This window comes from Crocodylus siamensis, chromosome 8 (genome assembly GCF_052110815.1).
Source record: "Crocodylus siamensis isolate JL-2025a chromosome 8, ASM5211081v1, whole genome shotgun sequence".
NCBI lineage: Eukaryota > Metazoa > Chordata > Crocodylia > Crocodylidae > Crocodylus > Crocodylus siamensis.
This window is the reverse complement of record NC_143402.1, coordinates 25,477,262-25,549,350: the sequence shown is the minus strand read 5'-3', so window position 1 is coordinate 25,549,350 and position 72,089 is coordinate 25,477,262. Positions and strand designations below refer to the sequence as shown.

At 43.6% G+C, this 72,089-nt stretch overlaps 1 long non-coding RNA gene across 1 annotated transcript; it reads right to left on the bottom strand.

The window, feature by feature from the left end:
- Positions 1–24,697: 24,697 nt before the first annotated feature.
- Positions 24,698–65,576, bottom strand: LOC149858235 (uncharacterized). The gene is made up of 4 exons (XR_016443720.1): positions 65,524–65,576; positions 52,812–52,864; positions 52,252–52,299; positions 24,698–24,782 (listed from the first exon to the last, which is right to left on the bottom strand). It is a non-coding gene; the product is annotated as an uncharacterized LOC149858235 (long non-coding RNA).
- Positions 65,577–72,089: the final 6,513 nt, after the last annotated feature.

Below are 72,089 nucleotides of genomic sequence, written 5' to 3'. Positions count from 1 at the left end.
TCTCCAAGACTACCCAGGTTCTCCTTGGCTTGCCTGTGCCAACTACAGGACTGGGGTAGATGTCCCTGCTCCTTACCCACAGACTGCAATGTCCCCATGTCGCAGATCCCCGACTCTCCTCTGGTACCAGCTCTCCACTTCTCTCTCTTTGTCTCTCCAAAGGTCTCTTCCTCTTCCTCCAGTGCCTGAGGGTGGAGTATGGTCCCATGTAGCTGGTTTATGAAGGTGGCAACAGGCATAATTACCCTGATTTTCCTAAGGTATGTGAACTCCCTTCACATGCATCAACTGCTTCCCATGGTTAATCAAGTAATGAGGCTTCTACATAAGCCCCTGTTACAATATTCATTCATTTATTCTTTTCAATTTCATAATTATATTGGATATTATACTACAGAATTTATATAGGAAGGCACATATACATTTATATATTTTTATAAAGAAAATATACTATGAAATACACCATAAAGTATGCTGGAAAGGCAGTTGGCAAGCCTTCAGGGATGGGGTAGAGGGAGAGGTGTAAGTTCCCCACCCCCACCCAAACTGAGATTCAGCCTATTTGCTACAACAAGCAGGCATAAGGCTTCCATTAATATAGGCAGCAAGGAGAGGGGAGCAGTGCCAGTGCCACTGCCTGTGGCTGAGTCTGCATCCATTCCACGAGCACCAGCCATAACCACCACCATGATGACAACAACAAGCAGCAGCACCAGCACTAGCACCAGCATGACAGTCTCCTCCACCCCCATTTCACTTCCCTTGCTGAGCCTTCCAGTGCCAGGGGAAGAGCTGGAGGTGGATCTGAGTGCCCTAGCAAGGGAAATTCTGGGGAAGCAGGAGGAATCATCTGAGTTTGTGCTCCACACCTCTCAAGTTTCCCCTAGAGCCAGGTCTCCTTCCCCAGAAGGCACTTCAGAGGTAGCTGAAGTAGAGATTTCAGAGGCAAGCAGTTCAGCTGAGTCCACTGACCAGTGTTCCAAGTGAGAGGGTGTTCAGCATTGCTGGTGATATAGTGACACCCCACTGCACATGCTTGGATCCTGGTTAGGTGGAACAACTGGTATTCCTCAAAGTGAACCTCCTGCTGCTGGGATTCCCCAAGCTCCAGGTGCAGATGGAGTGAAAATCACCCCCTGTACCTTCACAGTTACAAGTGACACAAATTTTGCTTTCAAGACTGAGGTGCAGTTTCCCAGAAACCCCTGCACCTATCTCCTTGAAACTTGGCAGACTTCATGCCCTCAAAAGGGACTACCAAATCCACCAAAAATGACAAAGCTATATGCAGCTTCCACATTATAGTCAATGGGTGAAATGTTGAAACAGCATTGAAACAGCTAAACAGTTTCGATGAAATAAAATGGAGCAGTACTTTAAAAATGAAATGAAACTCAAAATGAAACACTGTCCTGTTGAAATGGTGAAATGGAAGTTGTTGCAAGGGAATAAAAATGGAGGCGCTAGAATGACCTCCCATGGTGGGACCCAAGGAAGGGGCAACATGCCCAAGGAAAGAGGCAAGAAGCCCTGAAAGGAAGAAACACTTACCCCCCACAGGAAAGAGTGAGCCGTGCTGAGGAGAGCCACTGGTGCAGTTCATCAGCTGCTTTTATTGCCAGCTGGTCGCGGCACCAGCAGGTGACATCATGAAAAACCACCACCCGGCAGATTTAAAAGCTGGCAGTGGGGAAATGGCAGCAGAGGCAGCTGGGTTGCTTAGGGGCAGAGGTGCTCCCCAACCTGCATCCCAGGGAAGCTGACTGCCCTGGCAGGGGCAAGACAGAGATCCCTTAAAAGGGGGTCACCCAACACTGGTAGAGCCCACCACATCAACCAGCAGGACAGCCAAGAAAGAGGGGGAGGATGTCAGGGGACCAGAGACAGTCTAAGATGGCAGACCCATGAGTGGGGTACACTACACCCAGACCCTTTTCATTATTTTTGTTCTCTTCTTCATTTTTTTCTTGACTTATCCTATCTTGGAGGGTGCACAGATGTTGACCCGGGAAAGACCCTCCATGGGTTCAGGGGTCACGGAGACCCTCCATGGGTCCAGGGCCTCAGAGAAAGATCAGGGCCAATTTGGGCAAGAGCCTCAGAGGACGGGAGAGAGTGAAGATGGAGATAATTATATGCCCCGCGATCGTCAGGAGTAGCCGAAGTGAGGAGTGGGCCAGAGACCCATCGTCCAATGGCCCAAAAGGTTGGCACTTAGTTGGGGTGTAGGGAAGGTGAAGCTCCAAGAACACCTCTGGTGAGGGATACCAGGAGTATCAAGAAACCCCGGGAGGGACCCCACACCGGGAACATAGAGAATCATCCCATGGCAGGCGACTGTCGGGGCTCCCCTCAGGGTGGAGCGTAACCCGACACATAAGTTCCGGGGACACAATCCTCAGATGGGGCCAGGAAAACGCTCAAAAGCAGCCTGCAACCATTTATACGAAGTCTGATGGGGGCAGAAGTCGAAACGAAATGGTGCTGTTTTGCACAGCCCTATTAGTTAGTATTATGAAAGGTGGTTAAAGTTAGCATGGTTTAGGAGATAACCCTCCTCTGAAAGGTACGACTTTATAATGCCATGAGAGCTCTTAACGCATGCTAAACTGCTTGAACGTGCATCTGTTTGCGTTTCAGCTGCACTTAGTGGGCACATCTACATTAATCTATGTATTCTAACATCTACACGACATGCTAGAAGCCCAGTCGACTAATTTTATTGTGCATTATCATGTCACAGAGAAAGCCATACTAATGCACTAATGCTCAGTAGAATTAGTCTACTGCACGTTAGTATCACATAAAAGACATGTGCCAGTGTTACTGTGGAGTATCACCAATTACAGCACATTAAGTAAGTACCTGTTTTTACAGGTAATTATGATGCATTAATGCACATGTAGAAGTATTAAGTTGAATGTAAGAACCAGATTGATTTGGTGAAAGAACCTACGACAAAAAAAGAAACAGAATCATCAAAATTAACTGCAAATATGAGAGGCTGGGAGAACAGTAGTGGTGTCAGCAGAGGTGAAAAAGTGGGGAGAAAGATGAAAAGGAGGGAAAGCTGTGAAACGTAGTTTGATATATTTCATTCAAAGAGTAGGTATCAGCAAGATTTCTAGAGATGTGAGCATGAGGGAGAACAGGAGAATTTGTCAGTGCAGAGGCAGCATCAGACTAAGAGAATGGATCAGGCAAGAGTAGTAGGAGAAAAGGACAGCTTGGAGAATACCAGCAAAAAAGGGTGAGAAATGAAGAGGAAACAGTGAAGTCAGAGCAAATAACATAAATCCAATGTTTGGAAGCAGGCAACAGGCGATTAGGGCTTTTCTGTGGCTTCCTCCCAACATCTCTATTCATGGAAGATACAGTAGCAAGATAGCTTGAAAATATCAAGTCAAAAAAGTGCCTGTCCTTAATAAGCACTGTTAGTTTAATTGTCCCCATTATAGACTTTATCAGCAGCAGGAAGAAGAAAGGAATCATCTGTCAAGCAGAGTGGGAATGTCAGGACAGTAAGAAATGCTGACTGCTATGCTCTGCTGAATGCCTAATGAAATTGCCTTCAAGTACTACTAGGAAATTCTGTGTTTACTCTAGAAGGGCCACTTTCTTGCAGTCTCCAAGTATATACTTACATAGATCTAAAAAGTAGGTTAAAGAAACCCTGAACATTGACTGTGCAGCTCCCAAAAATACCACTGATCCACTTGTGTGAGCTTGTTGGGAGTAAAATATTGATAAATGATTACAGTTAATAACTCAATGTCATTTTAAAGACAAAACGTTGTGCTGAAAATTATGATCCAGAAGGAATTTTTTTAATTCCACACAACTTGCAAATGTACATTATAATGATGCACAACTACACATTTAGGAGTGATGTGAAATATTGTTAAAATATTGAGAAAAATTGCCTGTATACAAATTACATATATTTTTTAAAACCTAAATATAGATTCATGTCCCATATACAATATACAGGTAAATTACATGTTTACAGTAGTGGGGTTATTGGTTATTACTATAACAGCCACAATTTATTGAAGTTTGGGCATTTTCCTTAGAAAAGGTATTAAATGCTTATATTTAAGATGCAAGTATAATAAAAGGAGTGACTTCTTCCAATAAAGTCTACTAGGGTTTTCTCTGTCAGTTCTTATTCAAGTAAAACTTGCTACTGACTCAATTATCTGTAGATTATGTTGACCTCAATAGAAGGTTTTACAGGATTGGACCCTAGCATGAAAGGGCTGTTTAAGTGACTGCATGAAAATGGCATCTTCTTACTCATCAGTTCTGCTCCCTGTGGACATTCTGAGTCACCTCATCTTACTTTAATGAAAAAAATAAGATTTTGCTTTTCTTTACTCCTGCAAGACCTCCAGAGCCAGCATAACTCTGCAAGAAAGACTTGGTGCATCATCAGCAGAATTTTAACTAAGTTCCATTTGCAGAACTTTTATTATTGGCGGAGATGCCTGAGCCAGGGAGAACACAGAGTCACTTTCATTCAAGTTGCAGGTTGAATCTGCAAGGTTACACTCAGAAAAAAAAATCTTTTCATTTATAAGCTGACGAAATGTGATATAGAGACCAGAGGCGCCGACTTTTATTTTTGTTGGAGGGGGCCTAAGATGATGGACATGTGGCAAATGTTATACATTTCAGGTGACAAGCCTCTTCCCAAAGGGGGCTGTGGCCCTTGAGCCCCCATGTACTGGCACCTCTAATAGAGACAGTGAGAGAGAAAAGGCAAGGAAATCCACCGAGTTTTTACATCTGGACATGTTTACAGAACCACTTTCCAGAGAATAATCTAACTTAAAGGGAAGAACATTTGGGTAGACTTTATTTCACCAAGACAGTTTAAAATTGTTAACATTATAGAGTTTCATAGTTTCATAGTTTCTAGGGTCAGAAGGGACCTGAGCAGATCATCTAGTCTGACCCCCTGCCATGGCAGGAAAAAATACTGGGGTCAAATGACCCCAGTAAGATGTTCATCTAACCTCCTCTTAAACACCCCCAGGATAGGAGCCAGCACCACTTCTCTTGGAAGTTGGTTCCAGACCCTAGCCGCCCTGACCGTGAAGTAGCGCCTCCTGATATCTAATCTAAACCTACCCTCTGCCAGCTTGTGACCGTTATTCCTGGTCACTCCTGGCGGTGCTCGGGGGAACAGTGACTACCCCAATGCCCGCTGATCCCTCCTGACTAGTTTATAACAGGCCACAAGATCCCCCCTCAGCCTTCTCTTTTGGAGGCTGAACAGGTTCAGGTCCCATAGCCTCTCCTCATAGGGCCTGCCCTGCTGTCCCCTGATCATACAAGTGGCCTCCTCTGGACCCTCTCCATGCTGTCAACAACCTTCTTGAAATGTGGCGCCCAGAACTGGACGCAATACTCCAGCTGCGGCCTGACCAGTGCCGCATAGAGGGGGAGGATCACCTCCTTGGACCTGCTTGAGATGAATCTGTGGATGCATGCCAAGGTGCGGTTGGCCTTCCTACTGCCTCTCCACACTGCCGGCCCATGTTCATCTTGAAGTCAATGATGACCCCCAGATCCCTTTCTGCCTCTGTGCTGACAAGAGCGGAGTTCCCCAGCCTGTAGGTATGTAGGTTTTCCCATTCTTTTTAGGTTCTTGTTCTAAACCCATTGTCTTTGGATCTAACTCTTGAGATTGTGGCATTTTTGAACAGAGGAGTCATGCTATCCTCTTGGACTTTGTCAACGGTAAATACAAATTCCTGAGGATTACACATTAGGGCTGTGCAAAATTTCAACAGGTGTTTCATTTTGAAGCTGTTTCGACATGTTTCAAGCTCAAAACAGCAAAATTGACAAAACAAAAGGCTTCGAAACAGCTTTGAAACAAAATGAGGCACTCAAAACTTTTCAAAAGTTTTGAAACCTTTTGAGTTTCAAAGCCAGGCTTGCTTGCAGGTAAACAGAAACTAAGGAGAGGGAGGGGGAAGAGCTGCTCTGATATTGACATCTAGCTCCCCAGTCCGTGCAGGGGCGTTCAGCAGGCTGCCGCTGCAGGCTGGGGCCCGTAGCAGTTGCTTGGCAGAGCCTGCACCAAGTGCCGGGAAGACTGTGGTGCTGCTGCTGGCCCTGAAACCCTGCATGCAGATCCAGGGGCTTGTGCCCTGTGGGAAGAGCTGGGGCAATGATCAGAGAGCTGGGGGAAGCAATCAGAGAGCTGGGGAATCAAACTTGGAGCTGGGGGAATGTTTAGGTCCCTGAACATCACCTCAGTTCCTGGTTGGATTCCCCAGCTCCTCTGTCTTTCCCTCAGCTCTCTGATCACTTTCCCCAGCTCCTCCTGGGAGGCACAGGCCCCCAGATGATGTAGGATGACAGCAGGCTGCCGCTGCCGGCAAGTGATATGAGTTTTGCTTTGAACAGTTTGAGGTGCAGTTTCCCAGAAACCCCTGCACCTGTCTCCTTGAAACTTAGCAGGCTCCATGCCCTCAGAAGGTACTACCATCCCTGCAATCCAAATCAGAAAGAAATAACGAAGTTATACGCATTTTCATGATTCCCCGTTATAGCCTATGGGTGAAACGGTGAAATGTGTTGAAAAAGCATTGAAATGTCAAAACAGTTTTGACAAAATTAAACAGCAAAGCAAAACACTACCCCTCTGAAACAGCAAAATGGAAGTTGAAACAAAACGGTGTTGTTTTGCACAGCCCAACACATTGCCCACCGCAGGCTTTTTTTCAGAATATTGACCAAGATAACAGTTGTAGAGTTCGCTGGCTGTTCCCCTCTGGGGAGCAGTTAGGGGAGTAATAGAGGGGAACAATGGACCTTAGCCTCTGTGTCCAGATGGATTTGAAGGAATTTGATTGGGATTTTTGTGGAACATAGGCATTCTCCTCTACACAAGTGCCAAGCCTTCTTCTCCTCACAGTTGTACTACTTACATCCTGTGCCCTACTTCCTTAGGTAAGATCCCAGGGGATTCTGGGATATTATTAATTCCCATTTGAATTTCTAAAAGGATCTGGCCTTGGAGTTCTCCCTCAAACAATGAAGCCCCCTACATTGGGGGACTGTGGTGTCGACTGGGGGACTGTGGTGTTGACACCCACACAGTCAATTGGGTCACCAACTGGCTGGAGGGCTGCACCCAGAGAGTGGTGGTGGACGGGTCATTTTCAACCTGGAGGGATGTGGGCAGCAGGGTCCCCCAGGGCTCGGTCCTCAGGCCCACACTGTTCAACATCTTCATCAGCGACTTGGACGAGTTTGTTTTTGTTTTTACGGTAGCTTACAGCATGTCATAGCACCTCCACTCTCCACATCCACAAATATATGAACCTCCAAGTCCTTGTTCCTATATTCGTTTCCCAACATAGTTTTTGTTAACCTGGGGGTGCTGAGAGACCGTGTCATTCCAGTTACTTGTTTCCAATCATTATATTATGTCACTGATTTGTTAATGCTGTACCGCTACTCCAAAGAGGTGGCTCTGATATACTGCACCACAGAAGAGCCAGTCTGTTGCGATGTTTTCAGGCTGATGCAGATAGGAGGCATTTGATACCTGCCTCCAGTTTAGGTAGGCCTGTATGACTCTGCAAAAAATTTCTTGGGTGTTTTTAATTTTTTCAAAAAGTCTCAGGATTCTCACAACCAACCATAAAGATGCCTGTTGAAAAGGCCACTGTCATTCTTCAGACAGAAACTATTATTGTGTCCATCCCTATTTGAGCCTTTGCCTTTTTCTGCCCATGTTAAATTGTGTCCTTGCTGAGTCTTAGCAGCAATTGCAGTGCAGCACATCATTTTGACAGACAAGACTGAGTCTCCCCTCATGCCTATCATGCTCTTTTGCATCTAATGTAAGAGGTTTCTAAAGAGCGAAGCAACTTGACGCTCCCCCCACCCCTGGTTTCCTCTACCACCAGCTGAAAGCATTACCTTCTTGCTGCTCCTAGCCTGAAGTAACCAAAGAATAAGACCCAAGGCTGTCCCCCAAATCTAGTTCTCTGAATAGCAATGAATCATACAATCTTTTCCCCTAGTGGGCTAGTCCAACAGGGAGCTTTTAATGCTCTCTGTTTGACATACCTCTGATTTATTGGATTTGTAAAGGTGACCTTAAATATTTTAATGGTAATAATTCTTTCAAGGGTTTGAATCTGTAAATGTGCTATGTTATATTTTGGTATTATATACTCTAGGCAATTTAATCCATCTAAGTAGTTTCTGTGATATTAATACTGTAGGCAAACTGGTACTAAAGTTTAAATGTCAAAGAGAGTTTTCATATTAGATCTAGTGCAAACAAAGCATTTTTTCTTAGAGTACTGAGGCATAAAATACCAGTAGCTAGTAAAGACAGAAAGTGCCTATGAATCTGAAATAAACAGGAGGTAAAATTTATAGTATTTTCAATCATGTACCCTACCCAAGGATACGAAAGCTGCAGAAATCTATAAACTTAGAGATAAGAGAAGAACCTTGTAATACTACACAATAAATGCACCCCCACTGTTTTATCTATCTCGATTTCTGTAACTTCCTTGAAATTTACTATTGTACCTTGGATTTATTACACTACCGTGCATATTGTAAGTGGCATTGTATATTTCCTTTGTCACCCTACTCATTATGTAATGGTAGGTCAAAGTTACAATCACTGCCACAGAAATGCTCCACCATACATACAATAAACCTCCCCTCAGAAAAGAAGATGCTGAAGGATGCTTAGATGAGCATATCAGTACTTAGACAAACTCTGTGTAATAATCACAGTAATCTATGCTATAGCATATTGAGTAGGTTGCCAAGGGCTGATTAGCATCAGAAAACCTAAAATCCTTTATATAGGAGTCTTACGCTCCTTCTGCACATGCAGGCAAAGGCTCAATGGGATCTAATGCATGATTCACACAACTGCACCTCCTGCCACGCCATACATGGATCCCAGGAGGTCCAGCTGTGGAATTGTGCATTAGATCCCACCAGGCCTTATTGCTGGTGCAGGAGGAGCCTGATCGTGGGCTTCTCCTGCACTAGCAAGAAGCAACCTCCCATAGCTGGGAGCCCCCTCAGCTAAGGGAGCTCCCTGCTGTGGAGGCATGCTACACACTCCATGGCTGGGAAATACTGCTTCTGTGATCTCCCAGCCCCAGGCATGCATGAAATCCCTGGGGCTGGGAGACTGCTGCTGCCATGATCTCCCAGCTTTGGGGGTGTATGAAACCCCCAGGGCTGGGAGATCACAGCAGCTGCAATCTTCCAGCCCTGGGAGTTTCACACATGCCCAAGGCTGGGAAATTGCAACTGTTCCCTTGCAACTTCCAGGACCCACCTGGGTCCCACCAGGAAGTACACTATGGGAAGCCAGCATCCGCAGCTGCAGGACTATGGGTCCCATCAGCTGCAGGGTGTTGCCAAGACCCAGATTTGGCAGCTGCTGGGGCTGAATGTCCCCTCAGTTACGGGACTTCCAGCCCTGGCTGGGCACGGTGCACCCCTGTGGCTGGAAGCTCCATCAGCTGATGGGGCTTCCAGCCACAGGGAAAACCCTGCTACACATGCAAATTAAAGCTCGATAGCAACCAGCTAGAAAGTTAGCGCACTTTTTCAAGGTCTAACTTTATAGCTGGTTGGAGCTTTTATGGCATGATAGCTACTTTACACATTAACCAGTTAATTGCAGACTACCTCTAATGTGTAGAGGGGGCCTTAGTGAATAAAGCATGCCTTATATGAACCAACAGGAAGGAAGTGAGGAGGGAAGAGGGCTACAACTAGGAAGTAGCTAAAGCGTCTCACTATAGCTTCAGAGGTGCACGTTCCAATGCTGTATCAAAGGCTGCCCTCTCTAATAGGCACTTAGTCATTCTGGCTGTGGAGTTTAAGGTGGCAAATGTCACTCTAACCACATTACTTCCATGTGTGCAGTGTTGTCTATGGTAACTGGCATGACTTAGTCATGGATGCTAGAATTGGATGAACCTTTTCTTTTTTTACATGAACCAAGGCTGTAGATGTTGGAAATCTGAGCACTGGTTGAGTTACACACAGAAAGGCATAAATTCATGCCTCAGTCTCAAAACTGGCCAGTGTATGATACCAACCATCTGAATGTCTGATGGCTAATCAGAATGTACAACTCTTGTGTTTGGCTGCATGTCTTCCTAAAAAACCACAGATATTCATAACCAAAGAGACTGGTGGAAACCATGTTTCTTCCATCTAAAAATAGCTAAGATACTTCAGTGATCTCTTGGAGATTAATTTGAATTGGGTAGTACTGGCACAGCCTGACGATACTGTAGGAAATAGGTCCCTGCACCATCTTCATGTAGATTACCATGGGATTACTTTTGCACACCCTGTCCCCCATTCAATTAATGCAAATCCAACCCAATATTCAGGTAATGCCTACTGCCTGCCTGATAATTCAAGTAACTCAAACTGTCTGTATCTGCAGGTTCTGCTACTCTGCCACCCCCTGGCCCTTGAGGGTGCTTTCCACTGCACCTTCTCCCCTGGAAATGTTGCTTCCCACTTCTTTTCAAAGAAACAAAGGTCTGTAAGAGAAGGACATGGGACAGCTGGTAGAAGTATGTACTACTGTTCAGATACAGGGAGAATAAAGCATTAACAGGCTAGGGAAACTATTTTGCAAGAGAGGAAGAGGAAGAAAAAGAGTGTCTCTTTCCTCTTTCCATCCTGTAAAAAACGCTATTTGTCCAGGATGCTTTTCTCCTTCTCCCATCCCTGAAATATCCTGATAATTTCTGGCAACTCCTTTTTCCCCCTCAGGCTCCTCTTCTGCAGAAGGTCAGAGAGATACTAGGAACCCTAACTGCCCCAAATGGCCTTGTCCTCCTTTGCCCATTCCTACCAGTGGCTCCTTGCTGAGAAATAACCTCAACATGCTGCCACAGAATAAGGCAGTAGTTTGAAAGCTGAGAGCTGGTGGTCCAATTCAAGCCTTCCTAGTCAGGAACCAGGTACTCCTGGTCTCTAATCACCCACCCTCTGCAGCTTTGGAGAGGTCACTTAGTCTTTCTGCATCAGTTTTATCACCTGCAAAATGTGGATGACAAGATTTACTTTCATGTATGACAGGAGTGTAGGGAGGATTAATTAGTCATCTGTAAGGCACTCGGAAGAGGAAAGTGCCAGGTATTATTCAATTATGAGAGCTGAGGGTGTAGCACATCTGTAATCCTCATCTCCCGAAGCAGCAGAAACTGGAGAGTAGTAAGGAAAGCATTGTACATTTATCATGGGCTATAAATAAAACATCCAGTGTCCTGTAGAAACAGTTACCTTGACTTCGACTTCCATTTTTCATATGGGAAAATAATGGAGGTTGAAGCCAAGGCAACAAGTTCTACAGGGTTTTGAACATTTTCCTAATGTCTTCTTTAAAGAATGGAAATGTCCCATTCTCAGTTCCTTTCAGTGATGATAGGGAAAGATTGTTGCTTTCATGGTTGAGTTGCTGTTTCCTCAGGTGACTGGAGATGCTACCATGGAGGATTTCTGTCAAATTCCATCAAAATTCCTTCTGCGACTGTTTGGGACAAAAGCTGCAATGACTGCTCTAATACACCATGTCAATTCAGCTCTGTAAGCCAAGATAGCCACCCCTGTGGGAGAAGAATGGGTTGTCAATGACCAGCAGTTCCTCCTCCTCACATACGTACCACCCACACAATGTGAGCCATATGAACAAATCCTGTCCCCTGTACAAGCTTGAGAGAAGACAGTAGGAGGCAGAGAAGAAATGCTTGTTCCTGAGGGGTAGACCACAGAGCTAAATCATTCAGCAGCAACAGGGCACAATATTCTTTACAGTGGCTGTCCTCTCCATGGCATTTGCAAGATGGATAACAAGTCAGAAAAACACTGGCCATGCCACAGAACCGTGCCCTTCCTTCCTGTGCTCTATCAGAGCATGCCATGGATCATAAATCCTCACCAACACCAGTTTGGCTTTGTTCCAGGAATTCTACAGTTTTTTTACCTAGGACAGAAGATTTGTCCTTGTGTGGGGTACTGTACATGTAAACCCAAGGTAAAAAGTGATGATCTGGTGAAGAGAACCATTCCTACATTATTGAGAAAGCCACTATTGCAAAGGGAGGTGGGCTCCCCAGGACCTTACATACAGTGCCGAGTTCAAGCACCTAACTGGTGCTGGAGCAACTTGTATTTCTTTGGGCACATCTATGCATTCATTAATGTGACATGGTTCGTGCACATTTATTTAGTACTTAATTATACAAGCACTACATTAAATATGCAGTAACCAGAGTTACTGACCAGTGGTGCCAGCAAACACCTTCTTAGTGATGCTACTGCACAGTAGCCTAATAATACTGCACAGTAGCATAATAGCACTGTCTGTGCTGTGACACAGTACTATGCAATGTTAGTAGGCTACTGCACAGTTAGCATCTCATATAGATACGCCCTTTGTGAACCGTAACCATAATCCAATACAATCAATCATAGTTTGCCAAACTGTAGAAATACAAGTCCTTGAACTCTTGTTTGTTAGTGAAGCACAGTAGTGGCTGGTTAATGTCGTTTGGGTGCCTGGTATAAATGCTCCTTTGTAATCAGCCTGTATTGTGTACTGCATATTTTGCTCTTTTGTTCCACAGTTTGCCAATCACCATTATACCACTCAGCACAATTGTTAATCAGATTAAATAAGAAACATTCTGAAGCGTGCAAGCGGTTTCACTCTTAAAAACGTAAGGGTAATGGCGCAGAGTAAATGTCAGGTTTGTGGGAGAGCTGCTTGAGCACTGAGTATTGACAAAGCTCTTAAGTGTCACAAGGGAAGGATGTGCACCAAACCGCCAAGTACTTCACACACAGGAAATCCCAGCAACAAGCAAAAGGAAAGGACACAATGGAAACTTAAATGTGTACAAGTGTTTCCTTCTCTAAGGATCTTGTCCTCCTTAGCCTGCAAACATTTCCCCTCTGAGTCTCAAATACAGGTTCCTTTTACATCCACTGTTATTACTAGTAGTACCATTAATACTCATTCTTATACCATAAGGTGATATAAAATTAATGGACTGATTGCACCTCTTGGGGTTCATTCCAGAGGTTTGCGGGGGGTTCAAGCAGGTTCCTGAGAAGTAGCTTTCCCCCCACTGAGTTCAGTGAACACAGGCAGACATGAGTAAGAAAAACTGAAAAAGCAAGTTGTATTTGTGGAGAAGTAAGCAAACCTCAACAGCCTTTTATCTCTCTCACTGACTGACTCACCAACAGGCTGCTCACTGAGGGACCATCTCCCAGTTCCCAGCTTGTTGAGTCTCCTGTTAAGGAACATCTATAAATTACACCTTTTCTCACTATGTCTTTTCTCTTAACAATAATTACAAAAATGAATAAATACAAAAATCACTTAACATTCATCTGCAGAGCAGAGGTTACTAGTACGTCATTTTAAAGCAAGTCTTTACTGCTCACTTTCCTATTCCCCCTTATCTGCAGCTCTTTTAACAAGTCTCCGAGTCTTTCAGGAGGTTTCACTTTCCTCCTTGACCAAGTCTCCAGCTGTTTGAGGCACCAACGGGCCTGCTTGTTGTTGATCTGGTTTTGTTTCTATTTCCAGTGCTAAGGTAGGAACCATTGGTTGAGAATAGCCCGTATCCACCTTTTCTCTTAGGTCCTGGTAGTTCTGTAGGAGTGCTTGTAAATCCCAATGACTGCACCTCAATGAGTCCCTGTGGTCTGTTTGGACCAGGTACAACTGTGGATTCATTAGATACTTAATAGTATCCCACTGATCTCAGGTATTTCAGGAGTAATTCCTCAGACTCACTCTGGGAGTGTATAGACAAAACAGAGGCCCTAAATTAAAGCGGTGGGTTTTAAAAAACACCGTTTCAATTTAGGGCTGATTAAACCCCCGTGTTGTGCAAACACCCTGCTGACTTACTTGCCTTTTGGGCTGGGAGGGGAAGGTGAGCTGCCGGCGAGCGGAGGAGTCCCTGGGCTGCGGCAGAGGGGCTGGTGTTTCCTTTTACAGCAGCTGCAGCCCACCCCCCCCAGGCAGCACCCACCCACAGACACCCAGCTTGGATGGTCCCAGGGGGGTACCACAGCTGTGGAGGAAAGCACTGGGCCCCCATGCAGCTCAGGAGGCTCGCAGGCAGGCTCTAGGGGCTGCTCTCAGAGCAGAGAGGTGGCTCTCCTGCTGCCTCCCACCACCGGGCTGAGCTCCGTGGAGCTTGCAGAGCTGCACGGAGCGCAGCCCTGGCTCTTCCCTGCCTCCCACCACCAGGCTGCATCGAAACTCAAAATGTTTCGAAACTTTCAAAACATTTCAAGTGGCCTCATTTTGTTTCAAAGCTGTTTTGAAGCCTTTTGTTTCATTTCAATTTTGTTGTTTGGGAGTTTGCAGCCCCATATAATGGCAAAGGCTAGGCCACCTGACTAGAGGGATCCAGGTCAGGGTCTGACATGACAGACTAGAATGTAATAGGGCCCGGTGTGGAGCTGGAGCCACGCAGTGATGACATCTGGGGAGCATGGGATACAGTGTAGGGGTGGTACAGAGCCATATATTATGCCCTTGGCACTGGGCATTAAATGGGCAGCCTCCCACCCATAAACTATTTCCAAAGTTACATCAAAGTCATGGCAGAAGAGGCAGGTAGGCGGACTGCTCTACCTAGACATGTGGGCGAGCCAATAATTAGACCAGCCATGAGATGGCTCCCTGACACACAGATATAGAAATCTGCACCTTACAAAGGAGGCGTGAAATGTAAAATTTTATGTAATATATAATTTAAAGCTTTCCTCAGTGAATTTCAGCTGCCAAAATCCGGAGGCGACATCCATTTTACTGAAAGGTCATGCATCTGTAAATTGGGCCATAGTTTCTTCTCTAGTTGGCAATTTAAAATGTTCTCTTTTGATAGCCTTGTTGAGGTGCTTCAAATCCAGGCACATACATAACTAGTCACTATTTTTCTCCACAATAACTTAGAATCGTACCTATGCTGTAGGTTCCTGGATTTTCTGTATCCCTTGTCATTTTTCCATTCTTACTAACTCTGCCTTGAGTTAGTAAGAACGGAAAAATTACAAGAGCAAAAGGCATTTTTCTGAATAGGTGAATAACAGAAGACACTTACTTACTTATCTGTATTGTATATTTACCAGGCAAGAAACCTAGCCCTTTAAATAAATCCTTTGACATCAATATCTCATCTTCTGAGGCTGTGTCTTCTTGTCCTGCAAGCACACTTAACTAGATTCAGTTCCTCACAAGTTTCCAGACCTAGAATTGATGTCATCTCCCAAGGTACCACAATGAATGGGAGTTTGCATACTCTGCTGGATGCTAATAATGCATCTCCCTTCCCTCCAGTACATCAGAGCAGACTCGATTAATCCAATCTGCTGGAGTGTGGTAAATCCTATACTCCAGCAGCCTCCTGCACCTTGTTTGTCAGTGCCCCCAAGTTTAAAAATGGCAGCAGGCATGTTTGAACTAAAGCTCATTGAACGAGCTTTAGTTTAAGTGCCCCTGCCACCATTTTTAAGCACAGAAGCACCGATACCCAAGATGCAGCAGTGCTTTAATTAGAGTGGCTCTCGGAGCCACCCCAACACCACCACAGTAGATATAAAAGTGCCCCCAGTGTCCAATTTAAATGAAACCATTGTTTCTTGCACTTTCACTGACAAAATCCAGTCCCTCTCACTGATTTTTCTTGATTCAACCATATGTATATATAGAAAACTCCTTCTCCACTTTGAACTTGAAGTTTTTGTGTTCAGGGTCTTCAGCACCTGGCAAAATAATTTCTCAAGTCACAGCTAAAACAGAGCTTTACAAATCTGGCACAACTTTTGAGGCCATGTCACCTTCCACATTTGCTCCATAACTGGGTGTTTGCTCTTTCTCGCTTAGGATTTTCCTTGTCAATGGAAAATTCCAGCCTGTGAGGTGGCTTTTTCTGGCTACATTTTTTCTACTGAAAAGATGACCCCACTTTGGGTATATTAATCTCTGCAGCCTGGGCCTTCACAGTTTCTGCTGCCCTGCACATTTGGATAGTCTTTTGTAGGGACAAGTCTCTATCACACGATAGCCTTTTTTTGTAATGCAGTGATTGCAATGCCACAAATAATCCTATTTCTAATCAGAGATTCGGATTCTGTCAAGTTCCCAAAAGCACAGTTCTTCCTCTATCTCTTTAGTTCTGTAGCATACTGATGTATACGTTGTTCCATTGTTTGTTCGCACACAGAAGAATATCACTCTCTGGGTCCAACCACAGCATCAGTTCCCCAGCCATCAGACTGTAACGTTGTTGAGGCCTCAGTTCCCCAGCTTTCTCCAAGGGTCTCATTCTTTTTTCGTATACTCAAATTTGGGCAGCGTTATACATAACTGCATAGTTTGGCCCTCTTTGAAGGTAAAAGTGTTATGACTTCTTGTCATGTCTCTCTTCAGCCCTCGTGGCTACTAGGTACCTCTTAAACCTTTGTCTAACCCTCCCCCACGAAGATCGGTTACAGAAGTCTTTATCCTTCCATGTAGCTAAGCTGCTTCACTTGCTCCCAGTTTCCAACTTCTTTTTCATTTTTTTCACGTTTTTTCTTCGCCAAATCTGACACCAAACAGTGATCATCATGTTCAATAAATGATGACCCCCAAGTCTTTTTCTTCTATAGTGCTAACCAACGTAGCACTGCCGAGCCTATAAGGAAGCTGCAGGTTTTTCCTCCCAAGGTGGAGAACCTTGCATTTTTCGGTGTTAAACACCATCAGGTTCTCGTCCGCCCATTTGCTGAGCTTGTCCAAGTCAGCCTGGATCACCCGCCTATCTTCTGGCGTGGATGCTTTGCCCCAAAGTTTGGTGTCATCGGCAAACTTGGCCAGTCCACTCCTGACTCCAATGTCCACATCATTAATGAAGATGTTGAACAGGATGGGTCCCAGGACAGAGCCTTGAGATACCCCACTGGTCACAGGGCACCACGATGAGTGACTGCCATCAATTACAACCCTCTGGCTCTGACCACGGAGCCAGTTTCCCAGCCAGCGGATCGTGGTGGACCCAAGGCCACAACTGGGCAGTTTGGTCAAGAGGTGATCATGGGATACCAGATCAAAGGCTTTTTTGAAGTCAAGATATATGACATCAATCTCTTCTCCCTTGTCCAGGTGATAGGTCACCTGGTCATAGAAGGAAATGAGATTGGTCAAACAAGACCTACCCGCAACAAACCCATGCTGGCTATCCCTTAGAATGTTAGCCTGGGCCAGTCCATCAAGGATGGCCTCCTTAATAAACTTTTCTTAGATCTTCCCCAGGATAGAAGTCAGGCTAATGGGCCTGTAGTTAGCTGGATCCACTCTCCTCCCTTTCTTGAAGATCGGCACCACATTGGCCTTCTTCCAGTCTTCCGGCACTATACCAGAGCGCCAGGAGTTTTCAAAGATCCGTGCCAGGGGCTGGACTATGACGCTCGCCAGCTCCTTGAGTACCCTGGGGTGCAGGTTGTCAGGGCCGGCTGACTTGAAGGTATCCAGCTTCTCAAGGTGTTCCTTCACGAGGTCAGCATTTATGAAGGGTAGGGGATCCCCATCACCCGGATCTCCCTGTCCCATAGCAGCCATGAGCATCCCATGGGACTGATGAAAGACTGACGCAAAGTACCTATTTAATAGGTTGGCTTTTTCCTGGGCGTCAGTTGTCAGTTGCCCCATCTGGTTTAGCAGGGGTCCAACATTGTCCTTGCTATTCCTCCGGCTCCCCACATATCTGAAAAAGGACTTTTTGTTGTCCTTGATGCCTGAAGCTAGTTGGAGTTCAGTTGCAGCCTTGGCTTTCCTGGTTTGCTCCCTGCAGGACCGGACCAGTGCAGAATAATTCTCCCTGGAGGTGAATCCCGTCCTCCATCCTTTGTAGGCTTTCCTTTTTAGCTGCAGGAGGTCCGCTAGGTCCCTGGAGAGCCAGGAGGGCTGCTGTGCCTTCTTGCTGCCTTTCCTCCGTGTTGGAATAGATTTAGCTTGTGCATTGAGGATCGCTTCCTTGAGAAGCAACCACTCTTCTTGAACTCCCATCTCCCTGGGGTCATGGTCCTTGAGGGCCTGACCGACAAGCCTCTTGAACTTGTCAAAGTCGGCTTTTCTGAAGTCAAGGACTTCTGTGTTGCTGACTGACTTGCCAGCTTTACGGCGGATGGTGAAGGTGATCAGCTCATGGTCGCTGTCACCCAACTTCCCATCGATCACTAGGTCGCCGATTGGGTCGTCCCCCATAGCCAGTACCAGGTCGAGCAGCGCTTTGCCTCTCGTTGGCCCATAGACTTCTTGAGTCAGGTAGAGGTCATCCACACACGAGAGAAAGCTTTGCGACTGCTCGGATTTTGCTGAGTGATCTTCCCAGGAGATGTCCGGGTAATTGAAGTCACCCATGACAACCACGGTCCTGGAGCAAGCGGCCTCAGTCAGTTCCCGGGTGAACTCCTGGTCAAGCTCAGGACTTTGAGTGGGAGGTCTGTAGTAGACTCCCACCGTTGTGTTCCCTGTGCCGTTTTTCCCATGAATTTTTACCCAGAGGCTCTCTAGCTGTCCATGCCAGTCGCCAACATCAGCTTGCAGGGACATGTAGCTTTCCTTCACATAGAGAACTACACCCCCGCCCCTTTTGTCAGCACGATCCCTCCTGTATAGGGTATAGCCCTCTATACCCGTGCTCCAGTCATGGGTGGAGTCCCACCAGGTCTCTGTTATCCCAATGACGTCATAATTCTTTGCACTGAGCAGGAGGACAAGCTCCTCCTGCTTGTTACCCAGGCTCCTGGCATTAGTGTACAGGCAAGCAAGTGTGCCCTTAGGGGCTCTTGCCTTGCCCACAGATTGTGCCAGGGCTGGGGCAGGGGTGGGCTCCCTTAAGTGCCTTGGTCTACTGGCTTTGCAAGGGTCGCTCAGCGGGCCAGCAGTGGCAGTAGTCCCCCCATCCCCCAGCGGGCTTAGTTTAAAGCCCGGTGGAGCAGGTCAGCCAGCCTGGCTGAGAAAAGCCTCCTCCCCAGGGAAGAGAGGTGGAGGCCATCTCTTCCCAGCAGCTCGCTGCCTCTCTCGCCAAAGAGCGGGCTGTGGTCATGGAAGCCAAAGCCTTCCCGATGACACCAGCTCCGCAGTCTTTGGTTCACTGCGTGGATCCTCCTCTCCCTCCTCAGCTCATAGCCCGAGACTGGGAGGATTGATGAAAACACCACCTGAGCTCCCAGACCCCTAAGCCCCGCTCCCAACTCCCTGTAGCACCTCATGACCTGGCTGGGGGTGCTCCGAGCCGTGTCAATTAAAAAAACAAATTTTATTTGTGAAGCAGTAAGCAAGCCTCCACAGTCCTTTGTCTGTCTGTCTCTTTCTCACTCAGTGACTCACCAATTGGCTGCTTGCTGAGGGACCATCTCCCAGTTCCCAACTCTCTCAGTCTCCTGTTAGGGAGCATCTATAAATTATAACTTTTATCAATATAACCTCTGCCCCAAATCTTTTTTTGCGCTATTGTTGGCTAGCCAGTTATTCCCCATTTTGTAGTTATACATTTAACTTCTTTTTGCCAAGTGTGATACTATGTACATTTATATATGGAATTTTGTCTTGTTGATTTCAGACCAGCTGTCTAATATGGCAAGGCTATCCTGATTTCTGACCCAGGTCTCCAAAGTGCTTGCAATACCCATGACTTTGAGTCCCCTCTAGCTATGTTAAATGCACTCACCGTTCCATGATTCAAGAAAAAAATATTAAATAGAACTGGGCCTAGAACAGTCCCTTTGAAATACCCTCCCACTTTGACAGATAATTACCACATGAGCTATTTTTCAACTAGGTATATATCCTCCTTATGGTGATTATATGATAGTCCATTGGCTTGCTTATGAAAATGTCATGGGAGACAGCATTAAAAGTCTGTGAAGTTAAGGCATTTTATTAGCTGCTGACCGTTTATCTGTTAGGCCAGCTAACCTGTCAAAGAAGAATATTAATAGATTTCATAGACATTAGGGCTAGAAGGGACCTTCAAAATCATCTGATCCAGCCTCCTGCCCAAAGGGCAGGAAGTCAGCTGGGGTCAGATGACCCCAGCAAGATAATCATCCAAACATATCTTGAATGTGTCCAGAGTAGGTGCTTGCACCACTTCTGGGGGGAGTCTATTCCATACTCTGGAGACTTGGATGGTAAAGGAGTTCTTCCTTATGTCCAATCTAAAATGGTCTTCTAGCAGTTTGTGACCATTGGATCTTGTTCTACCAGATCCTGGTATACACCCCTGATACAGGCTGCCACCAAGTCCCCCCTAAGCCTACACTTTTCCAAGCTGAAGAGTCCCATCCATCTCAGTCTCTCCTCATAAGGCCTGCTCTCTTGACCTCTGATCATGCATGTGGCTCTCCTCTGGACTCTCTCAAGCTCCTCCACATCCTTTTTAAAGTGTGGATCCCAGAATTGGACGCAGTACTCCAGCTGTGGCCTCACCAGGACTGAATAAAGTGCAAGAATGACATCTTGGATCTTGTTTGAGATGCATTAGTAGATGCAAGCCAGGGTTTTATTTGCTTTGTCAGCTGTGTCATTGCACTAGTGGCTCATATTCATCTTGTGGTCAATCATGACCCCCAAGTCTCTTTTGGACATAGTGCTAGCGAGTGAAGCACAAGCCTATAGGTATGATGTGGGTTTTTTCTCCCAAGGTGGAGCACTTGCATTTCTCTATGTTGAAGGTCATTGGGTTTATATCTGTCCACCCTGCACACCTGTCCAGGTCAGCCTGACTCCCCAGCCTATCCTCCAATGTAACAGTGCTTCCCCATAGTTTGGTGTCATCTGAAAACTTAGCCAGTCTGCTTCTGACACCCAAATCCAGATCATTAATGAATATATTAAAGAGTACTAGCCTGAGTACTGAACCCTGAGGGACACCACTGGTCACAATATGCCATGCTGACTCAGTTCCATTGATTGCCATGCTCTGGGTCCAATCACAGAGACAGTTCCACAGCCATCAGACCGTAAGGTCATCAAGGCCACAGTTCCCCAGTTTTACCATGAGGACATTGTGGGAGACTAAGTTAAAGGCTTTTCTGAAATCCAAGTAAATGACATCAACCTCTCCCCTCTTCCCTGCCCCTTCCCCTCTCCCCCTATCCAGGTTATGCATCACCTGGTCATAGAAAGAGATGAGGTTGGTCAGGCATGACCTACCCATATTGAAGCCATGCTAGCTATATCTCAGAATGGTGCCTTCGTCAACCTGTTCTTGGTGGATTCTTTCATATTTTTCAAGATCTTCCCAGGGATAGAGCTCAAACTGTTTCACCAGTAGTCCCCTGGATCTTCCTTCCATCCTTTCTTGAAGATAGGCTCCACAATGCCCCTCTTTCAGTCTTCAGCAACCTCTCCTGAGTGCCATGAGTTCTCAGATATCTGTGCCAATGGTCAAGCTACGGTGTCAGCCGACTCTTTTAAGCACTCTTGGGTGCATTCCATCAGGGCCCACTGACTTCTGTATGTCCAGCCTCTGAAAGTGTTCCCTCACAAGGTCTACCCCAAATGTAGTTATGTGGTCACCCATACTCTTGTAGTCCTGTGTCCTGTCAGGCAGGGCGATCCCTTTGGGCTGGTGAAAAACTGACACAAAGTAATCATTGAGGAGATTAGCTTTTTACAGGGTATTGGTTGTCAGCTGCCCCATTTGATTCAGCAGGGATCCAATGTTGCCCTTATTTTTCTTTCAACATCCTACATATCTGAAAAAGGACTTTTTATTGTCCTTGATTCCCATAGCCAGCTTGACCTAGGTATTGACCTTGGCTTTTCTGGTCTACTCTCTACAGGTGCGGGCCAGTGATGCATATCCTCCTTAGAGGTATTTCCCATCTTCCAACCCTTATAGGCTTCTCTTTTAAAATTGAGGAGGTCCATGAGTTCCCTATTTAGCCAAGGGAGTTTCCCAGCCCTTTTACTGCCTTTCCTCTGGGCCATACTTCTCTTGTGCTTTTAGGATTTTCCAGGGATGCAAAGGTACTTACCAGCAACTTCCAAGCCGGGGAATGGAGGACGGGAGGCAAAACCCGCGCAGCGCATCAGCCACTTGTTTATTCAGCTGCGGCCAGCCAGTGACACAAGCGCAGAGTGCCGGCTGGCACGAATAAAAATGGCAGCACACGCCGTGGGAGCGGGCAAGAAGAAGGAGATGCTACACCCAATGTCCTCGCCCCTCAGCCAGGCAGGAGCATCACGGTATGAGGGGAGAAACACCCAGGACAGGTGTAAGAAGAGACAGGGACGCCTCTTGAGCAACATTGCCGGCGCGACTGTCAGGAAGATCCAGGATCGCCCCTGTGATACCACAAAAGATATCCCAGGTGAAGTCAGCCAGAGGAGAAGAGACTACGGGGAAGCCCAGAGAGATGTGCCTCTGGAGGATGCACCACCGCTGGACTGTGAGGTGCTGGGGAATGGGCAAAGTTTGAGTGCCTAGGCACGAAGCAGCCGGGGCTACAGTACAGCATGGGGGGGGGGGGCAATTAAAGGGGAGGTAAACCCCAGTTTGTGTTGAGGGTTTTTTTGGTATTTCACGTTAAGTTTGTCTTTTCCCTGAGTTCTAGGGGAGACCGGAGGGCATTAGCCCCATAGTAGGCATAGCTTTGGTTAAAGGGAGGGAATCTGGCATTCCATTCGAGTAATAATCCGAAGATCGAGACACTTACAGCTTGGCAACACCGTAAGGAGGCATGAGGCTAGGGTGTAGGGGTGGTGGAGCCCCGAGAGTGACCGCTGAGAGAACCCTGGGCCACGGGCACACACGATGACCGACCCCAAACACTGATACCATCAAGTCATGGCAGGCGGGAAAGGGGTCAAGGAGTTGGGCAGAGAACATCCGCCCAGGCGAAGGCAGGAATGCTGGCAAGGAACAACACCAATCACCCGGGGAAGAGTGGCCCGCAAACAGCTAGTCACATCCCGGCGGTGACAGGATCATTAGGGTGTGACCACTCATCTTGGACTCCCTTCTCTGTCAGATCCTGATTTTTCAGGGCCTTGACAACCAAACCCCTGAGACTGTGAAAGTTGGCTTTCCTAAAGTAGAGGATTTCTGCATTGCTGACTGATTTGCCAGCTTTGCAATGGATAAGAAAGTTGATCAACTCATGATCACTGTTACTGAGTTTCCCTTCAATTATCAGGTAGCTCACTAGATCATCCCCTTTGGCCAGAAACAGATCTAGCAGCTCCTCACCTCATCTTGGCCAGTGGACTTCTTGAGTCAGATGGAACTCATCAATGCAGGCAAGAAAGCTATGTGACCGGACAGATTTGGCTGAATACTCCTCCCATGAGATCCATGCAGTCTCTGTTAATTCCCTAGAGAATTTATGGTCAAGCTCTTCCTCCTGCTTAGGAGGTCTGTAATAGACACCTACAATAATATCCTCTTCACCACGTTCTCCCTGTATTCTAACCCAGAGGGGTTCAAGTCACCCTCCTTGGGTGCCTGTCAGTCAGTAGGAAAGTATACTGCTCCTTGACATAGAGAGCTATACCCCCACCCTTCCTCCCAGCACAAACCTACCTGTACAAGGTATAGCTATCTATACCTGTGATCCAGTCATAGGTGGAGTCCCACCAGGTCTCCATTATCCTTATGAGATCATATTTGTTATTGCTTAGCAGGAGACCAAGTTCTTCCTGTTTGTTTCCCATGCTCCTGGCATTGATGTACAGGCAGAGCCTGCTATTGGAAGCCATAGGCTTCTTTGTACACTTAGGAGAGTCCTGTCCATGGACTGGAGTAGGAGTAAATTTGATTGTATTGCCTGACCTACAGATTATGTGCCCATCTCTTCCTGGGCTTGTTCTAATGGTTGTCTGCCTATTCCCAAGTGATATTAGTTTAAAGCTCTGTTGAGCAGGTCAGCCAATCTGGTCACCTTCCAATGACCAACTATCGCAATGACTAACCAAACATCCAAATTAGTTTGGTTTGGCATGATCCATTTTAACTAACTCATGCTGACATTTTATCACTTTATTATCATTTAGATGTTTTCAAAGTGCGTGTTTAATCATGTGTTCTAAAATCTTTCTGGAGCCAAAAGTTAGGTTGACTGATCTACAATTCCCCAGGTCCTCTTCTCCTTTCTTAAAAGACAGGTACTCTGGTTGCCTTCTTATGTCTTCAGGGACCTGCCCAGCCCTGCGGTACATTCTTGAAGAGTATTATAGTTCAGAGATCGCTTTCATGAGTTTATTAAGCAATCTTAAGTCAGTTTAGACCCTACTCATATGAACTCATGTATTGTATCTTGTCTTAGTATTCTTTCACCTGTTCTTTCTGTACTTTACCTTCAGTCCTCTCTCCTTATTAAAATTATTAGAATTATTCAAATTAATTTCATGTAATTAAATATCTGATCTCATTAAGTATCTGGTCATATTTTTTGGAGACTCAAGCAAAAAAGGCATTGAATACACCAACTTTATCTTTTTCAATTTGTGTATTAATGTTTGTAATATAGTGTTGTATTAGCTATAAAATTAATTCACAAAAGCAATGAGGAGCAGAATCGCCCCACATACATACACATGCCAGGTATTCAAATAGGGTGGGATAGGATCATACTTAGGCACCTATTCGGTGAGTAGAAAATGGCCCAAAGTCTCCTTATGAGATGAGCAGCATACCTCCCAGGATGGTCAGCAGAGGTGTGCCTCTTCACAGCTGTAAAAGTGAGTTTCTGAATACCATAACCCTTTATTTAATTTTAAATTCAGATGAAACTCTGAAGAACACATTCAAACTGAATGTCTGCACTATTTTTCAGTCAGATGCAATTCTTTGGATTTAGCATTCTTGAGCAAGAATCACCTAAATCCTGTCAGTTTATAGACACTACAACAAAACTGAAATACCAGCCTCAACAAATACACAACCTGGAAATAAAGGATTTTTGTGGCTTGTTTCTTGATAGAAGATATTATCATCATATTTAAGATACATACAAAATGGCCTGTGATAATAACTATTACATCAATGGATGATAAACCAATACATTCAAGTAACAGTGCATAAAATGATGAATTCTGATAGACTTTAGGCAATATAAAATAATTGGAGACTTTATTGCTATTTCCATTTTTAATGGGTTACTGTGAGGTACATTCTTGCAGCAGGGATGGAAAAATAAATTAATCTTTATGCATCATCATGAAGCAGTGTAAACACGGCCAAACTTAATTACAATATAATAGATTGTTAAGTGTCTGCCCCACAGAGGTGTGATTGCTCTCATGCAAGTGATTACAGCAGAGATGACTATCACACAAGGTATTCTTTAAAAGGCTTGTAGTAGCTTTTGCATGGATCAAGCAATAAATCTGATTCAAAAGCCATTCTAGCAAGGCAGCTTTCCACAGTATCAGCTGCAGTGAAACTATGCTTTAAGAGACAAACACAAATTATGATGAAGCATTAATGAAACATGAATGGAAATTGCAGCCCTTCCTTAGCCAGTAAAAATTCCTATTTCTCTGAAATAGAGTGGGAATTCTGTCTTTGAAGCTCACTGAAATTTGTGCCTGAGTACAGACTGCACAATCAGGCTTCATTATATGTACTTTTACCTTGACTTCAGTGCCCTTCCCCTAAATATTTGATTATAATCCTAGTAAGTTGCGGAAAGTGATGAAAAAATTATATTAGGGCAGCTTGCATCATGCAATTAAATAAAAAAAGCTTCCTAGAAAAGCAGTATATTGTTGCTGAATTAAGGACTGCTGACATACTGCCTGTTTATACATTACAGTAACTCAAAAAGAGAAATGTAAAAGTCACTTTATATCTTATAAAATATTTCCCACTTCAGAACAACTCTTGATAATATGTTCTTTCATTAGCAGCACAATAAGTAGCATTGAACACTTATATTTTATGGATCCATTGTACCATACCTCTGGTACATAACAGCTGATTTTATTTTATGTCTACCTACGTTTATGTTTACAGTAGATAGACATGTCCTTCAATAAAAATGTATCTCTGAAGATAGCATATAACAGATTTTTTTACATGGATTTTGCTTACTAACAGTGTTTAAGGTAACTAAGCTTTAAGTAGCACATAGCTATGGAATTACAAAGAGTTATTCATAGAAACAGTGGGCAATTCACTTCGATAAGGAATTAAGTTTTATTGAATAATTTATTGTTTCCAGATTATATGTAATCTAGATTTATGTTCTACACAGTGTTCATAGTAAAAAAAATTAGACTGACAAATATCTTTTGGTCATAAGAAGGCAAAGTGATTTATATTTGCTTTAAAATGCCTATTGGTCATTAGTACCTTTCCACAGAGTTCTTAATTTCTATATTTAAATGAATTCCAAATCAGGACACTGACATTGTATGGATTGGCCATGTACATGATATGACAGATTTCTTAATTATTGTAATATACTAGGAGGTATATCAATGTATTGTGTTATATGTATAATCACACTCCTAAATTCCTCACACATCTTAAACTCCTGTGCAGTTCAACATGCTCAACATCATGTTTATTTCCTGACAACTATACTTGGTACATGTACTATGGCTTAACTAAATAATTAACTAGAGCATTCTTCATATAGTAATGATATTGCTTTACATAGAGTTCTTTCCATTACCAACAGAACTTCTTGTCAAATAATGAGATACTAGCTCTGGAAACAGGTTCTACAGCAGCAAGTGTTTCTAATGATTGAAACTATGGACGTTTTTACACGTGCTCCGGGGATGGTGAGGGGCAGTTTGAAGAGCCCACAGCATCCCATGTATCGGTGACCCTACAAATGACATTTAGTTAAAGTGCCCCTCCCGCCATTTTGAAACACAGGGACACTGATACACGAGACATGGAGGCTGCTGGAGGCATGAAATTAATTGAGTCTGCTCCAACGCACTGTAATTACAACATATTGGAGCAGCCTCCCTGTACATCTACAGGCACCCTATGATTCTAACATTATGCTTGGAATAAAAATTGGTTTACACTGAAAATGAACTTATCCACTCCAAGTCTGCTTGCCTCAACTTTGCATAAGGGAAAAAGAAGATCGCAAAAGATACAAATGAACATCTCAGTATTACAATACCTCAAGGTGGAGATGGGGATGTGATAATGAAGTAGAGACTTCTTTCTTTACTTTAATTTTCACCTTAATTCTCAGTTTCTCTCTTTAGTCGTGACCTATCTTTCTGCGCCACTTAAAACTGAACTTGTTTGAGCATAACAAGAAGTTATACCCTCTGTGAACAATTCAACCTCAGGCAATATTATGCATTTAGCTTTTACATCTCTACCTGTTCCTTTGTAATGTCTTTTACAAATGGCATACCATTTAAAATTCTTAATCCTTTCTAATTCCTGTAAATGCACAATGATTCCCTCAACTGGAAAGGAAATGAAGTAGATCTGAATGATCCATATGTTGAAGCAGTGTATTCTTATCATTTAAATGATAACTTTTCTATCAACTATCTACAAATGTTCATTCATGACTACCTTTAAATGATCACTTGGCCAGAGGCACATATATTGGCTTAATTTATTTTGGAGTAAAGGTGCTTTCCTGTGGTGTTTGAATAAACTCACCATGTACCAGACAGATGTTGAATAAAAGAGAGGCTAATAAAATATGAGGTATAAACTATGGGAAAGGGAAAGTAGGGAAGGAAAATTACAGGAAGTGTGGATTCTTACTTCAGCGTACAGCATGCCATAATTGTTAATGAGACCATTCTTATACATGGAGCCATAACAAAATACAGGCATTGGAGCTATCTGTGAATGATGTAACTTCTCCATTTCATTTGTGGCTAAGTCAGCCTCTGTAACACTACACCATTATCCCATCATTATCAGGCCTATGGGCCTGAAAAGATATTCTCTGGTTTTATTAGGCTAATCTGAACAGTGACTGCTCCTTTATTTTTTAGTTTCATGTCTGCTGTGGCTGGTCTTTTTACACAGGCAATGATCTGTCCTCCACTTTGCCATTTTGCTCCTTCTACATTCTGTAATATCTTCCTTACCTGGCTCTGTTCCAGATCCATCTCTTTCATGTGATGAGAACAGCAGAGACCCATCAACTCTGTTATGTCACTCTAATTACAGGTCAACAAAGCCTGAGAAACTACTTATAGATGAATTGAAATGTGCTTTTATGACACTAATATCTGGTTTCCCCTATCTATTCCTATAGTCTTGCACCTGAGTTGTTCTACCAGCACCTTGGGGCTCTTGATGGAGGGATGGCTACTGATTTTGCAAAACTCTGTTCTTCATTGGGACCCTACCTCAGCAAAGTATGTAAAGCACATGCCTAGTTTGAAATATGTTAGCAACTCTGTCAAGTGCTAAACTTTAGAACAAATGCATAAAGACGTTGCTGAAACAGGGCCTTTAAGTGGCATGATATACAAATGGGGTAAAAGGGGGATATGATGTTCTGACCCTTCCCCTTCAGGTCTCTGAAAGGTTGCTACTCTCCAGTTCCTCCAGTTCCTCCCATTGTGTTCTGGAGTGAAGGCTATTCACTTCGGTCATCCAGCAACAGATGTGAAAGCTTTTTCCTAGTTCTACTTTTGCCTATTCACAGGCTCCTTAACTACCTTGCAATCTGGGAAGCCTTAGACCAATAGAAAAAAAGGATGAGAGCAGTGCCCAAGCAGTAGGACCAGGATATTTTTCCATTGGCTACTACCAATACTTTCTGCAGACAGTAACCATAATTTCTGAAAGAGAATGAAGTACCTCCTTCAAAGAATCTGGTTGGGAGAAGGATAGCCATCAAACTACACTGTATAGCAAAGGAGAATGTACAAGAGAAACACAAAGAAAAATATGGAGAGCTTTGGTACTCCAAGGTTTTATATAGAAGTTGCACCAATGGTGTAGTGATTCAGCCATGTGCCTGGGGCACAGGGGCTGTGGTGACCTCTGGTCACTCCCATACAACTAGCACAATTGTGCAGTGGCTGGCTACTGGTAGAAGTCATGTTTGCCTCTCCCACCTCCCCAAAAGTCCAAAAGTTGGTACCCAGGGTGGTTGGCCTGGTCACCCCACCCTAGTTATACTGCTGGGTGTATACCCACTTCATTCGGTCAGTGAACTTTTACAGTAGTGTTTGAAGTTAGGTGGCTGGCCAAGTTAGGAATCAAAGCTCTCTGTGTCAACAAGAAGGTTACTTGTAGAGCCACCAATGGTGCAGTGTTGTGAATGTCTCTTTCTATGTTGCTATTTGCATTTAAGTTTGTGAAAGTTCCACAGAAGAACAGATGACAAAGATGCAGGATTGTTCAGTTCAGTTAAGAGGGCCTGCCTTGTGTTGACAGTTGTTAGGATAAGGTGCTCCCTCAAAGGAGATAATTTATTTCATTCCATTCCTATTGACTGCTAGAGCCCCTGAGGAAAAGCTAGAAGGCCTAGCAGTGAAGGCAAGGCAAGGAGGATCCTACTCAGAGTGTTTACATATTGACACAAAGCTTGAGAGAGACAAGCTTGAGAGACTCCTGGATATTTATCCCAACAGAAACTGCAGTTCTGACCTTTTCACTATTGCTCATCAGTGCAATTCTTTCTGCTGACACTGGTCTCTCCCAGCTGCAATGCAGGACTGCTAATGCAGGCATAGCAATGCAAGTATGTTTATTATGTGCCTGTGCTTTCATGACAGATCATCAGACTGCAAGTTCGAACACAGACACTTTTAAAAGTCTACTTAAAACGTTCTTATTTGCAGATCCTCACCATTGGGAACCGCAATGCTGATTTGTAAAGAAAGAGTTATTGTATTTTGAAATGTAGCAATTTGCCATTCTTGCATAAGGGCCAGGGCACTGTATAAGTGATTTCATCACATTTGACCTTGCTATACTAATGTATCAAAATGATAAAAACATGAAGTATTTATAATATACTACTGTTGGCATTTGGGCAAAATCTGGTGACCCAGAAGGTTGAATGACCTTTGCAGATATTGTAATCAGTCCTCAGTAGCTGTATTACTTAATACTTCCAAAATTGATCCTAATAATAGTAATAACCTCTTGGAATGCAGCATGAATTTTCAGGGCTGAAACAATCTACATGAAGCTACAGAAGAATAACAGAATCAATTTATGTTGAAGACTAATAAAACTGTACATTCAATCTTCATTTGTGTTTGCATGCAAATTTGCTTCAGTTTTTCTTCAGTAAAGACTGGTGTAGTAATTTGAAAAGTGTCGTATCTCTGACTACATAGACATTATTGATAGCCCTTAAGTGCTGCTGCTTTTCAAACCATCATGACTTACAGATTCTGGTGGATAGCACATGCCAGATGAGCAGGTAATTTTTCACTGTACAACGGGGGGGAGAGAGAAAAATGTAGAAATCAGAAAATGTGAACATTTTTCTCAATATTTAGCTTTTAAGCAGATTAATTTATTAGGAAACAAGTCCTGAAGTCTCCCCCACTGGCCATGACCAAGTTATTCCTTTACTCTGGGACTAAATTAGATTCACCCTAAAGGTGCTGTTTGTTGTACTAGAGGCCAAGATGATTTCAGGATCATTAAACGACCCAAGACATTTTTTTAGGATCAAGTGCAATAGGTGAGGCCAAGATGTACTTCTTGTCCAACATGCCACTAGTTGGTTGGATTTTTCATAGAAATTCTTATAGTCAATTTTGATCCAGGGGGCACAGAAAAAAATATCAGATCTTAACAAGCTATATTATTTGATTGATTATAGTTGGAATCTGCTGATTTCAGAAAGATCTAATGTCCCAATAACAACTCAAAAGGGTCCAAAATTTGAATGCTTTAAAATATCGTTTTCTTCAGATTTTATTGGACACAGAGATGCTCTATCTAAGGTACTCTACAGTCCTGTGATTCTACAATGAAGTGGCAACTAGGTCAGTTCCAGGTCTTTATATAAGGAAGGAAGCACATGAATGACTAAAAGCAACCCCCAAATGATACTGAAGTGATTAACTGTATATATTAGCACTTTGGACTGGATTTTAAGATCTACTGATAATACTACAAGCCTGGAATGTGAAGGAATCAGGACTCCTCAAACTAGAGAGTGTTACAAGCAGTATCTGTTACTGGAGAATTTCTTTGGGTTATTCCTCTCCTGATCATTTTTCCACAAATACTCTTTTGAACTCTATGTTTACAACATCCTGAATTCTGAATGAAGCCTATAATGAAGGATTTGCATAGAGATTCTTTTAATGAATCTCAGGATGGAATTTGAGCTGCAATAGTTGCCGCAATCTGAAATATGCAGATAAACTTAGTACTTGTGATGAAGTCAAAGAATCATACAAGCGGCTGAGCTAATTTTGATTTGAACTGTAAATGATGGTAACACAGGCAAAAGGAATCAGGCCTGGGAAGCAAAGGATTCTAATAGGAGTTTGTAATGAGGAAGCCAATCAACTGCATTAATGCTGCTATTTCAGTGCCATTCAAAAAGAATATTGGGACTATATTTAAAACAGCTGATAAAGTCTGGCAATGGGCCTTCTGGCATGCATGTGAATTAAGACTAGTTTGCTAAATCTTCATCTACAGTTTAAAAAAGCAATGTCTGGTCCTGCAGGGAGCAAACCAGGAAAGCCAAGGCTGAAACTGAACTCCAACTAGCTTTGAGTATCAAGGACAATAAAAAGTTCTTTTTTGTTATGTGTGGGAAGCTGGAGGAAAAGCAAGGGCAACACTGGACCCCTGCTAAACCAGATGGGACAACTGACAACTGACACCCAGGAAAAAGAAAACTTCTTAAATGGGTACTTTGCACCGGCCTTTCATCAGTCCCATGGGATACCCATGCCCACTACAGGACAGGGAGGTCCAGGGGAGGGAGATCCCCTGCCCTCCATCAATGCTGACCTCATGAAGGAACACCTTGAGAGGCTGGATACCTTCAAGTCAGCCGGCCCTGCCAATCTATACCCTAGGATACTTAAGGAGCTGGCAAGCATCACAGCCCAAACTCTTGCACGGATCTTTGAAAACTCCTGGCGCCCTGGTGTAGTGCCTGAAGACTGGAAGAAAGCCAATGTGGTGCCTATCTTCAAGAAAGAGAGAAAAGTGGATCCAGCAAACTATAGGCCCATCAGCCTGACCTCTGTCCCAGGGAAGGTCTTAGAACAGTTTATTAAAGAGGCCATCCTTAATGGACTGGCTGATACCAACATCCTGAGGGATAGCCAGCACAGGTTTGTTGTGGGTAGGTCTTGCTTAACCAATTTCATTTCCTTTTACGACCAGGTGTCCTATCACCTGGACAAGGGAGAAGAGATTGATGTCATATATCTTGACTTCAAAAAAGCCTTTGATCTGGTATCCCATGATCACCTCTTGGCAAAACTGGCAAACTGCGGCCTTGGGTCCACCACGATCTGCTGGCTGGGAAATTGGCTCCATGGTTGGACCCAGAGGGAGGTAACTGACAAAAGTCAATCGTCATGGTGCCCTGTGACCAGTGGGGTCCCCCAAGGCTCTGTCCTTGGACCCATATTGTTCAACATCTTCATTAATGATGTGAACATTGGAGTCAGAAGCGGACTGGCCAAGTTCGCCAATGACACCAAACTTTGGGGCAAAGCATGCATGCCAGAAGACAGGCGGGTGATCCAGGCTGACCTGGACAGGCTCAGCAAATGGGCGGATGAGAACCTGGTGGGGTTTAACACCGAAAAATGCAAGGTTCTCCACCTTGGGAGGAAAAACCTGCAGCACGCTTATAGGCTTGGCAGTGCTACACTGGCTAGCACTATGGAAGAAAGAGACTTGGGGGTCATCATTGACCACAAGATGAACATGAGCATTCAGTGAAATGCTGCAGCTAGTAAAGTGACCAAAACGCTGGCTTGCATCCATAGATGCTTCTCGAGCAAATCCTGGGACATCATTCTCCCCTTGTACTCGGCCTTAGTGAGGCCACAGCTGGAGTACTGCGTCCAGTTTTGGGCTCCACAATTGAAAAAGGATGTGGAGAAGCTTGAGAGAGTCCAGAGAAGATCCACACACACGGCCAGAAGTCAGGAAAACAGAACTTATGACGACAGGCTGAAAGCTATGGGGCTCTTTAGCCTGGAAAAGCGCAGGCTCAGGGGTGATCTGATGGCCACCTATAAGTTCATCAGAGGTGACCACAAGTACCTGGGGGAACGTTTGTTCACCAGAGCACCCCAAGGGATGGTTATAAACTACTGCAAAACCGTTTCAGGCTGGCCATAAGGAAGAATTTCTTTACTGCACCCAAGGTCTGGAACAGTCTGCCAGCGGAGGTGGTTCAAGCACCTACATTGAACACCTTCAAGAAAAAAATGTATGCTTATCTTGCTGGGATCCTATGACCGCAGCTGATTTCTTGCCCTTCGGGAGGGGGGCTGGACTCGATGATCTTCCAAGGTCCCTTCCAGCCCTAATGTCTATGAAATCTATGAAAGCTATGTTTTAAAGACAATATTGTCCATATTCAGCAATGGTTCACTCTATTCTTTTAGACTTTACAGCCCAGTTACTCTGCTGCTCAAGGGTTTTGATTCAGAATCACATTTGATTCTCATCACATTTCATATTTCAAAAGGGCACACTTGGCCAGTTAGAATAATAGAGTTTGTATTAGAGTGTTGTACTGTAGACTCTACAGTAATAAGCAGGAAAATTTCCCTCTCTTCCTCAAGTGGACTAACTACCCTGACCTTTGTTATTAAATAGGGCTATGCGAGGCTTCAGACAGAGCTTTGGATCTGGAGAAGCTTCAGACACTTTGGGATTCAAAGCAGCACATCCAGGTCGAAGCGCTGGCCTTGTTAGGCTTCCCAAAGTGGTTTGGAGTTTCTGAAAATCTTTGGAGCTGCCTCAGAGTTCTGGCCACAGCTTGAGGTTCAGTTCCCCCCAAACCCCTGCACCTATCTCCTTGAAACTTGATTGCCTTTGTGACCACCCCTGCAGTTTTGACCCCCACCCTGTGTTGTAACACACAGCTATGACATAAGTTTGTCTTTCAAGAATTTGGGGTACAGTTTCCCCCAAAACCCCCCAACCGAACTTCTGGAAATTTGGCAGGTTTCATGCTTTCAGCAGAGGCCACCATCCCTGCAAGCTCATTGCCCATTATACCCCATGGCTGGATCTCCGAGGTGAATCAAGGCGGAAACCTGGTCCAGAGCTCCGGATCAGATCATGGCCATCTGAAGCGACCTGATCCAAATCTGGATCAGATCGCTGCCAACTCGCACAGGCCACTCCAAAGCTTCGAAGCCACTTCGGCCGGATTGAGGTGGAAACCTGGTCCAGACCTCCAGATCAGATCGTAGTCATCCAAGCAGCTGGATCCAAAGCTGGATCAGACCACTGCCAACTCACACAAGCCTGTTGTTAAATGGGCCTAAGATGCTAAACAAGAGTGAGATTTCTGTTTACGATGCCTAGTTCAGTAACATCATCCCAATTTTTTCCTAAAACCTACAAATCTGGCCTTAGAACTAAGGCAGTTTTCAAAAGCTTCCTTTCTCAAATCTGCAGACATGGTCTGCAGATGTCCTTAGACCAACACAGCTACAGCCTATACCTGCAACATATAAATCTTCATGTTTGCATCTGCAAAATGAACAGCAGGTGCAAAATTGGGTACTTGTATCTCTGACTCATTCAGTTGCAGATGCAAGAATCCAGATGCATATTTTGCAGGGACAAATTCTGCCAATAAAAAGAAGCTACTCTTCTCAGAAAGGCTGGCCCTAAATACATCCATTTTGTTCGATCTTCACTTCCCCCAACACGCCAGTCCATAAACCCCTCACTCTTCATCAATAGTGGCTGCTTCCAAGGTGATGTAGAGTAGAAGCACAGATCAGAAACCCTTAGAGATGGTCATTAGAGGCTATTAGGCACATATACTCACTGCCATGCATGCATGGACATACAGCCACAAAGAAAAAATGCCAGCTGATGACACATGGAAGGGTAAAACAATAGATAACCTATGTGGCAGCTTTTATTATGAACCTTTAGGACAGAATTCAAGCCCAACAGAATAAGATAAGGTGTGTCTCTTCCACAAAGGAACAAACACAGTTATCTCCACTTATCTTACGTAGCAAAACCCCCAGTTTTTCTTTTTTTATTTATTTTAAAATGCATTCCCTCCCCTTCCCCAACCATTTCTGACTTTTTCTCTCCCTCTCTATTCCCTATAGATAAGTATAAGTGAGCTAAGATATAAGATAAGCTTCAGCATTTTATTTTGGTAGCAAGTTGTATTTGTTTTGTTTTTTCTCTTTATATTGTATTTTATATTGTAATTATTATGTTTATATTGATTTTTACTGTTCTATATTACTGTTTTACTGGTACTATATGATTTAGGTCTACATATATAATTTAGCATATGTCATGTCAAGTTTTCCATTTTGTTTGTCAATTCTCCATCCTGTCCCCAGGCCTGGTTGTGTAATCTGTGACTCACACCTACCCCTCCTATGTAACTTGGTTCCTGAATGAATGGGGATGAATGTGGGTGCTTGAGAGACAATGGCAGTAGGTCTAAAAATAGCTCCCTCTGAATGACTAAGCCATCAACACCAATACCTGGACCAACAACCCAGCCCTTGGAACCACCCTCAGCATTCAAGAAACAAAAGATGAGGCAACCCACCATTGTGCCAAGGCTGCACATGCTCAGCAAGAACACCTGGAACAGGACTGACATTGCCTGGACAGGCCCTCCCCATATGAAACCAGAGGTAGTCTGCCCCATAAAAGGGGTAGTGAAGACTGACTCCTTGGGATGCCCTCTCTATCTGGACCAGCACCATGCCACACCACCTATCTACCCAGAGGTCCTGCCGGCGACCCCCCTCTAGACAGCACCTACTAGACAAAGACCCCTTTCCAGCCTGTATAGGTAGCTATCACCCCCCATCCTCTCTTCAACCAAGGACTTGGACTCTGTTTCTCTTCCCTGCCTGGACTCCAGCCCTTCCACTGAGTCTCTTTCTCCTGCTGCCATTGTGTGTGTGTGTGTGTGTGTGTGTGTGTGTATGTGCATGCGCACATGCACACCAATAACTTCATGGGGCTGTGTAGCATGCTGTCTGTTTAATAAACCTGTTATTTGGACCCCTGAGTTGGGTTTTGCTTTACTATGGTTCAGCCCTGCTCCAATCTCTGCCCCTCGCCCCTCTAACTTCTGTGTCATTTCTCTCTCTCTTGCTTCTGGCTCACTGCCATCTCCAACACCTGCCCTGAGCTCCTCTCTGCCTCCAAACCCCCTGTTTCTTTGTTACAGTCTTATCTCCACTGCCTTTTCCCCTAAGCAACCAGGTTTCTGCCTCAGTTTCTTTCCTGGCTGACTCTTCCTTGCCACCACTTATCTGCAGCCCGCCTCCCCCCGCCCAATATCTCAGCTGTCTTCCTCAGTTTCCAGCCCCAAGCTCCCAAGTTTCTGTCTCTTGCTCTTTCCTGGCTGTCTCCTCCTCACCACCAGGTTCTTTTTTTTTTCCCCTCCCATACACCAGTGACCTCAAGTAACCCTGGGGTCACTTGATCTTAAGTAAACCCAAGCCTCGGTTCCTCAGTCAGCTTCTCTCTAGTCCACTGTTTCTAATCCTGATTCAGGCAGCTTTCACTCCCTATACTTTAACTCTCTCTTTCTCATCTTAACCTTCCCCCAAGTATCCCAGGTACCTCAAGCACACATATACATACCGTACCATCCAAGTTAGGAACTTACCTATGTGTAGGTGGGTTGTATGCATGTGAACTGGTGAGTGTGTGTGTATATATATATCATTGTGTGCATGATATACAAATTAGTGATCTGTGTATGTGTTCTGACTGTGTGGATATTGACAACAGATTTTTTTTTTCTAATTTTTAGTGTGTAGTGTATATGTGCTTGAATTGGTGATAGGTACACATGTGCCTAGGCTGGTTTGGATGTGTATGTGCCTGAGCTGGTAGTGTGTGTGTGTGTGTATGCACCTAGTTGATTTGTGTGTTTGTATATGTGCAATTGTGTCACACCCTCCTGTCTAACAGCACAATATTGAGAACCTGAGAGTTGGCCTGACCCCATAGGGCAACACTTATTCCCCTGGAATGAGCCTAATGGTTATTGGGAAAGCTCTAATAAGCTAACCTCTTGACCACTGTCTATATATGACTTAAGTTCTCTCACTGAGAGAACTGAGTAATGGGGCAATAATCAAGGGGCTGCTTAATAGACAGTTTAGTCAGTATCAAGCATATAACAAACTACCACCTTCTAGTCTGCATTCTGATGTATTACTCAAAACAGCAGATAATAAGTTACTTACCAACCCCTTTCCAGTGAGGCAGGGTCCCCCCAAATCCCAGGCAGGGCCCCCCCTTGCCCGGGAGTAATTTAGACTCAGCAGTGGGCCCATTGCACATGTGCACAGTTTAAAAGGGCCTGCCAACAGAAAAAACCCCCAGTCAGGCTCCAGGAGTGGCGCAAGACTTGCGAGTGAAAGCCTGCTGCACCCCTGCACCTCAAAGCCCCCTAGTGACCTCCAAACTGCTGTGGAGCACCCCTGCTGACCCCCAGCAGCAGCCAGAGGTGGGAGGGACTAGCCCCGGCCTAGCTGTGGGGAGGCAGCTAAGCCAGAGCTGAGGAGGGTCTCACCCTGCCCCGGCCCCTACTTTGCCCAGCCCTCCATGGAGCTGAGCAAACAGGCTGTGCAAACAGGCGCTTGTCTGCCCAGCACAAAAATTAGTGTGGGAGTTTGCATAGGAGGGAGCACGTGAGGGTCCGAGGCCCTGTCTGTGAACCCCCTTCGGTAGGCATTCCCAGCTGTAGCTGGCATACCAGCAGCATGCCACGGATGGTTACATGCTGTATCCCAAGGGTCCCCTTGGGGTCTGCATTCCCCCTGCCAGCACCTCTGAGGCCTCCACCCAGATGGAGCCTATGGTTCCAGGCTCCACACAGATGGAGCCTCTGGCTCTCAGCTGCGGGGGCTGCCTGTCACTTTTTCAGGCTCTGGGGTCTGGGATCATGGCCACCTCCCCTTGTGAGGTCTGCTCCCTTTTGGGGTCTTTGGAGCACCAGCTGGAAAGGCTTCAGGCCACAGTCCAGAGACTGCGTGCCATCTGGAACTATGAGCAGCAGGTCAACTCCTACTGCCAGGTTCTTCACCCCCAGGAGATGCAGGGTTGACCACGGTCACCTTCCAGGACTGGGAAGGACTCGAGGACCTCCCATGCTGTCCAGCCCAGATGTACACCCAATGGAAAGGAGGAGCCATCACCAAGGAGAATTATTCCTCCATTGCTCAAGATTGTAGAGGGGCTGTTAGGAAGGCTAAGGCAGAAATGGAACTGGGACTAGCGACCCAGATCAGAGATAACAAGAAGTCCTTTTTTAAATACATAGGGGGTAAAAAGAAGGTACCAAGTAATGTGGGGCAGGACAGGCTTGGTAATCTGGTAGTAGCACCAGACGGCAAAGCTAATCTCTTTAACAGATTCTTTGCTTCCATTTTTCTGAGCAGAGACAGGGACATCCCCCACACTTGGATTCTGGACAAACCCAGAGGAGGCACAGACAGGCCTGGAGTCATGAGGACGTAGTCAAGGAATTTCTGGAGGGACTAGAGATGTTCAAATCAGCAGGTCCTGATGATCTCCACCCCAAAGTGCTAAGGGAATTGGCAGAGGTCATTGTGGGACCCCTAGCGCAGCTTTACAAGCACTTGTGGTGCTCTGGCGAGGTGCCAGAGGACTGGAAAAGGGCCAATGTAGTCCCCATTTTCAAAAAAGGGAGGAAAGAGGACCCAGGAAACTATAGGCCCATTAGTCTTACCTTGGTCCTGGGGAAGCTCTTTGAGAAAATTATCCAGGAGCACATCTGCAAGGGACCAGCAGGGGAGATTATGCTTAGGGGCAACCAACACGGGTTCATTAGAGGCAGGTCCTGTTAGACCAACAGGTGGTTGCCTTCTACGAACAGGTCACAAAAGCCTTGGATGCAGGTGTTACAGTGGACATAGTCTTTCTAGACTTTAGGAAGGCCTTCGACACTGTCTCTCACCCCATCGTCATTAAAAAATTAGGCAACTGTGGTGTCGACACCCACACAGTCAGATGGGTCACAAATTGGCTGGAGGGCCACACCCAGAGAGTGGTGGTGGATGGGACATTTTCGACCTGGCTCAGTCCTCGGGCCTGCACTGTTCAATATCTTCATTGGTGACTTGGACAAGGGGGTGAAAAGCTCCTTGTTCAAGTTTACAAGTGACACTAAGATGTGGGGAGAAATGAGCATGCCAGAAGAGAGGGACAGACTACAACTAGATCTATACAGGTTACAGAGGTGGGCAGATGAGAATAGGATGGGTTTCAATATGGACAAGTGCAAGGTGTTGCACCTGGGGAGGAAGAACCAGCAGCATACCTACAGGCTGGGAAACTCCCTTCTTGTCAGCACAGAGGCAGAAAAGTACTTTGGAGTCACTATTGATTCCAAGATGGACATGGGCCACCAATGTGGGGATGCGGTCGGGAAGGCTAACTGCACCTTGTCATGCATCCATAGATGCGTCATGACCGGGTCCAAGGAGGTGATCCTCCCCCTCTTTGCAACATTGGTCAGGCCGCAGTTGGAGTACTGTGTCCAGTTCTGGGTGCTGCACTTCAGGAGGGATATGGATAGCATTGAGAGGGTCCAGAGGAGGGCCACTCACACAATCAGGGGGCAGCAGGGTAGGCCATATGAGGAGAGGCTACAAGACCTGAACCTGTTCAGCCTCCACAAAAAGCTGAGAGGGGATATGGTGGCCACCTATAAACTTGCCAAGGAGGACCAGCAGGGAATGGGCAAGTCCCTGTTCCCCTGAGTACTACCAGGAGTAACAAGGAACAATGCCCATAAGTTGACTGAGAGTAGATTTAAGCTAGACTTCAGGAGGCACTACTTCACAGTTAGGGTGTCTAGGAGCTGGAACCAGCTTCCAAGGGAAGTGGTGCTTGCCCCTACCCTGGGGGTCTTCAAAAGGAGGCTAGACAACCACCTAGCTGGGGTTGTTTGACCCCAGCATCTTTTCCTGCCTATGGCAGGGGGTCAGACTTGATGATTTGCTTAGGTCCCTTCTGACCCTACCAACTATGAAACTATGAAACTACCCAGACATCTCATTGGAACAGCGCTTGGCCAAATCCAGGTGATCTCAAAGCTTTCTCTCATGCGTGGATGAGCTCTATCTGACGGAAGAATCTACAGGCCAACGAGAGGTAAAGAGCTGCTCAACCTGGTACTGGCAACCAGGGACGACCTAATCAGTGACCTAATGATCAAAGGGAAGCTGGGTGACAGTGACCTTTAGCTGATCACCTTCACCATCCACCGTAAAGCTGGCAAGTCAGTCAGCAATACAGAAGTCCTCGACTTCAGGAAAGCTGACTTCAACAAGCTAAGGAGGCTTGTCAGTGAGACCCTGAGGACCACAACCCAAAGGGGAAGGGAGTCCAGGATGAGTGGTTGCTCCTTAAGGGAACAATCCTGGATCCGCAAGCAAAATCTATCCTGTCTCAGAGGAAAGGCAGCAAAAGGGCACAGCAGCCCCCTTGGCTCTCGAGGGAACTAGCGGACCTCCTGTGTCTTAAAAGAAAGGTCTACAAAGGATGGAGGACTGGATCCACCTCCAAGGAGGAATATTCTCCACTAGTCCAGACCTGCAGAGAGTGAACCAGGAAAGCCAAGGTTGTGATGAAATTCCAGCTAGCTACAAATATCAAGGACAATAAAAAGTCCTTTTTTAGATATGTGGGGAGCCATAAGAAAAGCAAGGACAACGTTGAATTCCTGCTAAACCAAATGGGACAACTGACAACTGACACCCAGGAAAAAGAAAACTTCCTAAATGGGTACTTTGCATCAGTTTTTCATCAGTCCCATGGGACACCCCTGTCCACTACAGAACAGGGAGGCCTGGGTGAGGGAGATTCCTTACCCTCCATCAAAGCTGACCTCATGAAGGAACACCTTGAGAGGCTGGATACCTTTAAGACAGCCAGCCCTGACAGTTTACACCCGAGGGTACTCAAGGAGCTGGCAAGCATCATAGCTCAGACTTGGCATGGATCTTTGAGAACTCCTGGTGCTCTAGCAAAGTGCCCACGGACTGGAAGGAGGCCAATGTGGTGCCTATCTTGAAGAACAGGAGGAAAGTGGATCCGGAAAACTACCGGCCCATCAGCCTGACCTCTATCCCGGGGAAGGTCTTGGAAAAGATTATCAAAGAGGCTATCCTTACCAGACTGACTGATGGCAACATCTTGAGGGATAGCCAGCATGGGTTTGTTGTGGGTAGGTCTTGCTTGACCAATCTCATTTCCTTTTATGACGAGGTGACCTATCACCTGGACAAGGGGGAAGATATTGATATCGTATATCTTGACTTTAAAAAAGCCTTCGATCTGGTATCCCATGATCACCTCTTGGCAAAACTGGCTAACAGTGGCCTCAGCCTCACCATGATCCACTGGTTGGGGAACTGACTCTGTGATAGGACCCAGAGGGTGGTGGTTGACAGAAGTCAGTCATTGTGGTGCCCTGTGACCAGTGGCGTACCTCAAAGCTCTGTCCAAGGGCAAATACTATTTAACATTTTCATTAATGGTGTCAAAAGTGGACTAGCCAAGTTCGCCGACAACACCAAACTCTGGGGTAAAGCATCCACACCTGAGGACAGGAGGGTGATTCAGGCTGACCTGAACAGGCTCAGGAAATGGGCAGATGAGAACCTGATGGTGTTTAACACTGAAAAATGCAAGGTTTTCCACCTTGGGAGGAAAAACCTGCAGCATGCTTATAGGCTCGGCAGTGCAATGCTGGCTAGCACTTCAGACAAAAGGGACTTGGGGGCCATGATTGACCACAAGATGAACATGAGCCTTCAATGTGATGCTGCAGATAGTAAAGCAAGCAAAACACTGGCTTGCAGCCACAGATGCTTCTCAAGCAAATCCCAGGACTCATTCTCCAGTTGTACTCGGCCTTGGTGAGACTGCAGCTGGAGTACCGCATCCAGTTTTGGGCTCCACCATTCAAAAAGTATGTGGAGAAGCTTGAGAGAGTGCAGAGGAGAGCCATGCAAATGATCAGAGGTCAGGAAAACAGACCTTATGATGAGAGGCTGAGAGCCATGAGACTCTTTAGCATGGAAAAGCGCAGGCTCAGGGGTGATCTGGTGGCCACTTACAAGTTTATCGAGGTGCTCACCAGGATCTGGGGGAACCAGAGAGCCCCAAGGGATGACAAGGTTGAACGGTCACAAACTCCTTCATGATCATTTCAGGCTGGACATAAGGAAGAACTTCTTTACTGTCTGAGCCCCCAGGCTTCGGAATAGACTGACTCTGGAGGTGGTTCAAGCACCTACTTTGAATGCCTTCAATAGGCATTTGGATGTTTATCTTGCTGGGATCCTATGGTCCCTGCTGACTTCCTGCCCCAGGGGCGGGGGGCTGGACTCGATGATCCTCCAGGATCCCTTCCAACCCTAGTGTCTATGAAATCTATGAAGTGTCAATTATCTGACCAATCCCTACCAAAAGTATGACACTGAATTAGTATGTCAGTAGTAGGTGCCCAAGATGGCAAATTGGCATACTACATAAAGTGAAAACTTACCAAGATGTTTGAAATTAGATGCAATGTTTATTGGCAGGTCCAGTCTGTGCTAGGGAAAATGGAAAATACTGGACAAAGCTGAATATCTGAAGCTGAATGTTTCCATCCTTTGCCAAGTGTGTTGATATAGAAAATGCCTGAAATCCAAATGTTTAAAGGACAATAAGGAGCTAAGCGAAAAGGATCAGATTTACCTTAAGGACTAGCAAAAGTCACGGCAGGGGTGGTCCCTTAGCCTACAGAAGCTTATGCCTCTCTAAACCAGTTAGTCTCTAACCTTATGTAAAGACATTAACATTTAGATCAACCTAAATAGGGTTAGGTTGATCTTATCACTGATCTGTGCAGATGTTTGAGAAGGTTAGATTGGGCAAAAAATGGCTGGCCTGAGCTAAATTAGTTCATCTGAGAAGGTGAACTAAGACAGGGAATGCATTAGCCTGATCTACTGAATATCTGTGTATATTCGGAGCACAGCCCTGGGGCTGAGAAAGTCCAGCTGCTCACTCAAGCCCTGGGGATGAACTTCTTCCTACTCCCTTGACCCTGACTTGGCTATTTTCATCCTGCTGACTCTTCCACCCCAAAGTGAACAACTCCCCTATAGACCCACCATCCTCTTTCCTCCCCACAGACCCACCAGCTCCCTCCCAGACCTGCCAACTAAGGCTGTGTGGAGCTTTGGTCACTGATTCAATTCGGCAGAGGTTTAGCCCGATTTGGTAGCTGAATCTCTGAATCTAAATCTAATCAGGAGACCCTTTAATCTTTTCAAATTGAATCAGAACCCTCTGAATCGTTTCGGAGAGGTTCAATGACTTGGACATAGACACAGCTTTAAATGTTTTTTCTACATACCTCAGGGTACCAGGCGGAGACCTGTTTTCACCCTACTCACCCAGATTTCGGTACTGGTTCACAAAACTATCTTTATTAGTGCATAAGCATGTGCTTGAGTGCTGTACTGAGTATAAACAGATTTCACTGAAGAACATGCGTATTTTTCTTTCCCAAGTCAGGGCCCCAAATCCAAAATAACTGCAATAAACTTACACTGATGAGAGATAAAAATCTACTTGCTCCATGTAAACATTTAGCATTGCTTGTATATTTTTTATGTTTACTTGTCTCACTCCATTGGGTGCATGGTGCTGTGTACAGAAAAACAAGACGGATCCTGTGCACAAAAGCTTCTACTCTTTTACTTCTTACCATCCCATTCTGTTATTATTTCCTTTCTCTCTTTCTCACCACTCTTCTGCTTTTCTTACATCACTTCTATGCTTTTCTTCTACTTTTATCTGGCATTCCAGGACCTATTTTCCTTCCCCTTGCCGCCTTTGAAATTATTGCTCTTCAGGAAGCACTACTTTCTAGTGGGTGGAGTTCTGTAAGCATTAGAAAGGAGGGACAGTCTGGCACCTACTCAAATGCACATTTAAACAATGGGCCTGCCAAAGCCAGAAAATTACAGAGCACTGAGAAAATTGTTGAGCAGTGTGCAAATTGTGGAATCCACAATTTCATTGCACTTGCAATTTTCTGATGGCAACGCTTATTATTGCCAGCCTTGGAGTAAGGGAATGGTTTAAGAATGAGAGCTAAACCTGAGACCACCAGTTCTGTTAAACATCATGTTTCATAAAGAAAAGCTGTATTCAAATCTCCTTAGCATTAGTGTTCAAAAACTTAACTCCCTCTGAAAGAAAGCTCACAGACACAGCACCCAAACCAGGATCAGCAAAACCAGGAGCCCTCCTCAGATCTGTGTGTGCAGCACAGCATTTGGTGGAAAGATACATACCAATTTGGGACTGTAACAAAGAGTTAATTGCTTCACTGCTGTTAGGGTTATTGTTGCTTTGCTCCATATAGCACATAAGCAAGCCAGCGGTGTAACCCTTATTGTAGGCAATTCTTAATTTCAAACAGGGTATCAGAATGAGAAAAACAAAAACAAAAAAGAAAGAATGAAGGAAAGAAAGAAAAGAGGATGATTCCATGGCCTATTTGAATAGCATCTTTAAAAAAATATTTTTTCCTGTGCAAAGTTGTTACTGCATTTTCATTAAAAGAAGAGGAAAAGCACTTGCAGTTGTCCAATGCCTGGCACTCATGACATGTGGAGTCTGCATAAACAAATCACTTACAGAACTAAAAACCAAACTGTCACTACTCACCACTCCTTAAGTTTGGTGAAATATCCAATCAGTCTCAGTGGGGTTTTTTCAAGAGGAAGAATTAAAAGGAAAAAAAACCACCACACATACACATGCACACACACAGCACATTCCCATAATGAGGGGTCTAAAAATGCCCCACTCATTGATGCAAAATTACAGTTATTGTTTATCCTCCTTCTACTTCACACAGCTTTATACAATACACACCGCAAAAAATACAAGCAAACAACCGACACATTAGTTAAGAGACCTTCCATTTTACTTTGGCAGTTCACGATAATGGAATTTAATTGTGGAAAAAGCTGAATAATTTTAGCTGAATGTCATTTGGTTCATTCAAACTGGGAATCAGGGACATTTTTAACAAAGGTTTTCAAACTTCTTTTGAAATCAGGAAGCTGCTGTGCACAGATAAGGGGAGAGGTTTGAGGATTCTCTATCAGAAATTTCAAGGTTTTTTCCATCTGCTTTTTCACATTAACTGGTAATTATCCAGAAAGGCACATAATAGTGCAGAAATGACAGAAGCTGACAAAGGTTTTCCTAAGATATGTAAATTGTCAGTGATAGGCAAGGTGCAACAGAAAGGCTTTCTACAGCACAATTATTTATGCCAGTTTCATTTGCTTTTAGGTAGCAATGATGGCATGCTACACGGCAGCTTCTTATCATATGCACTGCACATTAGCTTCAGTACCAGGCACTAAGAAAATATGGTAAAAAATGTAGCTTTAAGGTTGGTGGTCTTCTGACTCGGTATTTTATGTATGTAGGAGAAGTCTTGTTTATTTTTAAGAACCCTCTCCTTCATTTCTCCTCCTAAATAAATAAAAAATAACCCCTTTAATATAGAAAATAATGTCTTATATGTTTTTTATATATGTGATATATATAGTCTACATTTCTGATAGCTCTATTATTTTAGGTATGGTGAATTTAAAGAGGCATTCAGCAGTCTGTAGATTAAATTAGCTAGCCATTTTAACTGACTGTATATTTTCTGCAAATAGGTGGGTCCATTAGAGATGTTGGGATCAACTGGTCCAGGTGAAGAGCAAGACCATCACTGTAAAATTCTCCTCTGCTCTTCTGTATCCTGTTTTTCAAAAGCCCATGATGGAACATTTGGTATGTACTGCTATTCTATTTGATTTTAAAAATTAATACTTTTCTGATAACTTTTATACATGTTTACAAGCAACATGCTCCAAAAATAAATCTCACTGGTTTCAGGTTCTCTTCTTTATATGGGTAAAAGAATGCAGCCCTTCATATGTCAGCTAACAATACACTGTAGAGCTACTAGATCGTGATGACATAAAGGTGAGCTATAAGTTTTGAACTGTACTTTCTACATGGGCTATGTAAGGTTTTGTCTGAACTGCATCATGTAAAAGTAGAGGTGGATAGAATGAAACCTGGACAAGAACCCCCTTCCAGAATGAGATATTGAAGTTGATAAGCTCTTTTGGAAGGTTATTTTTTATTTAAGTAAATACAGCAGAAAGGGAAGGCTGGTGGAAGAGTTTGGCATCCTTTCCCCAGTGGCTGATCAGTACTACCTTATCATGGTAGAAAACATGTGTAATTCACCTTGCCTGTTAAGTGATGTGTTGTGCATGTGGGGAAATTCCTTCCTGACCCCTGCAGGGATCAGTTCATACCCAGAAGCATCGAGTTTAATTAACCTTTTCTGAGTGTGCAACTTCAGATGTTAAATATAATATGTTACAATATCTGACAGATGAGCAGCTGCTGTATATCAATCTAAGAATATTGATTTATCATAATGTGAATATTTTACGTGATGTGGTCAGTGAGATTAAGTTACTGTCTAGCTATGGTAGGTTATTACAAATGCCTTCATGATTGTATTCATCTAATTTATCAAGGGACTGTGAGATAAGCATTTCAGGCACAAACATAAAAGGCAAGGAGGGCAGCTATTAGCTTTAAAGAACATGTCTTCTCTCTCGGGCCTTGTTTTTCCATACCAGGAGCCCAGAGAGCAAAAGAATAGTAAATATTATAAAAGTCTTTTGAGGGGAACAAAGGAGGCCTGTTGCCAGAACTCATCAAAAGAAATAGGCTAAAACACAGAGAGAGGTACTGTGGAAGAGTCTATAGGCAGTTAATCTACTGGGAACTCCATGCAGAACATAATTAAAGATCTGGTAAACTATGGATGTAGTCTGTTTATTGTTTTCAAGGTATGTTTTCTCTTAAATGCTTTTGTTTAAAAGAAATAATATTTTGGGTTAAGGTGGCTAAATGATCAAATTCTTTCCACTGATATTGTCCCAGAAGGAACAGAATGGCAGGAGCGCTTTACTACCTTCCTAGTGAGAAAGATTTTCCTAATACAGTAAAAGCTCTGTTATCTGGCATCCCCCGAAAATGGGGGATGCCAGATAACAAAATATGCCAGTTAATTGAGTGGCCCCAGCTGCCACTTCTCCAGCCACGTCCAGGGCGTCTTCCCGCAGCATCGCCATCCCTTCTGCCACATCGCTGCCCATCCTGCGGGAGACAGGCCCTACACAGCCCCACACAGCCTGTTATGCCCCCAAGTTGTGGGGGCTTGGCAGCACAGGCTGCTTTGCCCCCAGCCATGGGGACTCAGAGAAATGGGAAGTGCCATGGTGGGCACTTCCAGTCTCACTTTATCTTACAAGCCAGCATGCCAGATAGCAGAGCATGCTGGCTTGTAAGATGCTGGGTAGCTCAGCTTTTACTGTATATAACTTAAACTTCCCCTGCTGCAACTTTAGACCATTGCTCCTTGTTCTGTCATCTGCCACCACTGAGAAAAGTGAGAACAACAGAGAGACTATGTTTGTTTCTCTCTATATAGCATTTTATGGAGCTGTATGTGGAGAATGCAATATAAAAATATAATTAGTCACCTATGCCACTGGAAAGTAATCAAAGAATTTCAAATGCGCTGACCCAAGTCCTGATGTGGATTGGTTCATAGCCCATTAAAAGGTCCTGGCCCATTTGTCCTCTTCCTGAGCCATCTCTACTACCTCAGAAATCTCACCTTCACCCCTTGCAGTCATGGGCAGGAAGGGTCCAGGCTATGCATATTCTAATTTTAGTGGCGACTCATGCTGTCTGTACAGAGCCTGTAGATGACAGGCTGAGATCAAAATGTGTGATTGTATATGCAAACAGATATATACTGAGCTAAGAAAGTTGTATACTGAGCTAAGAAAGTTGCCTGTTAAGTAATGGCTGCAAGGAGTTGCACAAACCTGTCGGGGGTTGGAGCAGGGGGGTTGTTTGGGGGGGGTTTGCTAAAAAAAGTACATCAGAGTATAAGCATCTAGCAAAATATTAGAATGGAATCTACCAGATCTTGCAGTCTGCTAGAAAAGTACAGAGTACTTGTCCTGCAAGTGTTCACAACTGAATATACAGACTTCAGAGAGGCTGGTTTTACACACTCCTGCAATCCAGCTCTTTCAATAGTGATCTGGAGGTACCAGCCCTAGGCTAAGAGAACACTTCATTTTTCTGTATCCATTTGGTCCTCAAACTGCTAGAAAAGGTTCCAATGAGAAGCAATTATGATGGCTGTGTAAAGTGATTTACACATGCAAGAAGTAGATGATCACTAACAAATGATAAAAAAAAAAAACCCTAACAGCCAGGTGAAGATTACAAATGTTGGTTTCTTTTGACTTGGTCTGGTTTCAGACTGTTCCCTTACAGTCAAAATTAGAATTGTGGAAATATTGAACAAGTGAAATGTACCTGACATATTAATGGAAACAGTATGAAGAACAAATAACAGGGCAGTGCCTGAAAGAACCCCTAAATTCTTTACCTCTAATGCTGGGGGGGAGGGAAGGGGAGCATTTCAGGAAAGTTTAATGTGAAACTTCCAACTAATTTTCTTTTAATAACCATGTGGTATTTATTTAACTTCTTATATCCGCCTGCATTTAAATAAATGTGTAGTTTGGCATGTTCTTGAGCTATAAACTAAAATGTTACCTAATATCCTCAAAATGGTCAACAAGGGCACCTAGACACATGTGCCTTGTTCTGCAAACTGAATAAACCTGTTGGTCATGGACTTTTTCGGTAAAAACTGCCAACCAGAAGATTTCATTGGAACTGTCAAAGAAATCCATCATCGCTTTCCTTGCTTAGCTAAGGCACAGAGGCATCCAATACTCTGTAGCCGTTGGAAAGTCTCTAAAACAACATATTAGAGTTGTTAGGAGTCTTAAGGTAGAATTTCAAGACCAGATTCTCAGCAGGTGCCAAATGGCGAAGCTTCATGGAAGTCCATGGAGCTACATTGGTTTATACTGTCTCAGGATCTCGATCTGCCTATATTGTTCTTTAGCTAGACTCCAGAAGTAACAACAGGTTCTGCATAATTAACCTCTTTTCCATAAAATTCAAAGACTAGACATTATGGTTTTGGTAAATAAATAGAAGTTGATTTAAAATATCATAATCATTCTAGAGCCCTTTTAAGGCAGTTACTTGGGAGGTCAGGTCAGAGGTAGAGTTCTTGAGCCAGACTCTCTCTCATATTCAGTATTAATCCTGGGTCTTTAAGTTCCCAGCTACTGCTTCTTGGCTGGCTACCCTGGCTATATTTAAACATCTTGTACAATTACTGCTTCCACTGATGGCAATCAGTCTGCTGCAGTCCATTGTCAGTGTATCAATCAAAAAGAGAAAAAGTGCTTTAGTCAAAAGTCCTGTTAAAACTTGATTGCTTAAATTGAAAAAAAAAAACCAAATCTTAATTTGTCTCTATGAAAAAATTTAAATGTGTCTATGTAACTCACCATGAAAAAATTTCAGAGAATAAAATAATAGGTATAAAATCAGGATATTTGCTCTTCTCTAGCACCTTCCATTCAAGAAGATCAAGATACTTTATGACCAGCAAAATCTATCTCACCCCAACCCAGTGAGGTAGGGAAGTGTGTAGTTCCATTTTACAGATGAAAACTGATAATGAGTCAGTAACAGCTCATGTTTCTCAATTCTCATTTTGTTCTTTAGGTCCTTTTCTAAGTGCAGTATTCAGGAAAACAAAGTGGAACTGAACCTCATAACTCATAGATTTACCTTTTTCTTCTCTCTCTGCCCCTTCCACTGTAAGGTGTCCAAGGCTAGGGACAGAAATTACATGTAAGTTGGTATAAGTGCTTGGAAATTGGTTCAAATCTGTAACACAACGGAAGTACAGTCCAGATAAACCACTTTCAAAATGGCCAAAACTCATTTAAGATACACCTGGATGGATGTATTATTAGACTTAACTGATTTAGGTTAAATCAATTTATTGAACTTCTGTCCCAGATCCCCTCCAGATGCAAGTTAACTAATTGTCTCACAGCATCCCAGGTTTGCACCTCCCCTGCCAGCCCTGCCTTGTAAGGTGGGTGGACTAGCCTTGGTCCAAGCTGCTTCAGGGAGGCATGCTCTAGCACCCCCCAGCATCTGGCCTGGGCCGCTGCAGGAATGTGGCTACATTTCTGGAATCAAACATGAAAGTCTGTTCACTTATTTATTAGTTCAATCTCCTTATCTTAGACTTACCTACAAAGATTGAACTGATTTAGCCTTGGACTTTTTGACTGTCTGTTCTTAACCCTAGTTGCTACTTATATTCAGCTGAAAAAGAACTCACTGAGCTCCAATCAAAACATCAGCAAATGGCCTATTTTGAGGCCAGTATTTTGACACAAAGTGGAATGTTTTGTGGGGTTGAGGTAAACTCACCAGATGTAAGTGTTCAGTATTACCCTGCAAAGTAACTTAAATTCAGAGCAGCCTAAAGTTTCTCCCTCCCTTGGCAACCACTCTGTGGTTGAAGTTTCCTCAATGTGGAAATCATTGCAAGTCTGACCATTGATTTAAATGTAGTTTGGATTAGAAACATACAGGGTGCACCTACACGAGACGCTACTGCACAGTAGTGTTGATGGGCACTAACCGTGACTCACTGATACTGCACAGTAGCATCTGAAAAAAATTGTGCAGAGATGTTACCACACAGTAACACCAGTACTAAATGACTTCACAGTAACAACTGCGCAGTCCGCTGCTCATGTAGACATGGCCACAGTGTATGTCATTAGATATTGTTGTAGGACCTATGCTATGTTTAGTCCAAGGAATACCTTGACCTGATGTAATGTCAAAAAAAGCAGTTTTCTATTAGGGGTTTTTTCTTGTTTATATATAATCTGCTTCTTCTGTATAAAATTTAAATCACAACAGTGCTAATTAAAGAAAATATTTTCCAAGAGTATTATAGGTATGTCATCCAGCACTTAAGTAAAGCAGCAGCCACATTTTACATGAAATGGAATAAATTTCAAATTTGCAGTGAAATGCAAAAATGTGCACATTTTTTATTTTTATTTATGTTTTTGTTGTTGCAAATATTTCACTCCCTCTGCAGTCAGTGTTATGCAATTGCAAAAACACCAGCAGAATTTCTGATGCATCTTGGTTTCTGATGTAAAAAAAAGAGACTGCTGGAACAACAGAATTTTATACTGTTCTCTGGAAGCTATTCCATTCCAGAAAAGCACGAGCATCAGAAACCTATCTAAAAAGACTAAAGCATTAAAGAATAATATTTTATAGAAGCAGGTTTCAGGGAGTGGCTGTTTTCTAAACTTTGACCTTGCAATATCCTGCAACAGATCTTCATGTCGTCATGAACATTCTGGCTTTTGTTGCTGCTGCACCATTCAATCAGTCCCAGTGAAACATCGCAGCTGACATATTGTCACGTAATGGACCCTACCATTTTACTGGGATGAAAACAGTGAATCAGCTCTGAGAGATTTTCAGCATAATTGTGGGAGGCTTGATTTGATGACTTTTTTATTTTAGAAAGAAAACATACAGAGATAGTAAACCAATCTTTTATAATTCAGAAGGCAAACTGTAAGCAGCTTAAAATATCAAGCCCCTAAAAGTTTAAAGCCTAAATACTGAATGTCAAATGACCAGGACACATAGGTGTTACAGGTTTTGATGAAAACTTGGCAGGAAAAACATTATAGAGGTTATTTTACACACACATATCATATATATATATATATATATATATATATATATATATATATAAAGTCACAAGAGGTATTACTGCACTGGTGTTTCCTCTGCTATAAACCCTGGACTATTCTTGAATACACACAAATGCAGTCGGAACATCAAATGGCAGATCACATAAAAATGACATTCCTTTGCAGACTAGCTTATGTATAGTTTAGCATCTAATCAGCCCTGGATTGCTTCTTACCTGCAGCATGGTAAATGACGTCAAAGACAAGTCTGTATCTCTTCTGTTCTGTGCAGTCAAACAGGTTGTCAGTGAAGGAAAAGGAGTAAGAATTTTCAATTACACGGCCTCTTTAGATCTGACACAATAATATATCAAGCATTTTCTTTGACTGCTTAGGAAATAAATGTGCAGAATTTTTGTTGACACAATTGGCAGCTGTGTACCTTAAACACTCATTTCTACCAAAATGTCTATTTTGTCTCCTAACTGGATGGGTTTTGTCTGAGTTTGCTTAGTGCTCTCAGTAGCTGTTTATGCAAGACGTGCCTCTGTCTACTTTATTTTTGATACATTTTAAATGTATTTTTCCATAACCTTTCTTTTTAGCTTGCATGCTTTTCCTGTAGTCACATGATTGTATAAGATCACTGATTCTGAAATCTATGTTTATTTTAATTATGCTACATATATCACATAAGGAGAAGTAATGAAACAGCAAAGCCCAAATGTTCTAACACATAAAATTAATAAAGGAAAGTGAGAGATCACAAATAAGCTATGAAATTGCAGTAACTCACCAAATAGCAGGCTGACCGTGTTCATACTCCAATCAAAGGGAGCTTTGCTTTCACTAGGATAAAGTAAGGATAATATTTAATATGTAAATAAAATTTACATTCATAAATCTCAAAGTGTTTTATAAATGTGGGTAAATAGTTCCATTTTGTAGATGTGGAAAGTTAGCCACAGAGTTAAGTGACTTATACCAGATCATTAGTAAATTAATGACAGGGTCAGGTGTGGAAACCAGGTCTCCTGACTGAGCTTGGTGACTTCTCCAGTGAAACAGACCTTAAGGATTTTCTTGAAGTGGAAAATCTTTTCTGTAAACAGATGCCTAAAGAAAACCACAGACTGAGATCCAACTCTCTGCTGAATCATTGACCATGAGTCTTAGTAGAGCCACCAAATATATGCTGCATCTCTCACACACAGAAAGCAAGAATTCCTCTACTACTGTGAATCACCAACCAGGTGTCTGGCCCTGCAGTGTGGAAATGTAACACTGGTCAGAAATTCTCCTGAAAATATCTATCCTTCAAAGGTCGGGAATTCATCATCATCAAAATGTTTGGGGAGACCATCTGATTTTGACAAACCCAGATAAAGTTTTATGCTGCTATAACCCACAGCCAACTTTCTCAGGCCTCCCCTTCACCGATGGTAATTGGCAGTACCATCAACCAAAAAAATTCTTTGTTTTAATCCTATTCTCCCCATCTTTCTCTCTCTCTCAAACAATCCTCTAATGCAATCCAGTAAATGGGGAGGGGTATAGGGGGAGAAGACACTTACTTCAGTATTTAAAAAGGGAGGCTTCACTAACAAATAAGGAAACCCTAAGCATTTGAACTGGAAAAAACACTGTATGTGATTAATATCCCAGAATAAATCGAGCAAAAGAAAAAATCGTAATGAAAATGAGGGCTGAGGTGAGAAACGGAATGCCAGGCATGGCAGGAAAACTGTTTTTTGAAACTGCTGAGTTTTTATCAGGCATTCAGACAGTCTCTGCACCATATTTCCACTCTTTATTTTTACAGTGTATTCATCATATGATAGACTTGTCCAATTTAAGATGAAATATTTCAGAAAACCTTCTGTTTTCTAGAGCTATTTCAGCAATATTGTATGTAACGTGCATGTCTGTCAGGCCTCAAAAGAGGGCTTTAGGTGATCTGATTTTAAAATATTGCTTTCTCTTTCATTGGTTGTAGCTGATGGGGGTAATACAAGCAAGATTTTGCCTTATATGCACAATTGTGAAGGTTTCTGAAATAGGATAATTTTCAAAATATGAATTAGCTTTCTGATATTAAATACTTTATTTTTAGCAACAGAAAGGATTGACAACCCCCCTGAAATTGTTCAGTTAACATCCATGGGAATTTTATTATGAATTCAGTTTATCTTGTAAGTCTTTTGCCATTCACTTCCATGGCTGCTCTGTTTCAAGCCCACTGACTGAAATGTTCCTATATTAAGGCAGTGGGGCCAACCTTTTAGGCAGGCATGCCACAAATTAGCCTTGCACCCACGTTGAGTGCCACTCCAATCCATTTCCCTTACCCTATCTACTCCCTGCCCCTTGCTCCCTGACTAATCTGATGCTCTGTTTTCTTCTCCCTGCCCTATCTGCCACTGTGCTGTTGTCCCCTCCTCAACCTGCCACATGCCATACCTAGTGGCTGCCCATGACACAGGCTGGCCACCTCTAGATTAAGACATAGGCATTCAATGTTTCTATGGCTGGGGATTCTTATTTCATCAGAACTTCAGATGTCATATTTAAATTAAATGCTTTCTAACTCTCCTAGTTATGCAGAAAAGCTCAAAAAGTAAAACACATTGAAGAAGGGCTGGCCGACTCTAGAGACAACCTGAAACAGTAGCTCTCAGAAGCATGATCTACCTCAACACCCCTTCTCCACCCAAATAAGACATACACCTTCTGGGAAGGCAGAGTAAAGACAAAAGGATGTTTCCAGAGTCATTATTGAATGCAGATACATGGAGTAGAGTCAGAGTCTAGGCTTCAGTGTCACTCTCTCCTTGCAAGCTCCAAAGCTCAAGATTTATTCCTATCACAGCTGCTGCCCAATTGACAGCAGCTTTTGGCTGAGCAGCCAATTCAACAGAGACTGTGACAGGGACAAAACTTTGCTCTGGAGGTTACAAGGAAAGCAATAGTAACCTGAGCCACAAACTCTACTCCATGAAGTGAGGAAGGGAAGGGAAAGAAAGGCAGCACTGCCACCAGCAGCCATTGTAGCATCCTCACACCTCCATTTTGGCACAGAAATCAGCTGCAGACTAAATTCTGGAGGAAGGTGGATTTGAGAGTAAATAGGTATTATCCCCATGGCCCATTCCTATGGAGAGCACCCGTCCCACAACAGCAGACAGAAGGAAATAAGCAATCAGATACACACCGCCTGCTAGGCTAAGTATCAAGAACCCCCTGCTACAAACTCATATCTATTTGCTCACAGAGCAGAGGCAATTTTTACTGCTGGCTTGCTCTCTAGGAAGGCAGAATCCTACCACTCTTCCAAGTGGGTATGGCTATGATCTACTTAAGGCCTTGATCACTTTGATCCTGTCTTGTTCATGGAAACTAACTGTTAAGTAAATAATAGAGAAGGTTCCCAGGTAACCAGTTTTACAATCATAAGTTGGAGTATTCAAAAGAGACAATAGATCCTAGGAGAGGTACATACTCCCTGAGAAAACAGAAAAAAATATCATATGGGCCATGTAACCAATCATAATTAACCAATTAAAAGCTAGAATTTTGACTATGAAGTATTGCAACAAAGTACTCAAGTTCCATCTACAGACAGACTTATTCACCAAAATTATTAAGTCAATAAGTGTGAATAATGTGAATAATCGGTTCATACAAGAAACCTGTAAGCTGAAAAGGAGGTGAAATTTTCCTTGGATAAATTATTCACTTCAAATTATTCACAGATTCACAGAAATTTATGGCTGGAAGAGACCTCGTGAGATCATCAGGGCCAGCTCCCTGGCTCTGGGCAGGAAAGACTATTGGGGTCAAATAACCCCAGCAAGGTGTGCATCAAGTCTCCTTCTGAAGAGCTCCAGAGTAGGTGCCTGCACCACCACTGCTGGGAGTCTATTCCAAAGTCTGGGCACATGAACCATGAAGAAGTTTTTCCTTATAGCCAGTCTGAAACCTTTTTCTAGGAGTTTATAATGGTTGCTCATGGTTTTCCCCCGGGGCACTTTGGTGAATAGTTGTTCGCCTAGTTCCTGATGCTCTCCCCGATATATTTGTAAGCTGCCACCAAATCCCCCATGAAGTCTTCTCCTTTCTAGGCTGAACAGTCTCGTATGTCAGCCTTTCCTCATATGGCTTGCTCTTCAGGCCTCTAATCTTATGAGTGGCTCTTTTCTGGACTCTTTCAAGCTTCTTCTTGAAGTGTGGTGCCCAGAACTGGATGCAGTACTCCAGCTGCAGTCTCAACACCGTTGAGTAGAAAATAACTTCCTTAGTTTTGATTCAGATGCATTGGTTGATGCATGCCAGCATATTGTTTGCTCTGCTAACAGTAGCAACACACTGGTGGCTCGTATTCAGTTTATGGTCAATTATGACACCCCACCCCCCGCATCTCCTTCAGACATGGTGCTAACTAGCAGAGCACCACCGGGTCTGTAAGTTAGTTGTGGATTTTGCCTCACCAGATGGAGCACTTTACGCTTCTCAGTGTTGAACAGCATCTGGTTCTGGTCTGCCCATCTAACTAATCTGTCTAGGTCTACCTGGATCATTAGCCCCCCTAAGGTGTGGCCACACTTTCCCACAGCTTAGAGTCATCAGCAACCTTTGCCAGCATGCTTTTCACCCCCACATCCAGATCATTGATAAAGATGTTGAAAAGCACTGGTCCAAGTACCAAAAACCTGGGGGACCCCTCTGGCTACCTTCTGCCAGGTCTATTCACTCAGGTTTAGTAACAATGAAGTTAAATATGTATTTCAAAGATAATATACTGGACAGGAAGGGTTTTAAACAACAAAAGCAGAGAAGAGTAGAATTAATATGGCAATGGTAACAATGCCAGTGAGGTCCCGGAGAATCTTTCTGTTTATGTGTGTCCAAAAGCTGGGTGTACTTTTTGTCTATAGTTAAACAATAGTGTCTCACAGAAATGTCTCCATTTCCTCAATCTATGTGGCATTAGTAGACAGAACATCAATGATATTCCCTACAAGGTCTACTATGAGCCCTTTAGTTAAGAAGCCATGCTTACTATGAGCATGCTTTTATTAAACCTTTATGCTACATTCTGTGGGCCACAAAGTTTATTGCCCCAAGATAAAGTTTAATAAATCATGGATCATCCTGGCTGGGTCTGCAGCTAAGATTATGTTTTGTTTTCTGTATATTGTCATGTACAAACTAGTACTGGCAAATGCCTCTACTCATGTTCGTAGGTCTTGGATATGTAGTCTACAACCATAAAATTATGTATCTGTTGCTGCCATGGATGTTCATCGCTCTGCAAAAGAGCCCAAAATGTTATATATGAAAAACAGAAAATCCTGTGAGATTTTCTTTTAAATTTTCTTACCCTGAGAACAGTAACATTCGAACTGATTGTTACTTTAAAAAAATTAATCTGATCCAGATTTTGTATGAACCAGAGCAATTCCATTGGCTACAATATAGTTATGGGAATTTACTCTAACTGAAGATCTAGCCCTGTTTTTAATTCTGTGCTGATAATATTCCCAGCTTTTTGAGAACCCATGTTTGCATATGAAAGGCCATGCCTTTGAATGACTTGTCTCTAAGGCCGCATACAGATATTCTGATTCTCATAGGAAAGTCACTGCTCTTCCTAGAGAAACCATGACTGAACAGATGTTCAGAATTTTTCTCCCAAAGCAAAAATGGCCACTGCAAGAGAAAAATAACCTGAGAACAATAAGGATCGAATCATTGGCACATGTAAGTGCATGTGCACCCCTTAACCTTGGCAATGCACCCCCTGCAAAAAGTGCCGCTGACGCTGCTGGTGGCTCCTGCGGGTGGTTGACGCTTGCCACCACCACCACTGCCACCACAACCCCCTGTTGAAAACACTGCTGGCAGCATCTGCAGGTGGCCACCGACTGCCTGTTGGTGCTTGCCTCCCCCTGCTGCTGACACTGTCATAGCCACCTACAGGAGCTCCCTGCTCGCTGCTGCCATGCCCCTGCCACAGCCACCACCACCGCCACCTGTGGGCAGTCGCTGGGCCCCTCCAGCCTCCGGGAGCACATGGTGTTCATGGATTGAACCACTCCTAGGAGAGCAAATGTCTGTAAACATTTTCTTCTGAGAGAAGCCACAGCATAGTCCCCACACTGCGTTGCTGGGAGGTACAGAGTAACCCTGAACAGTCTGAGTCAGCCAATCAGAGCTACCATGTGCACTGCTGCCACTGTCTACAGGCAGACACTAAGTACAAATAGTGAAAAAGCCTGGAGCAGAATTGATTGAATCTTTGTTTGTTTTTCTAAGCTGCATAGATTGGATAGGGAGCAAATGGAACACAAGTTTGCTATTTGGTGGTGGGGGTGTGCACTGGGTGAGGCCAGAAGGTAAGGGTGCTCCCAGAGTCCCAGAGATTTCAGAGGTGATGGCAGGGGGTTGGAGAGATGTGTCTGACAGCCAGCAAGACACTCCAGACATTCAAAGAGGCCTGTGTTGGGCAGCAGGGATAGGGGCACTCTGTAGAAGGAAAGATCAGGCCCCTTGGCTGCCACTGGTGCTGAGCGCCAAGAGGCCTGATCCATCCTTCAAAGGAGTGCTCCTATCCTTTCTTCAAGACACAAGCATCCCCACCTCCTGCCCCGACACCTGCTTGTCTCTGTTGGGGCTCGGGTCTGTGACAGCCCAGAGCAGCCAAGCAGCTGGTGAGTGCTAGCACATCTCCCTGTGAGGAGGGGCCAGCTGGAGGGGCTGCAAAGGCCCCTTGGGATGCCAACAGACAGCAAATTAGCATGAATCAATAGAGGATATGGTCTAACCTAAACCGATTAAGTCTGTTACTACATCCATCCTCGTCTGCCTTAGACCATTTTTAAACCAGTCTGTGCGCACCATTGTTCATGTGTTTTGAACAAGAAGAATAAAACAGATTTTTTAAAATAAAAATGTTGATGTGCCATTGTTGCAAAAACAAATTAAAACTATAAGCCAAACTTTTAAACCATGGATGCAAAAGGACCAGATTCTGGACCCATGATAGATAATGGGGGTTTTGCCATTTCATTTGGTGGGTCCAAGTTTTGACTGTATTACACTCGGAAACCAAATCAAAATAGCCTGATTTTATCTTCCTCAGAAGCCAGTACCATCTATCCAGTACCTCTGAAAACTAAATTTATTTAGGTCTCTAAAAATGTATTTTTAAGTGCTCAGGTCTGAAAAGGTTAAGCACAATATACAATAGAGACAAATATAATGCAGAGTCAGAATTTTGCACAGCATCTTAATTGCAACAATTTTATGTACTCCAAGCCTAGATTCATAATGATATAAGAGCATTTTTGCTTGATGCATCAATTTTCTTTGTAACGACTCCAGCATTTTGAAGAGTTAAGTGATAGGTCAGTCTGTCTATAAAGCAAGTGAAATCGCTGAAATTGACCAAATAAGTCAATGGATTGCAAAAGTCAGTGTGTCTATAGTGTACAAGTACTTCCCTCACCTAAAAAAAGTTAAATGACTTTTTACAGGTACTTACTCACATAGGCTTCATGCTAAAACAGGATGAATCCTAACTCTAAGCATCTCAATTAATTAACATTTTTTCAAAAGGCATTGTTTTTTTTAAATATGTCCCTGTATCCAGACTCTGATAAGTAGTAAAATGTCCTGTTTTCCTCATAATTAATCATTTTAACACTGATCAACAGTTCTAAATTCAGGAATGCTTGAAATCTACCTGCAAGGGCAGTGTGGCTTTCAAAGAATAAATGAATAAGACTGAAGGGAATTCCATGGGTAGATTATATATTTTCAAATTTACCTAAATGCTACACTGAAAAATCTTAGAGAGACCTGTAAGGAAATATATTCATGAGACCCCACTACTGGAAAACTGAAAATCCTAAGGGAGATGGACCCTAATGGAAAACTCTCCAAATTAGTCCAGTTAAAGAACTTGAGCAGAAACAGGGAAAGGCAGATGTCACCTTTTTTCAGTAATCAATCAAAATATCTCAGGTTCTATTGACTGAACTCTTCAGAATGATCCCCAAATTTCCAGAAAGTCAGAAAAAGCGCAGTGAACGCTCTGCATATACAGGAATGTATTGAATACTTCATCCAAATTATTTTGGTTTTTTTCCTGAAGCCTCATGTTAGACTTTGAAAAAAATTTCAGAGTCACTGAACTGTGTTCACATTAACTTACATTAAAATTATTTTTAATTAAATGAACTTCTCTTGTTTGTAGCTGGAAGGTACTTATGTGTGATAAAAACTCCATTCTAATATTCAGACTCACCACTACTTAATTAACATCACCATTCAAAATGAAGAACCAAGGAGAAGAGTGCAAAGATAGGTTTTCTCTGATAAGCAAAAATTTAGAGACAAAAGCTCCCCCTGGTGGCTGAACATCTGTGTACTATAATCAAACAGCCTGTCGTGCATCACATCAGCAATTAATATATAACATAAGATTTACACATATAATTGATACTCTGAATTTTTGCATGCTATCTGAGGCATGCTGGGATCAGAAATGATACCAAGTGTTTTGCACAATTTATGTCAAAAGCAATTATAATTAACATTATATTAAATATTAAGTCAAGATCATAAAATGTTGATTGGTACTGATTAGCTGTATTATCCATAATTAGACATCACTGCATCCTTCACCAGGTACTGCAATGCCTTGCTTATGAGTAGCGCACTAAATTAAATGAATGATTCAGCTTTTGTACTTAGTTTTGTTTTTGCATTTATTTTAACCCCGAACCAAGTTCAAGTAAAAAATAGCATAAGCCATAAAGGACCTGCAAATACTTTAAGACCTTTAGTCCAAACTTAACTTCTCCATGGGCTAGACTGTGACATCTGTACAAGAGAGAGGCAGAGAGAGAGAATAGGAACGTCTATACCTATATGAAAATCTTGGGTACATAATTTGGTAATTTGCTCTCCTTCCCTTGCAAGACATGAGAGACATCCAGGAAATGGGTGAAGCTGTGTCTTCTTATGTATTCTCTGGCATTAGATAGTAAAAGTATTGCTGGTGTAAGCTAGAAGTAAATTGTTCCTTTCTCTCTCCCCTCCCCTGTTCCTCTCCCCCCCAGTGGATAAGAGTGCAGTGGTAAGAGCTTCCTTTGGCATCTCTTGGTAAAGGCACTGCTCCAAACGCAAAGCTGTATATAAAGTCACAATCTAATTTCATGAGGATAATTTGCTAGTTATTTTATAACTGGTCCTGGTATAGAAATGCCCCTTGTACAAACTTCTATTTAATTAGCTATTTGACTCATAAAAGGACAGAATTTAGAAAAGGAATCTCAGCTAAAAATTGAAAGGATCTTTCAAATGTTTTATTTTTAGAGTAAGTCACTAGCCTGCAGTGCACATGTGTCTATTACTTTTTTGGTAAACATGCCTGGCTGTGGTCCTTGCTGTGATTTCCATGATATACATAGATTCTTGATTTCCTGTGATTTATAGAGTCTTGATTTCTCTGGTAGGCAGCTGAGAGGTATATGCTGTGTTATAATTGACAGTCACACAAGGTGAGATTGTGGGGGAGCCAAGAAAGGTTAAGGTATGTATACAAGTAGAAGCTAACAATCACATGGCACTGTTTGAAATCTGTAGGGGTAACCCCAGAGTCCTGGCCAACATTTCCCCTTGTAAGGAAACAGGTTGTAATGTCCAAGTCTGTGTGAGAGCTATTGTTCAGCACATAATGGCTGCTCCATTTGCGTGCACAGACACTAGACTACCAGTATTTTGCTCTTTTCTTTGTAAAGTACTTTGAGATAGCTGGAGAATGAAAGTCGCTATATAAAACCAAAATCTATTCTATTCTGACAATCGGGAGCAAACCAGCTGTACCTAGTTGAACTCTGCCAGCTTCCTGCATAGCTTTCTAAGCCGAGGTATTCCTGAGGGAACTTTACAAGATCTGTTTAGAGCCTGCTGGCACAGGCAGTGTTAGAAAGGAAAAATATACAGTAATATTTTCTCTTTTCTGAGAGTACTCTTAGGAGTCCAATGAAAGAAAACTTTTCCATACCTTCTACAATTAAAATGCATGCTGTAATCTCTTGTGCCTATTAATATTACTTAGTAAAATCAGAATAGTTACTTTTGAAGATCCTAAACTTCTTCCTTGATAAGTGTAACTCAGCCGAACCATGAAAATATGCTATTTTACACCAGTTAATGATCTAAGCCAGTGGTTTTCAATCTGTGGTCCACAGACCACTGAGGGTCCACAGACTATGTCTAAGAGGTCCACAAAAGATAACTATGATAAATCAAAAGTATCTGAATACCCACAATTACAATTCAAAGGTGTCCATACCTCCATTCACAATTTTTTTAGGGGTCCACAAATTTTAAAAGGTTGAAAACCATTGATCTAAGCTAACCTATACAATATGCAATGTTATATCAAGTAGGAGGGTGTAACAGGAGGCCTTCCTGGAGCTAGTTCGATGTTGGGCCGCCCACCTGTCTCTGGGATAACTGCCTGCCGCTGTTGCCTACCACACCTTGATGATACCTGATTATGATATTACTTAGGCAGGAGGCTGCCCATTCTGAACCCCAATGTTAAGGGGAGTATCCACAGCTCCATTCTACCCCTATACTGTGGCCCAAGCCTCACAGATGGCATCGCAGGCAGCTAAACTCAGCTGTACCCTTCACCCCATTAACTGTGGTCCCCTCTCTGGGACCTTCAGCTCCCCCTTAGGCCCTGGCCCCATCTCAGGCCAGTTGGGATCCTGAACCTCTTGTTCTTTGGGCATCCCTCACAGTGGCCCCTGGCCCTTTGACCCCTCTCTGGGTTCTGGCCCCAGCATGAGCCAGTTAAGGTCCCTTGGGTCAGGTTTAAGCTGTTTGCCTGCTTTTACCCTCACAACTCTGCTGGCAACTGAGCCACAGGCCTTTCTAAGCCCTCGTAGGTCTAGGCATTACCCAGCTAGGGCTGTGCAGGGGCTAGAGTTATTAAGTGCCCCCGACCCACCTTTCACCAGGGAGGTTCATGGCCGTGGCATTTCATGGGGCTGCCAGGCTACCAGCAGTCCCACCAGGCCTCCCTTCCCTGGCAGAGCAGAGTTCTAGGTCATGCCCAGGACCTGGAGCCGCCTCCATCCTTATAGCCCCAGCCCATATCTCCAAGGTGTTCCTGACCTCAGCTCTGCCAGCTGATGTGTCTCTCACATCCGGACAGTAGCAAACTGTTGCTTCACCGCATGTAGCCTGTCTCTCAAAATGGCTGCCACAATCAAGCACCTGGATGCTGTCAGGTCCTGCCCTTAAAGTGGCAGGCACCACCAGTGCCCTGCCACAGAGGGCAGTATGCCTAGAGGTCCAATTGTGAAAAATATGAAAGCAAAATGCCAATTTTTCATTTTTCTGGGAGTTGCCGTCAGCCAAGACAGAGTACAGAAGTGTTGTCACACTGAAATGGTAGGTTGCCATGGAATAACTTAATGTGCACTCTCTCTCTCTCTCTCTCACACACACACACACACACACACACACTTTTGTAACTTTTTACTAAAACGAGTGCAGGTTTACAATTACATTTGGAAGGGCAAGGTGTCTCAGCCAAGCATAATCTCCTTGGGCCTGCTTCAGGTGCAGGTTACTTCTCTTCTGCTCCGTGGTCTTCTCACCATCTTGATGTAGCTCAGATGCAGGCTAGCCAGCAGGACTGCAGGGATCCGTGGTGTAAGGCACACCATCTGCAATGTCTTTGAGCAGACGCGTAAAGTCTAGAGCTCCTTGCTTGTCGCTGTGGAGCTGAAAGAGGTGTCTAATGATATGGGTCTTAAATTTCTGTCTCCTTCTTACACTCTGCTTTCTGCACATCCTTTCACAGCATCTGATGAAGTAGACTTGGGTTTCCAAAAGCTAGTGCTCAATATCTATATATAGATATATGGATATATATCTGTAGATATTGGTATAGATACATCTATCTATCTATCTATCTATCTTTATACACACACACATGTATTTAGTTAGTCTATAAAGGTGCATGCTTACCCTGCCTTCTAGTTCTTAAATAACAGTTCCAGTGATTGTTCAGCAATCCCAAATGATAAATAGATCCAAAGATTGCATTTACATTGTAAATGTTTACACATTTACTCTATTAGAAGTTTGGAAAAGAGTACAAATTCTACAAGTATGTTAAATAATGGCTAAAGTACACATGGCCAGGTTTTTAGACACATAGGCAAATAAATATTAAGAACAAGGTGTTCTTCAAAATGTTTACAGCTTTTCTTTTCTAGAGTTTCAGTGCTTCCATAGTGGCTGATCTAGAAAATAAAGAACATCAGTCTGATGGATCCAGTTCTGTAGCCTCTAGGCAAATATACTCTTGCTTAAAGACCAAAGGATTTTATTGTGATGGGTGCTATGACACCTGCAATTCACTGGAATCCCCCAGTCAATCCAATCTGGCTGTGTCCAGAAAAGGGAGCTCAGTACCAATTATAATACTGCTTACTGCAATGCAATGAATACTCTTCTGCCAGTAAGCAGCACTAGTGCCCCCTCTGCAACTGAAGTTACAATGGAAGCTAAAATGAACAGAAACAGCAACAGAGAAACCTAGAACAGATGGGCAGAGAGAGAGAAAGGCTTCATTTTGGGAACCCATTGTTATTCCAATAGGTAAGTGGTTAAGCACTTTAATCACATGCTGAAGTCCCATTGAGATTTAGTATAAAATTACATTTGCATCCACTTAAAAGCTCTATTTCATTGTCAGGATGGTTTAAATGGGCCTTGCTGAAGAAATGAGAATTAAGGCCTTTGGAATCCAAGAACTTTATTTACCTGGGGAATGCATTTTACTGTCAAATTTGATGGCATGGGGCAAAAATTAAAAGCTCTTGTAACTGGCCACAACTCCATTCCATTCAGTAGATTTGTAGCATCTTACACTGTTTAAATCTGCCAAATACAGCTTGCCCAAGCATTTGATACGAAACTAGACAGTAAACTACTGCCTGTATTATTGCTATTGAAAAGAGAAAAGCAGCCATTTCAGAATGGCTGCCACTAGTGAGCTTCTACAGCCACTCTTTAAACACTGAATATTTTCATTTCAAAGTCTGTTTAAAGGCTTGTTTAATCTCAAATTGGAATTTTCAAGTGAAAAAAGAGCTTCAGAAATGAATCTCAAAACTATTTCTCCTTCAAATTTTTCCATTTTAATTAATTTAAAATGAATGAAAAGTGCTTCATGCCCTAAGATCCTAAAATCTCCAGTGTCAACTGAAACCAGCAGTTCTCATCTCAGCTTCAGCCCTAGCTGCGGGCATCTCCTGCCTTTGAAGTCTTTGAAGTGTCTGTGGCACAGGCTAAAGCTCTCTGCAGAACAAAACCATGGTTTCTTTCTCTCTCCCTCTCTCCCACACATGCACACCCCCACCCACACACCCACCCACACACGCACACAGACACGCATGCACCCGTTCTTGTACCTTACAGAAAAATAAAACACTGGTTCCCTTGCTGAGAGTGGCTTCATCCTGAGTCATGAAAACTTCACAAACTGAGAACTGGAGACGTGGGCTGAATCTGAAACAAAAATAGCTGCTGGCTCTGTGCCTGATGGTGATTCAGGGAAGAGCCTGTAGGCTAGAAATCTGACTTGTGGGAGACACATTTCTGCCCCAGACCTCAGCCCTAAGGAGACAGAGTGGATTTGGCTTCCTTCTCACCATAACATTTCTTCAGTAGGATTACACTGACTTTTGACTGGTGAAAGGAACCCTGAAAGATACGGGTGTAGTGGAAACAGATAAAATCTGCCTCTTTCTCAGCCTCTCTGGATTAGCCAGCTGTGGGGCTGTGGGGTAGAGTAACTTTGACAGATTGAGCTATGCTTGCAGGCCACTTATTTGTCTCATCAGATTCCCCATTTACCAAATGAACCTGCTGAGAAAAAGCATGTAAAAGAAAAAGTGAGAGAGAATGGAAATCATTATGTAATGCCTCCCATGGAAAAGTAGGTTCCCAGAGCATGAAATATTAACAGGAGGCAGCAATCTGCATATTACATAACTACTTCTTGGATCCTCACTTCAAAACTTCAAACTCCCACGGCACCTAAAAGTACCAAAAAGTAAATGAAATGGATTTTTGTTAGAGGGATTTTTAAAACTCTGCTGCCCTGTGGTGCTGCCTCTCTATTTTGTATGCTTTCTTATTTTTCAAACCCTAGGTATTTTTTTTGATCTCCAAATCACCAGGCTACAGCTGAGCTAAGGCTTTCCCCTCTCATTTAAATTAAACCTCTGCAAGAGCTTCTTACAAATGCTTAGTGTGTGTCATTTATTGAATGTAAAACCAGTGTCCAGTTCTCACATAGTGATTGGACAATAATACTTTAAGACCATTATACAGGTGTTGGTGTTCTCAACTGGATGGGAAATTCAAAAACGTTATTTGAGCTCTCCATTGTGTGTCTAACCCAGATCACCTGCATGGTATGTTTGATACAGTGAAGAGCACAGCTGGGTTGCCAGTCTATGTGGAGTGACTGTGTGTGGGTTTCTGTACAGTTACAATAGCTTTTAGTATTCTTCTGATATGAAACAGTAAGGCAATTTTAAGCGCAGATAGACTCACATGTATCCAAAGGGAATGCTGGTTGCACCAGTGCACCTCAGAAGACATTCACCAGTGGGCAGAAAGGGTAATATTTCCACAATCATCATCCATTGGAGAATGCATTTTAGTCCACTTAGGGTTCCATAAGATTCCCATAAGATCCATACTGAATCACAGTATGGTCCCTTCCAATCAGCACTGCAGTAGCATTACATTGTCCCTAGAGTTAGGAGATGCTGGCCACTATCAAGTGACCAGGTTATTAGCTTTTACCAGCCTAATTCTTGTCAGTTGATTTTGGCCAGGAAAGAAAAAAAAAACTAGTAAAGGCCAGTAATCTTATTACACGAGTGCAACATTGTATATTTGTTAGAAGTAGTATCCATTTTGCTAACAGTTTGGCTACCTACAGCTCACACACGTTCTGAGAGGAGATCTTAGGAAGCTACAGCCAATTTCTCCCACCTCAGTATTACTCTACTGTACTTTCCACCTTTTGCAGTCCAGCAGGAGTTGGGATAACCCAGTGAAGCCTGATAGCTATTGATGGAATATCTAGCTTTTAGAAGACAGCATGAAGATTGCAAGATTGGATCTTATCGTATCAATCATATAAAGAAACTCATTGCTCATGAAAATGATAGATTGGAACTGTTCATTTAGTTTTCCCTATAGAATCCATTCCCACTCACCTATGCAGCATTGGTTTTCTTTCTGTAAAAACTTTAACCCAATAGGCTTGGCTTGAAAGCATGAGACTAAGTTGAAGAACCTTGCTTTAAAGTTGAAGCATTTAAGAATTAAGATGCCGTTAGACAGGCTGTTTGATGACAAAAAGTTCTGAAGCTTACTAAGTAAACATGTAAAGATAAGCATAAAGTCTACTGTGAGTTGTAGAAATTTTAATCACTGTTGAATTTATTCCACCTCATGAACTTATTTCAAGACATGTTGCAAGAAAAGTACAATAAATTTGATTCATTATTGATAGATTTCATAGATTTCATAGACATTAGGGCTGGAAGGGACCTCGGGAGATCATCGAGTCCAGCCCCCTGCCCTAAGGGCAGGAAGTCAGCTGCAGTCATAGGATCCCAGCAAGATAAGCATCCAATTTACTCTTGAAGGTGTTCAATGTAGGTGCTTGAACCACCTCTGATGGCAGACTGTTCCAGACCTTGGGGGCTTGGACAGTAAAGAAATTCTTCCTTATGTCCAGCCTGAAACGGTCTTGCAGGAGTTTGTGACCATTTGACCTCATCATACCTTGGGGCGCTCTGGTGAACAAACGTTCCCCCAGATCCTGGTGGTCACCCCTGATAAACTAATAGGTGGCCATCAGATCACCCCGAGCCTGCGCTTTTCCAGGCTAAAGAGCCCATAGCTCTCAGCCTGTTGTTGTAAGGTCTGCTTTCCTGACCTCTGATCATGGGTGTGACTCTCCTCTGGACTCTCTCAAGCTTCTCCACATCCTTTTTGAATTGTGGAGCCCAAAACTGGACGCAGTACTCCAGCTGCGGCCTCACCAAGGCCGAGTATAAGGGGAGAAAGACGTCCCGGGATTTGCTCGAGAAGCATCTATGGATGCAAGCCAGCATTTTGGTCGCTTTACTAGCCGCAGCATCGCATTGCAGGCTCATGTTCATCTTGTGGTCAGTGATGACCCCCAAGTCTCTTTCTTCTGTAGTGCTATCCAACATAGCACTGCCGAGCCTATAAGGGTGCTGCAGGTTTTTCCTCCCAAGGTGGAGAACCTTGTATTTTTCGGTGTTAAACACCATCAGGTTCTCGTCCGCCCATTTGCTGAGCCTGTCCAGGTCAGCCTGGATCACCTGCCTATCTTCTGGCGTGGATGCTTTGCCCCAAAGTTTGGTGTCATCAGCGAACTTGGCCAGTCCACTCCTGACTCCAATGTCCACATCATTAATGAAGATGTTGAACAGTATGGGTCCAAGGACAGAGCTTTGAGGGACCCCACTGGTCACAGGGCACCATGATGAGTGACTGCCATCAATTACAACCCTCTGAGTCTGACCACGGAGCCAGTTTCCCAGCCAGCAGATCGTGGTGGAGCCAAGGCCACAACTGGGCAGTTTGGCCAAAAGGTGATCATGGGATACCAGATCAAAAGCTTTTTTTTGATAGGATATCAGAGATACTTATTTGATTCACTAGCTAGCAACGTTAGTTCTGAAAACGTTGTATTTAATTTGATAGGTGGCATGTCTAGTTTAAGAAGAAGCTATCGGAGGTATCTCAGTACATGAGGCATTTACCTCACTAAACAATGGGTCTAATCCAGTGGTTGATTTGTCTAAGTTGCTAAGTTTTCCTACTTTTTTTACTGGGGACAAATTCAACTGATGTCTCTGTTTCTGTATGAACTGAATCATATTCACCATGCATTGTAATTATTTCGGTGCGTAATAGATGAGGTGTTAGCAGTAATAAATGTTTCAGAATTTAAAGCATTCATTTTATTGTATGATATTTCCAAAGCATTTCTGAATGGTTGGATGAATGGCTTCTTATACAGAATGATTTTTGCACTGAGGAAAGAGAATAAAGATTTTTAAAAACATCTGAAATGGAAAAAACAATTACATTCTGTGGCTTTACAAAAATATTTCTGAGGACAGGTAATATATTTTGTCAGGTTAATGTCCCCATCCTACAAATGCTTCACTCTTTTCACCATGTGTTACATTTTTAATGGAAACCATGCAGGGAAATATTGGAAGATGAAGAGAGAAAATATAATTAACCCTGTGTTTCTCACACAATTGCTCTTTATTTTACTTTATTTTATTTTTTCCTTGCTTTTATGAAGCCATCATTACTCTAATCAGTCAAGGTCAGACAAGATTTTTTTTCTTTTTGCCAGTCCCTAAAGCACAGACAGCTTGAATCTAACCTTTTATAATCAAATGTTTAGTACCTACCATTTGGGTTAATTAGAATGCATTCTTTACAGCTCTGATAATAATTGCTACTATATCATCAGAGTGTTGGCTGTATACAGCATTTTTTCACATTATTATTCCTTTTTAACAACAAACATCTATGTATTCACATGATTCAAACCACTGTTTTCCTTTGGGTTCAACCTATTGTTCATGGTACAGTAACTTCAGTATTTCAAGTTCCGTAAGATAAGAGCATCACAAACATTCATTACAACTCCCAAACTAAATACTGTACACATCTTGAATGGATCTCAAAGGAAAGTAATTCTTTTCTGAAATGAGCAGACAGTGTTCTTTGGATAAAGCTGAAGGGGAAAAAAGGAAGATCCATAGAGTATCAGCTACTGATTTAGAAACATGCATTGACAGTCAGTGTGGAAAAGTAGCATGCTCCAATCTATTTGTATATGGCATTACTACTAATAATAGGACTTTCTGGCTCAGGAGAAGTAGCCAGGAATAACAAATAATTTCTATAAACAATACTTTTCAGTTGTGGTCTTTTTTTTTTTTAAGAAAAGGGGAAAATCTTCTTATCAAATGTCAAGCACTTGACAGACTAAAAATAGATCCCTGGAATAAATAAATTAACCCAGAAGACAGGATTGATGCTCCACAGGCATCAGGGATTAAATAAATTCACTGAATTCAAAGTGGTCTTCTAGATAAGAATTCTTTGTGCTGTAGCATGTACAAGCTATTGATTATAGGATTGAGGTGCTGGGACTCTTGTAAAATGTCGTCTAGCTGATGTGTCTTAATCCAGGAATAATATACACCATAGTGTGAGAAGCATGGCACTAGTTTATATTTACTTATTTGCTTTAATTTTGTTTGTGCTTTAATTTGCTGCGCTGCATCTGTTCCTTCTTCCACCTGCTACATGGCTGATTCTCATTGCCACATCAGCACTTCACCAGGCAGCATTTCCTCTGGATAACTGACAAGATGTACTTCAAAAGATGCTGATTCATCAGGACAGGATGATAAGGACGGGCTGCCAAATGGGAGCAAGTGGGATGTGAGCCATGTAAAACTTGAGTAACTAGCTTAGCCTCTACTGAGAGATAATGCTTGAAGACCTCTGTTTTCTTCTGAGTGTAATAAGATGAGGGAGAAAGGATCAGCATTTTTCCATCAGAATGGCATATATTGTAGCAGGCTTACCTTTCAGAGCTTGGGTTGAGTCCCAGGCTTGAGATCCTGCTGTTTTGATTGGTGGAGCCCATCCACCAATCAGGAGGCAGCAAGAGAAATAACATCATGCCCCTTTCCTGAGGGGAGGGGCAGAAGAGCTCTCCCAGACCTGATTGAAGACTGCAAACTGTCAGGTCTGGAAGACTTCAGGGGCGGAGCCCCGCAGCGTATAAAAGGAGCTTCGTGTCCAGCACAAGAGACCTGCCTCAGGGACTGAGAAGAGAGAAGAGTGGGGCTGAGGAGAGCTGCTCAGCAGGGCAAAGCAGTAGCCCAGGAAAAGCCCCTGAAGATTTATCAGCGGGAAGCAGGGAACAGCTCCAGCAGTTAGGCTCTTGGTGTGCAGCATGGTGCGCAGCATCCAGACCCTGGGAGCTGTGTCAGGCATGTGGCCAGGGACACAGTGCACAGGCCAGTGCACGGAGGAGGATCTTTGGAGCCCCTGAGGTGGCTCTGGTCCTCAACCCCCAGAACAAGGCTGGAAGCTCAGTGCAGGAGGTGCTGCATGGAGGTAAGAGACTCTGGGAGCTGCTTGAGGTGGCTCAGGTCTACAGCTGCTGACATGGGGCAGCAGCTCAGTGCAGACGACGCTGCCCAGAGGGTCCGGGGACAGACCGAGCCCTGCTGCTGAACAAAGTTGTCCAGGCCTCCAACCCCTAGCACAAGGCAAAGTGCCCACTACACACAGTGGTGCATGTGGCCCTAAGCCAGGATGGCAGCAGTAGTCAGGTGGCAGGAAAACCCGGCAGGGGCCAGAGCTTGACCTGGAGAACAAGAGGCAACCCTCCATGATTGCGGAGTAGTAAGTTACCCTGGAGAGAGCGTCCCCACAGGGGAGGGCCCCCTGCTCCCCCTGAGAGCTGCAAAGGGGCATCACGTGGGCCGCTCCTGGGTGATAGCAGGGGAGCTTTGGGGTCTTCTCCTTTTTCTTTTCCCCCACCTCCCTTCCTCTAGTGGTACCTTGGGAGTGGGGCCCCTGCCCTGGAGGACACCCAGGTAGTCTAAGGACTGCTGATTATATTTGTGGGCTGTGCCTTACAGTTTATAGGCTTAATTTGAAGTAATAGTTTGTATATGAACAGAGTTATAAGGTTGCCCGATCAATATCCTTTAGTCTGGTTTGTTCTGTTGTTCATCTGTATTTAGAGGATTAATGTTACACTGGATGCATCTATGCAAGCTTCCAACTGTGCAGTTGTTACTACACAGTCATTTAGTCCTTGCTTTACTAAATGACTGTGGAGTAACCACTAGTACTGCACAGTCCTTGCACC